The following is a 72,089-nucleotide window of genomic DNA, read 5'->3' as shown; positions in this document are numbered from 1 at the left end:
TCGTTTGTTTCTCCCTCCCCTTCTTCCTCTTCGCTTGGTGAAAGTAGTGATGCTAGTAACCAGGTGGCTGAGAAGAAGAAGAAAGGGAAGGAGAAGAAGAAGAAGCCAATTCAGCAAGGGGGCAACCAAGCAACCATTGCTTTGAATGCATCATCTGGTGAAAATCCGCACATTAGACTTTCCAAAGCCAAATTTCCATGCATAATTTGTGCGGGTGACCATTTTTCTCGAGACTGTCCTTGCTTTCCTCAGATCTTGAAAGAATGGTCTCCCCGTTCACAACATCCTATGTCATCAACTTCTGGAGATCATGTTGATAACACACCCTCAACTAGTGATAGTAAAGTTCATGGACATACGAGAAAGGTTAGGTTTCCATGTAGGTTATGTGAAGGGAACCATGCCCTTCACCTTTTTCCTTTTTTGGATGAAGCTAAAAGAGTGTTGGATAACTGTCCTGCTTCACCGCAGCGACTTCCATCTGGCTACAAGAAACTTTCCCCAAGTCCTTTACTAGTTGAAAAACCGACTGAATTAAATCAACCGTCGGTCGAAACCACTCTCTCCGAAAGTGAATCTTATGAATCTATACCTGAACAAAATCAACAAGTCGAGGTGAAAATTGACCCAATTTCACCTTAAGATAATCGTACCGTTCCCGAAGAGAGTGAGAATGATACCGTTCAAATTCTTTTTGTTACTTCAGATTCTGATGAACTAGAGGGTAATCCACCCATTCCTTCATGACAGGAGGAAAACTCTCTAGTTCTTGTAACACAAGGGGTTAATTCACCCATTTATTTAGTACCCCCTCCAAGTAGTCTAGTCACCTCCTTTGATTGGAATCAACTAGCAAGATCCCACCTTCCTTCTTATGTACCTTTCCGGATCATAGTACAAGTTCGTAAAATGATCGTGTCTGAAACTATTATAGATGAAGGGGTATTAGTGAGTATTCTTTCCTCAACTGATTGGAAAGCACTTGGTTCACCATCGCTTATGCCTGTTACGCAGAATCTCTTAGGCTTTAACAAAGGAACCAGTCAACCGTTAGGGATCCTTCCTAAGTTACTGATCTCTTTGGGAGGAAAATCGTTCATCTGAACTTGATGGTAGTCCTAGGACCGTTAGATTACAATTTACTCCTTGGACATGACTATGTTTATAACATGGAAGCTATTGTTTCAACACTCTTCCGAGTGATGCATTTCCCACATGAAGGCAAAATTGTCACCATTGACCAGCTTTCATTTCCTAGTTCAAACATAGCTCCAAGTCAATCATCATCCCTAAATGGTCCTTTTACATCAGCGGTATCTCTTGAACCTTCATTCCATCCACCTGATTGCCATGAGTAGTCTGGTGAATGTAACGAAGCTTAGGGGGCATGCACCCTTGTCTATTCTGGATGCACCTAGTTGTAAAGATAAGTCTCCTTGTGGGTTATGTGATTGGTCTAACACACCATTCACCTTTGTCTATTCTAGACAAAGCCAAAGAGGCGTTTTGTCTATTCTAGATGAAACTAAGAAGGTGTTTTGTTCTGGACGAAACTGTCCTGCCTCACCACAGTGGTTTCCATATGGCTACAAGAGACTTTCCCTTTCATCATGCTGGGGGCATGCAAACTTTTTCCATTTCCTTTTTCAATTTTCATTTTCAATTTTTAGTTTTGTTGTAATTTTCATTTTCGATTTTTAGTTTTGTCATTTCGAGTTTGCATAAAAGTAAAACCAAAAAGGCAAGCATAGTTCCCCCATGGTTCAAGCTTGTCAGAAAATGAACCCACCAAGCATAGTTCCCCCATGGTTCAAGCTTGTAAAAAAAAATGAACCCACCTTCAGTAATTAACCATTCTGATTTCCATTCTATCAGCCTTTTGAGCCTTGGTTGTGTACCTCTCATCGCCTCCATTCTTTTGGCTGATCATATGCTTCCACTTGGTTGTTTACCATTTTTGAGGAACAGTTGCGATGAGTGGTCTTGTTAGCCAACCTCTTCACATAAATCACCATGTTTTGAGAAGTTCCAAGATTACCCGGAACCAGTTGCTACCCTATACACCACTCGTTCCTCAAAATTGACTCTCCTTTAAACCCTTTTCAGACTCGTTAAATATGAAAATATTGTCGAGAAATTGACCTTTACATCTCATTAATGTGTTTGGAAATGTCATCCCTCATGTATATTTTAATATTTTTTGGACCTAAGGGATTATCTCATGAAAAAGTTCGAGCGCTTGTCTTTTTCAGCTTGTTAAAGTGATCGGAAAAGTCATCCCTTTTGTATTATTTTATCCTTTTTCGGACCTAAGGGATTAATTTATGAAAAATAACTTCTGGAGTTTTCTTTTCATCCCTTTTCAAACTCTCTAAACATGAAAAGCACCGAGTTATCCTTGTCGTTAAACTCGTTAAATCGATAGCGACAAACTTGTCCATTCTAGACGAGACAGAGTTTCCTTTTCGTCCCTTTTCAAACTCTCTAAACATGAAAAGGACCGAGTTATCCTTGTCATTAAACTCGTTCAAATAATAGTAACAAATTTGTCCATTATAGACAAGAATGAGTTTCTCTATCACTAGACTCATTAAAACATAGTGATAGGTTTGCCCGAAGGAAAAATTATAGAACAAGCATATGTTATCCTCCTTAAGCTTGACAAAAATAAAGAGGTACTGGTCAGCAATGACTGGGGAAAAAGGGAAAAAACTTGAAGAAATTATGGTAGTAGGCCTCTCTTGAACATGACACTTTCACTTCATCACCATTATTGAGTCGGTTTGGGTTATTCCGTTCACCGGTCATCTCACCATTGGTCTTTCACACCATCCATCTTTTGGGGTTAACACTACCAATCCATCTCAGTGTCGCCGACATCTTCAAGAGAATTCATTCAGTCGAGAATTCACCATCTAGTTAATGCCTCATCCACTGCAATACATTCAACTTTCATTTTTCATGACCACCATTCCTGTACCTTGTGTCGTTAGATCGTTTTCACCTCCAGGAATCATTTGCTTTGTTTCGTGTCGTAGATGTGGGATACATCAAGGCCCTCCTAAGATGAGTCACTTCTTGTCGACATCAGCTCATTATCCAAGAAGTTGACTTAGAAACACCCCTTTCAGTGCTTTGAAGCTTGCATACCTCAATGGCAAGTTTCTCACTTCCGACAACAGGTTGACATCAATGGCCTTCGACCGAAAGATTCTGAGTGGTGTTCAACATTGGATCATATATTCACAACACGTGAATTGTACTGTAGTACCTTGAGGGTCATTATCATTATTGGTGATTCTTCTCGCCCCTATTAACAACTCACATTATTGGCTGGTAATCAGGCAATGTATTTCCATGTTCGACTTCAGAACATCTCTTCACACGGATTGACTTGTACATCAGGCGAAGATTGAATGAGTTTGAAGGCCCCGGATCTAGTTTCATCAATTCGGGCTACGATATATTTAGGTATATAAAAACATCAAATGTACAAAGGCGCTGCATAGATGGTCATCCGAACCAGGGATGATGACTCTACATCTAAAGAATCATCAGTCTGCATCTACAGACAACTATCTAATCTATGTACATGAAATGAATTTATAAAGCTGAGCATGGGAATGCCTACCTCAGCTAGATCATGAAAATTATATTATGATTATGTATTGTACTGTAACTTATGCAGGTCACCTTCCAGTTCGAAACCTTGAATCCTCATGATAAAGCATTTCACCCGACATCAAGATTTACGACTTCATGCTTTAGGGGGAAACTGTGATAGACATATTTGGGCACTTCAACCCCAAACTTATATGTCGATAAACTAGGGCTCATCAACCCCTAAAAGAGTTGTTTCATACCTTAAAAGGACATGGTCATCTGATTACATCATTCCCAAAAAGTTCCACCTGAGTAACCATCCACAAATGGCCTAAACTGAACCATACTGACTGCTACACTAGTCAGGTGCAATGCATACTGAGTGGTACACTGCTCAAGTGTGATTCATACTGATTAGGCCTTCTATAGGGTGCGGTGGGCGAGGATGGAAAAATGTCCAAGACAATTTTCTAGGTGGTTGCTCATGGAATCTTCTAGAAACTTCTCCTATAACACTTGCCTCTCTGAATTCGCCCAGGGATGAGTAAGAGATCCAAGAAATCTCCAAGTGGAACAAATTGTAACAAGTGGGATGACACTAATCAAAACCCTAGAGATGAGTCAAACCCTTGCACACATCTATAAATGGATCCCTCATCTAAGAGATCTAGGGGCTGGAATATTGTGAATTGTAAGGAAGTGCTGATAGTTTGTATTTGAGGAAAGAGCATTGTATTGTTGGTGTGATCTTGCTATTTCATGAGGTGAAGAGGGATTGATGTTGGATCAGACAATTGGGTTGTAATTCTCCCTTCTATTTAATAAAGTTCTTCAAGTTTTCTTCCATATGATTGTGAAATTGTGAATGTTATAATTTGTGAATGCTATCATTTGTTCATTATATATATGATTCTGTAATGTTTATGTTGTAATAGACCAAGATGCTTTGACGGTTATTTATTAGTGTGTTTCTAGAAGTACTCTCCAAGCAGGTTAAGTACGGGGAGGAGTTGCAAGCTCTGTCAAGGGGGAGAGAGATCAAGCAAGGGATTAAGTGGAAGTTCCAGGTTGGTTCCATTATCTTTCTCTTATCTATTACACATAGAAGAAATCATTGAATTGCTTTAAACTGTTGTTTCTAGGGTAGCTGCCAAACCTAGAGGGCTAGTCGTTCGACAAGACACTAGTTTTCCCAGAAACAACATGCTGCAATATATTCAACCTCAACACTACTCAACAGAACTGTGTCTTGCTTCCTACTCATTCATGAGATCATGAAGGATCCTGAACTGAAACATCCTCCAGTAGTGCTCCTTCCATCTTGATCACTGTCTCCCTAGTCAAAATCTGTATATCATATCAAGTGGACTTTAGTTTTTTTTGTCATAATTCAGGTAGTAATGAATGGTTCCTCGTAGATATCTTAGAATATCCTTTGCTGCTATCTAATGATCATGCCTTGGCTCCACTTGGAATTGACTGAGAATATTTACTACAAAACATATTTTTGGTTGAGTATTCACAAGGAACATTAGTGAGCCAATGAGTTTCCTATACTTGGAAGGATCCACAGGGCTTGACTTAAAATTCCTTTGTATTTTCAAGTTGGTGATCATCAGAGTTGTCATTGGTTTGCAATATAACATGTAAAACCTTTTCAACATATTGATCACATACTTCCCTTGTCCTAGATAAATATCATCGGGTCCTTGCCAGACTTCTAGACCCAAATAATAATGCATCAACCCAAGATCCTTCATGTCAAATTCTGCTGCTAGTTGTTTCTTACATTCTTCAATTCGACCTTCTATACCTGTTAAGAGAAGATCATCTACATACAGAAGAATGATCACTAGTTCTCCCATTACAACCTTGATATAAAGGTTTGGATCAACAAAACTTTTAGAGAAGCCTAGCCTTTGAAGGTATGCATCCATCCTGGCATACCATGCCCTTGGGGCTTGCTTAAGGCCATATAGTTCTTTCTTTAATCTGTAGAAATATGCCTTCCTATCTTTAACTTCAAATCCCGAGAATTTCTCAATATAGACTTCTTCATCGATTGTGCCATTCAAAAATGCAGTCTTGACATCCATTTGATGGATGTTCCATCCCATTGATGCTTCTAGAGATACTAATGAAAAAATCATCGTATATATTGAAGTCAGAGAAAATGTCTCTTCGTAGTTGATGCCTTCTAGTTGGGAGAAACCCCTAGCCACAAATATTGATTTATATTTGTCTATACTTCCATATGATTCATGTTTGATCTTGTAGATCCATTTCAAAGTTACCATAGATTTATTCTCGGGCCAAGGCATAATCTCCCATGCTCCATTCTTCATTATGGATTGATATTCTTAATTCATGGCATCCTTCTGTTCTTGATGGTTGACAACTTATTCAGAAGTGTATGGTTCTTCTTCTATCAATTTAGTCACGTATACCCAAAATATTGTTTGGGTTTCTTGCTTTCTCTAAAAGTGGCTTGAGTGGTTCCATGACCTTCTGCATCTAGTAGTGTGGAATTCAACCAATTAGGTTTTTTCCTTGTTTCTGGGATGACCACAGGTTGAATAGGTTCACTAGGACCTTCTCCTTCATGGTGAGATTCTTCTTCTTCCCTGTCAATTTATTCCTCAAATACCAGAAGTTCTTCATCATCAGAGTCCATGGGAAGTTACTTTGATTTCTTGAATGCTTTACTTTCATCAAATATGACATCTCACCTAATTTCTATGTGATTTCATTCTTTTATGTAGATCTTATAGGCCTTTGATGAGTTTTTGTACCCAACAAACATTCCCCTCATGCCTGATGGATCTAACTTATTTCTTTTATCCTTTGGTATATGGATTATATAGGACAACCAGAGATTCATAGATGATATACAAATGGTTTCTTTCGAATGAGCACTTCCTATGGATTTTTTTTGTCTAGGGAGCTGTGGGGACTTCAATTTTGGATGTAAACAGTTGTTTTTATGGCTTCTCCTCACAGAAACTTTGGTAGATCCTGATTGTGTAACATTTCTTTTACATTTTCTTTAATGGATCTATTCTTCTGTAATGCAACTCCATTTTGTTCTAGATTATACGAGACTATAAGCTCCCTCTTAATCCCCGATTCCTTATAGAATGTTATAATTTCCTTAGATGTATACTCTCCTCTATTACCAAAGCTGAGTATCTTGATTCTTCTTTATGTAAGGTTCTCTACTTTAGTGTTGAATTATTGAAATTTTGTAAATATTCCATCCTTATTTTTCATTAAATAAACCCATGTATTTCTTGAATGATCATATATAAATGTGACATAATATAGATGTCCCCAAGATATTTAGGAGTCATAAGACTGCATACATCAGAATGAATAAGATCCAAGATTTCTTTTGACCATGAAGCACTGCTTCCAAATGTTCTTTTGGTATTCTTTCCTAATGCACATCCCTTGCATACTCCTTCATGACATTCTTTTAATTCAGGGATTCCATCTACTATTGAGATTAGAGATGGAAGAATTTTGAAATGAAGATGACCAAATATTCTATGCCAAAGTTTGCATGGGCTAATTTCATTGTGGACTAAAGCTTGGGCTAAAGGAGATATCAACCTGTAAAGTCTTCCTTCTCAAATTCCAATGACTTTAGCTTTTTATATGCTTGAGTATGGAACAAATAGAATGTTGTTGAGGTGTATGTTTCTTATATTCTACATCTCTATAGAGGTCGATCCAATACCTCTTACGGGGTAGATCTTGTTATCTCCAAGTTCCACTGAATAAGTGGATTTTACTTTTGATAAGGTATTCAATTGTTTGGGATGGCCAATCATGTGTCTTGATGCACTACAATCAATTACCTGAATATTTTCATCTTGGAATGTGCCAGAGAGAGCTGAGAAGAGACCTTCATCCTTTTCCTTGATTGATGACTTATTTGAAGAAAATAAGAGACTCCATACTTTCTTGATACATTTCATGAAATGGCTTGCTATCTTGGAAGACTTCTTGATGAACTTCTTCAATGTAGAGGAGATCTTCATGATGCCCTTAGCTAACCTTAGCTCCGATTCCATGTTGAGATTTCAATAGGGAAATGAATATGTTAATTATCTTTAACTTGATAGCTGTTTGTGTTACCTTTTTATGTATTATCTTTGTTCCTTATTATTATAAAGTGAGAAACATCATACAACTACCAAAACAATAAGAACAATGACACAATATATAGGCTGCAAGCTACGGCCAAAACCCCTCCTCTTGAGGGGAAAACGCCTAAATATCTTCTCTTCATATATATATTTCAATTGAAGAATACCAAGACCTTATTACTCAAACAAATACTCTCCAAGATCAAGATAAACCACTTGAGATAATGTGCAAAAATTATACTAGCCAAACCTAGTTAAATCTCTTCCAATTGCACCAATTTGGCCTCCTGTTGCAAGAACTTCGACCTACTACTGCAGATCTGAAATTTCAACTTCCCTGCAATCGCTGGAACTGATGTTGCCACACGTGGGAACTTTGATCTTCTTCCTAAAGCCTTCTTCTATCCTTCGCTTTCCTTTCCTTTTGACTTAGGGCTTGAGAGATACTCTTAGTAGCCTTCACTTGCCTTCTTTCATTCCTTCCTTCTAAGATTGAACTAGATGAAACCCTTGCACAAAAACCCTAGATTTCTATAGCATGTGAGAGAGAGAGAACTAGCCCAAAACACTTCGTCCTTATTCAACCTCTTCTTCTTCCTTCTTTTCATCCTCTTCTTTTTCCTCTTCTTCAGATGGAATGAGAGATGAGTGAGTTTTATTTTGGAGAACGAGTTCCTCTCCTTATATAGGCTTCTTCAAGGGGGTAGACGTGGCTCTTCAATTAGGATGACTTGATAAATTTTAGGCTGACTTGATCTTGGATGGTATTCTGACTCTTTAAATAAAAAAATAATTTTACTTTACAAGTTACAATATGTACAATGGGGTCTTGTTGTAGTGGCTGCAACACCCTCCAAAGTTTTGGCTTGCACTCAAATTTCGGAGCGTTCCTTGGTCTTGCCCTTGATTGTTGCAAACACTTAAGCTCATTTCATGAGCTTTTCCTAAGTTCTTTGAACCCTTTTTCTTTTTGGATTAATTATTGTCTTTTGGCATGTTTGACTGATATGTCATATTTGTAAACCTTTTCTGGTGGTTTCAAAGGTTTTTCTTTTTGTATATTAGGTGTCCTAGTCATGTAAGCACCTATCACACTTATACACAAAGTTTTGAGCACTGTCACACAAGTGCCTTCATGACCATCCTAAAGTTTGTTTCAAGTGTCGTACTTGTCGCTTCTTGTCATGAGACAATCACATAGAGGGAAATTTTTTATTTTCATTCTGGTAGTCTATGTCATCGTGTCGTCGAAATATGCTAAGTGTGTGATCACAATTCAATTATATCACAAGTCTATCTTCCTCCCGCACTTAGCAATTTTCAGAAAATCTTCCCAACCAAGCAACTCAACTTTACCAGGCCCCGACTGAACTACACATTGGACAGTATCAGCCCCCAGTGATGTGACCTTGCTTCCTAGAATTGCGCATTGCATAGTCACTATCGTCTAGGGCAGGTTTACTGCGTAATTCCAGAGCCCAACAACTTTTCTTGACATCCATAATTTTGCAGTTATTTATCTGAGTCTGACTTGAACTGAACACTTCACACTTTTAGTCCTCAAGCTTTTCTCCTTGCTTGTTGGAACCCTACAATGTGGATAGATCCCAACCTCTCTTGGTCTCCATAACTGCACAAAAGTGTCCTCAGTGTCCGCACTCATCTAGAGCTCACTGATCTCAAGAACTATGCAGATTTGTCCTTTAGGTCTCTCTACTACCCAACCCTCCTTGCCTATGAAAATTGCGCAAACTGATCTCTCAGGGCCTCATCCCGCATCACCCATTGCTAGCTTGAAATGCACAATCCTAACTCCCAGTGGCCATTGCGTAATTTCTTTCCCCAGTGGGGACTGTGCCGAAAGGTTCCTCAGTCAAGCCTAAGATGCGCTCTGTGGATTCTTAGTGATCAACCTCTCTCCTTGTCACCTGCAACTATGCAATGCACAATTACTGGGCACTTTGTACCAGCCTGTCACCTATCCTGGGCTCATTTCATGGATAATAATGCATCATCTTAGGATAGGGATTTTTCATATTAATGTCGTCTTATCATGAGTGAATTGTAGGAACACATACACTATCAGGTCATGGTGAGATGTTGATGAAGGAGAAAAAGGAGGGAAGCATGCCTAAAGACTTACTTGTAGCTGAACGGATGAGTGGACCTACCAAAAGCAAGAAAAAGGTACACAAAGTGTGCAACCACCTTCTAAGACCGAAGATCATTGAAGACCCCTCATCATCAAGCAATCCAGAGGAGAAGAGAAGGCATATCTAAGAACACATTTATCACTCATAAATGATAGCGACTTGACATTGCCATATCATCAAGCCAGTCCATGTCAACAACATCATGTCAAGTCATGTCATGAGTTTTCATATGTCACATCGCTAGTGTGGGCCATGTATATTGTAAATCAAATGTATTGTAAAGTGGAAGTCTAATGGACACACATGAATATGAAGATTCATGTAAGTTGAAAAGTCATAGGAAGTTGAACAATAATGAGGGTAGTCAAAGAATCTTGAGGGGTAAGAATCACCCCTTGATTATATATACCCCCTCATTATATGAGCAAAGGAGTTTTCACCTTGGCTCCTCCCGCAAGGCCTTAGAGAGACCAACTAGTTCTTTGAGGAGAAAGGAGTGGCTCCAATGTCCTACTACTAGGGCTAGCGATGTACAATGTAAATATGTGCCTTGGAATTTTTTAGTAATAACAAAATCCTTTGAAGGCCAACACATTCTCCATTCATGATGTATGAATGTTTGTAATACTATTCTATGAGCGTTTGTATTTCATGTTTGTTTTCACATGTACTAAGATATTTGAACTATTTCGGTTATTTTAGTTCTTATCTTGTTGAGAATGTGCTATAATGGTTGTTAACGCTGTCTCATCCTTATAGAATATTCTGTGGGATAGTAGACAAACCTTTCTTTTCTTATCAATCATAACGATTATCACATCCGTTGTGGGCTATTCTATTGGATGTTATGTGGATTTTCCCTTATTCATTGGTTGTAACGACTGTCACATCCACTATGGACTATTCTGCTAGATGTTGGACATGTCCTTTTGGTTCATGTGTGTCTCTTCCTGGGTGGTACTACTACCTTTCATTTAGAGGCTCATTTTTCTCCCCCATTTTTCAGTAAGATAACCTGGACATAGTTGCGTTGCACACTCACGAGGAACACTCACCTTGCTTTTCGAAGATACCATTGCATCACTCTCTTGTGCTGACAGCTAGAGCCAAGGAAAATATTTATGTATTTGGAAATCGGGCCTTTATACTGGATGGGAATCCTACACCAAATGATGTGAGGTCTGATTGGGACTTAATATTGGGGAGATCCCCTGAATGTTGGCAGGTCAAGCACCATCAACATGTCTTCAATATATGACAATGAATACTTTGACTTCTAGACCTAGGACAAACCATAGACAAACTCAATGGGTGTTTGACCTATAAAATAAAATAACTTGAGCATGAAACCCATGCTCCAATAATAATAATAATAATAATAATAATAATAATAATAATTTATTTTCATTTTATAATTTACAAAAATACATTTCATACTTATGAAGACTAGACCTAGTTACACATTTTTCAACACATATATCCCTGTAATCTCTTCTTATATTAAATCCCACAACATTACGACATTTCATCTGGTTTGACGGCCTCATAGACATAACAGGAACCTAACATGTTATATAAACACTGAACCAATATAATAAGGAAAAAAGTGGGCTCGAACAACTGCACAACAACATTGCAGTATACTCTCCATCTCCCTTCATTCTCGACTTTCCCCTCGGCCTTCTTAAACCCTGCACTCACTTGGAATGGTACTTATCCCTCAGATGATCCATATTTTTCCTCTTTTGGATGCTTCTCTTTCTTGGATGCATTTTCTTCCTTGGATCACAACATTCCTCTAAGCTTGGTTGTGATTGCCTAAGTCTGTGTTTCTTTGTCCTTCCTTTCGCAACTGCCAGTATTTTTCGGGTCCCTTCTTCTTGTCCAGTTGTCTCCTTCGTGACTTCCCATTGGTTACATCTAGTCAAAATGTGGTCAAACTACATAATGTATCGCAAAAAAAAAATAAAGGACCCAACAGGCCGCGACCAGATTCCATTGACTCGTCCCCGAGTCAATCTTTTACTAGTACTTGTGGTTCAACATGTATTGCTGGTGCTTCTTCTTGTGCTGTTCCTTCCAATGAAGGAACAAAATTTGGGACAATTTGAATGGTTCCATTTATGAATTGCATTTATGCATTGGGGGCCGTCTTCCATAAGCCTGTGAGAGTGTGGTCTTGGTTGAGGAATTGCATCGTGAGTTTGGCAGTCAAATTAGAAGGGCGCGTTCTCAAGAGAGTATTCCACTGCATTTCTGTTTCCTCTCTGATTTGTTGCAGTGTCTCCAAGTGATTTTGTGATAGCGGCTTAAGTTCATGAAGGATATGCTTGGCCTTGCTAGACTCATCATTGATTTGCTGGATCTGGGCCTTAAGGGCATCCACCTATGCCAGAAGATCCTTCTATTGTGTCTTCTATTTAGTACCCATAACTTGGTTAAAAAAATGATTAGCATGGTGGCACAAAGGGTAAAAATGTTGATTTTTCTTGGCCAAGTAGCCTGACCAGTTGTGCACTTTCTCCAAGAGTCCCTAAGATTACTCAGTTTCCTAGATGATAGAGGCTTTCAGACCAACCACTTATGCTATTTCTACTCAATTTCACTAGCATACTAGGTGGCAGGATCCGGTAGTGTCATTTAAGTGGTAACAATACTTCTCTTAAGCTCTCGGTTGGTTGAGACAAGGTCAACGCAAGCTTATTTGATGTGGTCACAACATTCAAGAAGAGTGCAGGTCGAGAAATATTCTGAGGCATCTGTGATTATGTCTGCGACTAAGGGCCATATGTGATGGACTTTTTTCTAGTAATTTTGCCAAGTTAGCCTTGAAGCGTTTGTTACTCTTGGAGGAGATAGTATCGTTCCGCTGCAAGGTAAAGAATTTGCTACTGCTGCTGCTCATGTTTAGTATCCATAATTCTATTCAACGCCTCTTCTTGGCATGCAACCAATTGATTGAAAGTAAAAAATTGGGCTGAGGACTGTAGTAATTTATTGGATAATGGAGTCAACCTCGATTTCCATTTATGTATTGGGAAGAGTTCTAGATGGCAGGATGTCTGAAATGGTGGTGGATGTGGAGGCCGTACGAGGTGATGGATTGCGCAACCATGTGATACAGTGGAAGTGGAAGGTATATTTTCCTCTAAGATGGGTGTGGTGGTGTTCGAATGGGGTTCCTCCTCCGTGAGATCAACAACTGGGGTGAAGTTGGCCTAAGTTTTTTTCTTGGGCCCGGATGGTGGCTTGGTGGTAATAGGTTGATGATTCATAATTGTAGGTTTCGACTGAGTGTCTAGGTCCACTTCATGAATCGAAGCAACAAGAGGGCTACAAGTCAAAGAAACAAGCAATCTTGAACTGTGAAATTAGAAAAAAGTGGGAAATGGACTTACTGAGGCACGAAGATTCACCATAGTTTCCTATAAGGACAACATATGTGTCTCAAGCCTATTGATGACTTGGTGTAGTGTCTCCTCAGCCATCCACTTGCTTGATGCCATAGGGGTTTTTCCCAGTAGTGGTTGGGGTACCATTCCTTTAAACAAGTATATATGCATCTCCTCCTAAACTTTTCCCGCAATCCCCATCCAAGAAGGGACTTCAATATGGAAGGCTTCTTCAGTTAACATACAATTTTGGGCCTGCATATGAAATTTTCTAGGATTGACACACTTCGGCTGTATTTAGTGCTTCCATGGCTGTTCCTGAACCAGATATCATGTGAGTAGTCATCAAGGAGAAACTCAGGATTCTTGGTGTGGCCTTGGTGACTTCCATCGCATTTTTATAACATATGGAAAAGGAGGCCTCATTGATTTATTTACTGCTGGGGTCCCCAAAGGTCTACCACAGTACGTACCTAAGAGAAAGTGGCTAGTCTTCAGTAACCGATGCCATCTCTTAACCCTCTGGTGGGAACCATTTCCACATGGCCAATGTGACAACAAGATATCCATAAATAAAGTGAGTATCCCTTTTATACACATCTTTACAAGCATAAAATGTTCCTGTAGAATAAATATGTTGGGAATCACGATTCCCGTTAGACCAAAACCCGTAGGTGTTAGTCAATGATCACATCGCCAGAGGTAAGGATCCACAAGAGGAGGTTAGTGACATGTCACGAAAAACACAAGGAGCGTTGGTTTATCCAATGTCCAACAATCCCCCCCAACACGAGCTGGGTGTGTATCCAACTCGTTACCTACGCTCTGACACCACTTGTTGGGAATCACGATTTCCGTTAGACAAAAACGTGCCGGTGTTAGTCAACAGTCACATCGTTAGAGATAAGGATCCATAATAGGCGCTTAGTCCATGTCACAAAACACACGGAGAGTGTTGGTTTATCAAATGTCCAACAAAAGATACACCAATTAAATTGTGTGCATGGCACACAAGCCTCCAAAAATGAAATGGTGTCCAACGTGCATTTGGCTCTCGAGAAATTTCGCATGAATCTCCTAAGAATTGTGTAACAGGAAAATTTGATGTTGGGTTTATTAATTGGCTCTATCAAAACACCCTTGCCTCCTCACTGGGTACCATACCTATTATAATAGTTGTCATCACGTTTTTTCTTCCCCTGCTTGGAAGCATTTTGAAAATCAGTTGATACGACGACTCTAGCAGTAGATAGGCTTGTTAGTCTCTGAATGTCAACAACATGGATCGTGTATTCCTTGTCTAGCCATAACGACCCTCCATGCATCCTACTGATGAGGAATTTCATGCATTGCATAGCTGCTCCTGTCATGCCGAAAACCGGAAGACTCAAATTCAACAACATCGACCTCTATATTACCCTAAAGTATTCTGTAACTTTTATTTACTGGCTTCTGTTGGATTTGATTATAGGTTCTATGTAGACCTCCTGCTTGAGTGTTGGAAACTGGAATGAATTTGAGAGGTCATTGTCTACAAGCACAACTTTATCATACTTTCCATAGAGATGCTCTTTCTTCGTAATTCTTGAATTTGGCTCAACGTATGGAATAGAAATTACAGTCTTCGTCATTACTGCAGAGAAATGATGATACACCACAAACGAACGGGGGGGGGGGGGGGTGGGGGGGCTTGAACTTGGGCTTTGAATAGGGAAAATTAGATACAAACTCTAGAATTGGAAATTTGACCACCTCGGCTTTTGGTTCTAAGAAAATTATCGTTGCCATGCAAATTAAATAGAAAATCCCAACACGATGTTTTTTATTAGACCACTTAACTAATTAATATGGTAACTTCCCCACTCAGTCTCAACCATGGTAGCGATGAAGACAGGTGAGCCAGAAGTGACTTAGATGGCGCAAAACTATAAAAGGAGGGTGGAATTGATGGCTAATTATGGTGCTATGATGGTAGACACCTAGAAGTTGATGACAAATCATGTCAGGGATATTATGAGAAATATTTAGCCCAAGCTTGAATTGACACAGGGAATTATTGATTAATTATTAAAGATACGACTACTGACATGTGTGATTCCCCAACCACAAGTAGTTGTGACGAGGTGAGAATACTTCTGCAACTAAAAGAACTGACAAAAGTTTATTAATGATTGACTTCGACTGGAACAACTTACCAACTAAATTAATTGGCGCAATTGATATACTACAAACCACTGAATAACTCTACCTAAACCTTCTTATGACCCCCTTGCAGAGATTTCATCAATTTGTTACAGAATTGTTCAAGCCATGGAAAGGTTTTAGGAGTGCACCATTCGCCCATCCAGATAGTAAGACACCATCCAATTGTGCATTCTTGACAAATCTTGATTCTTTCACTTCTACAATAATGAAGGGTCCCAACCAATGCATTTGCAACTTACCAGGAAACTTTACATATTTACTGTCGTATAGAAAAACATGTCCTCCAACTATAAAGGATTTTCACTTGATATGCCTATCGTGCCATACCTTTTGCCTCTGCTTTTTAACAGTTTGGTGGAAATCTTCTAGAAACCTAGCTTCGTTCAGTTCCCAGAGCTCTTCCAACCTCTTTGGAATTGAATCGTCCTCCTTCATGTGAGTGGATTGCGCAATGAAGAGGTTGGAGATGGTAAACTTGATAAGTACTATAACCTCTCATCCATATACTAATTAGAAAGGCGTATACTTGTGTAAGCGCTTGACAGTTATACGATAACACCATATTATTGTTGGCATCCACTAGTCCCAATCGTCTCTATTGGTCAAGCATATATTGGTGAGTCCCCTCTTTAATATTTTGTTAAAGGCTTCTACAATACCATTTGATTGAGGGTGATATGGGTTGATCTTATGGTTTTGTTTCATAAAGTTATGTAGTAGTGAGGCAATGGTGAAATGGGCCCCGCGGTCACTGGTGAGGCTTCTGGGGCACCCAAATCCGGTGATGATATTCTCGAAAATGAATCTGGAAATAATGTTTGTGGTGAAATATTTTACTGGTGCCGCCTCATCCCATCTAGTAAGGTACTCTGTGGTGGTGATAATATTTTTGGTGTGGGAGTGGCATGCTGGTGGGTTAATAGGTCCTACAAAATTGATTTCCCATTTCTCAAAATCCTACAGTGCCCATACTGGTTTCAAAGGATATTCATCTTGGTGCAATGGATTTCCAACCCTTTGGAAAAAATCACACCTCTTAGCATATTCCATTGTATCTTTGAAATTTGTGGGCCACTAGAGTTCCACCTGCAACAATTTCCTCGTGGTAGCCTTCCCCCCAACATGCCCACCCGCGAATCTTAAATGAAACTCCCACAATACATCTTGTCTCTCATGATCAAGAACACATCTTCGTAATATCTAATCAAGGCCCAACTTGTTCAACTCTCCTACAATCAACTTATAATTTGCAGCATGAACCGCCATGTGCCTTCGCCGTGTCATTTTGTACCCCTCTAGGCATTTACCTGTGGCTAGAAATACTACAATATCCTCCAAGTAGTTTGGTACAAATTCAACTCGAAACAGGTTGGCATCTGGTAACTGATCATCTACTGATCCTCCAGTTTCACCTGACTCTAACCGAGAAAGGTGATCAGGCCCCATGTTTAGTCTGCCTGGCTTGAAAATTACTTTAAATGTGAAATCTTAGATAAATAGAAGCCATGCGAAAAATCCTTCCTTCAAGTATGGCCTTATTCACCAACTATTTTAGGGTAGAATGATTAGTGAAGAATTTGAACGGACCCCCAGGAGATAGTGCCAAAACTTTTGTAGTGAATATACCATCGCAAGTGCTTCATGCTCAGTTGTGGTATAATTATTTTTTGTTGTGGATAATTTTTTCCTAGAAAATTAAATGGGTTGATCAATATTTCCGTGTCCGGGCTGAGCTAGGACAACCCCCAAGGCGATACCCAATGCATCGATATGGACGTGGAATTTCTTGCTCCAATCTAGATAAAATAAGATTGGTGCACTTTCCAGTTTTTCCTTCAGCATATTAAAAGAAACTTCACATTCATTTGACCAGACAAAATTTTCGACTTTCTTTAATAGCTTCTCCAATGGTGCAATGATTGAAGAATAGTTGTGGATGAACCTCATGTAATATCCTGTATGCCCAAGGGTGGATCTCATCTATTTAACAGTTGTTGGTGGTTCCATATTCAGAATCATTACGACCTTAGCGGGATTAACACATACTCTGTATTTACAGACTATATGGCCCATAAGTGTCCCGAAAGGGACAACAAATATGCACTTTTTTAGGTTTAGGTAAATCTGCAGTTGTCTGCAATGGTAAAACATCACTCAAAGAAAACTGGAATGCTTCTTTAGAAAATTGTAGACGGACCATTCATCCAGGTGAACTTCTAGAAACTTGTGAATATAATCCATGAAAGCAACAATTACAATTATTGAGAATATTGTTGGTGCATTCTTGAGTCCAAAAGGCATAACATGGTATGCATAGGATCCCCATTCAGTTGTAAATGTGGTTTTCTTCTTATCTTCCTCCGCAATATGGACCTGATGGTAAATAGAGAATCCATCTGTAAACGTGTAAGCTTCATTTCCTGCCACATTATCTAGAACTTCGTCGTTGAACGAGGTAAGGAAGGGGTCATGAACAGAGGCATTGTTTAGACTCCAAAAATATATGAAAACCTGAATCTTTTTAGCATCCTTCTTGTTTTGTAAAACAATTGGACTAACATAATTGAATTCATCAACTAGGGATATAAGCCCCGTCGCTAAAATTTTATCTATCTCCTTCTTCAATTTATCTTTGAATCTCATATTTAGCCTATATGGCCGATGTTTAACTAGCTTTACATCAGTTTTAACATCAATCTTCATCTCCCCTAACTCCCCCCTAATCCCCTTAAGATTCACAACAGATGTAGGGAAAAAATCTTTATACTCCCTTAAGAGATCGAAGATTTCCTTGGTAGTTTGATCATCCAAGTAATCTTTGGTTGACGCTAGCTTTAGATTCTTATTAGTGTTGATGTTATGTTTTCATAAATTCAAGGGTAGTAGCTATGGACCATTAGTTACAGACCCATCTTCAACACTTTGTTCCCCCTTAGTGTCCTTGAACGTTAGATGTCTCAATTCCTCCAATTCATCCTCATCTGACTCCTGTTCGATATTTCCACAAGCTACGACTTCATGGAATCTGGATTCATATAGATGCTCAAGGGTGTCCTGGTCTATACATCCCTTTGTCAACTGTCCTTCCATGAGTAGAACCCGTTTAATGGCTTGCAAAGCAGTCACGATTCATTCATCACTATTAGTAAAGGAAAAATATCTGATAAATTGATCTACCATACAGTCCCAATCACTGGTCTACCTCCTTATTTCCTCCTTTACATACCATGCCTTTGGAAATGTCCCTAGGGTATGTATAAACCTATGAACCCATAAGTCCTATGGAAGCCCTTCCCTGATCTAGATAGCCTTACAATCTTGCACGTGTTGTCGAGGGTCGAAGCTCCCCTTGTACTTCATGAAGTTCTATGGGTAATCCTATGAATTCCGAAATCTAACTCTAATCATTGTCTTAATCTTCTTCCGTTCCTTGATATGGTTGCGGTGAGATCCCCACCACCTTGCTGGTGTCGCTTATAAGGTGACATCCAGTAAGGGCTCTTTGTGTTCTTTAGAGACAGTTGCATAAAATGTATTAAGAAAATCATTAAACGAGTCCATGCCATTGAAAATAGGGAATTATCATACCTCAGTACAAACCCAATTAATGCGATGGATCATGACACAATGCTTGGTGTTGATCTTGTACCCTCCCTATTGCTATTCATCCCAAGCGGCCTCAGAGCCGACCTCTGAGCTTTGAATGCTCCTCTAGCGGATCAATCCTTTTGCCTTCAGATTAATATATTCTTCTCTTCTCCCTGCTGTCAGCCAATACAGTTGATCCAACAAGTCAGTTTCTTCCTTGTAATCTACCAGCTCGGTGAAACTTGGTCCTGTTACAGGGAAAAGTGTCTATTTCGAACTGCTCTATCCCACTAAGGTGTGACAGCTACCTTAGAAACAAACAGAGAAAAACTACTTTTGTATTTCCTTTATGAACTATAGATAGAGAGGAATAGAAAGAACCAACCTGTGTCTTGCGCTAATCCTTTGATCCAATCCCTCTCTTCTTTGACAGTCTCTAGCTACCTGCTCCCTTACTTGCCCAGCTTCACAAAGTACCTTTAAGATCACAGAAGAAGAACACTATACAAAGACATGGATCTATATTCATAAACAACTTAGGATCAGATTTAAGTTAACCATACAAATGTAACAAGCATCAATGATACAAAAGCATGGAGGAAAAACTCAAATAGTTTTTATTGATAAACAAGAAAAGATCCAGGAGGAGTTACAACCAGTGATTCCTGACCCAGCATCAACCTCCCAGCAAAGAAGCCCCTGTTCACCTCAAACAAAGCATAGATCACCCAATACTCTGATGTTTGTCTCAAAAACCAACAACAATTCCTTACAATATGCAAAATTCCAGCCTCCTGATCTCTGAGATGAGGGATCCATATATAGATATGTGTAAGGAGGATGAGTCAGCTTGTGATTTGATTAGTGTCTTCTCTCTGTTAGTTCTTGCTTCCACTTGGAGACTGAAGGCCTCTTACTCATCCTTGGTCGAATTCAGTGAGGCAAGTGTCACAGGAGAAGATGCTGGAAGCTTCCATTGTCTCTCCACCTCGCGGAATGACACTGCCATTTGTCATTTCTCGCCCATCGCACCCCACAGAAGGGACTTTTGAAATGCAACGCACCCTCACAGTGTATTTAGGTGCAATTCAACACACCTAGCCAGTGGAGCAGCTGAAATGATCCTGTTTTGACTTATTCTGAGCAGTTTCTGGTAGAGAACTTCTGGGAGAAGCTGTAATCTGTTGACCTTGTTCCTTTAGGGGTTAGAACAACACTTTTAGGGACTTAGGAGCCCTTGGTTTGTGGACATTTCATGCTTGGAGTTGTAGGGCACAAAAATGTCTATAACAGGTCCTTGGTATGGGTCTAGGGGCTGGATCACTCTAACTCAATCTACTTCAAATGTCATCAACTCCTTCTTTAGATCAATTATCACATAATTCTCAAAGGCCCAATATATTTAAAGAAATGTTGGATAGTGGTCTTTGTCCCAATGATGTCTATTAATTCAAAGTTAGCATAAGTTTACACCCCTGATATGTCAACTTGTACATCCTCCAACCTTCCAATCGGAAGGATACAATAATGATTTTCCATACCTAGTTGAATTGGAGGAAACACCAACTTCAACCTTCCTAGGGCTTCCTAGGTTTTTCTCTGTAGGATATTCACATCTGATCCCAGATCCGACATTGTATCCTTGATCTAGAAGCATGCAATCTAAGCATCAATTCATAACTCCCTTCCATTTCTCTTCTTGTTTCTCGGCACCCTCCTAGATGTCTCTTGGGTAAGTTGATAGAAATGAATCCTTCCTCGGCTGCTCCATCCTTGAAATAAAATTTAAGACTTTCTTGCAACTGTCCGAGCATCTGATCATCATTCAAAATTTACAGAAATAGCCTAAACCATTCTGATATAGGTCAAACATTGGATTGTGGTAGTTCTAGGCTCCTAGATTTTGAAAATCCTAGATGTTCTCCTTGAGGTCCACCGCTTGAATTCAATTTGTCAAAAGTCTTCGTAGCTTCTTTGTAGTACAACTTTTTTTTGTTCGGAATCATATGAGCATTTTGGTGAGGCTGATTTTACGATTCGGTGCTATTTAGTGCTTCCAATGTCAACTCCAGTCTTGTTCCCTCCACAGGTGACTACGTTGATGTTTGAGAGGGGAGATGTCTCCAGTAGCCTTGGCTCAACATTAATTAAATTTTCTCTCTATTGGAGGTTGCGCTCTTCCCTTCTAGTGATCAAATTTGGACAGTCTTCCATTGCATGTGTACAAACATTGCACTGGGAGGAGCAAGTTATTTTGGGTAGCGGGTAGTCCCTTGCGACATGCCCTTCCTGATCATAGTTGTAGCAACAGACTGGACCTCTCTATCATGTTCTACCCTCCTTGTTCCTTCATCTCCTCGTCCTCGAGGAATCTCATTGACTCGATAGGCTGGTTGATCCAATCAATCAACTAGGGAGTCTAACACCCTACACTGATCAATATGGTGGGTTGGCAAAGCACATAATTCACAAAAAGTGTTTTTTAGAATTTTGGAATACTTATGTAGAATTGGATAGAGATGAGGGAGATTCCCATATGTTCTGCATATTTCACAATACTATGATGGTGTTGTACTCTATTGGTTCAGAAATGCATGAAATTGAGTGTGCCCTGTGTATAAACCTTACATCCGAATCTGCGAAAATTCTGCAGCGGGTAAAGATGTGGATGGCCCCACCGTGAAGAGAGAATTCTCAGGCCCCTCAACCTTGGGCACTCCACTGCATGATGCCCCTCGAAAAGGCAGTTGGTACACCATACATGCGGTCACATAGGTCGTGCTGGTTGCAAGTCCCTACACTTCTCACTCAAATTTGCAATTTGATGTCGCATACCTAATATAGAGGGGTCATGTGAGGCTACTCCACCCTAGTATTCATGTGGGTATTTTGCCATAGCCTCAATTTGAGTTTCCTGCTCTAGGGTGTCTTGTAGAGTATCAATTTTCTGCTGAGTCAATGATGTGCGAGTAAGGGGTAATAATGCTTTAATAAATTAATCCCATTTTTTTTTGGTCAATCGGGTAGCTCATCTTGCTAATCACTTCCTTAAACCTCTGCATTAGCTCCTAGGAAGTTTCCATTTCCCGCTGATTGATTTACCATACCTCAGACAACCCCTGCTGGTTGGTCCAAGGAAGCTTAAATTCTTGAATAAACTCCCATTTGACTTCATCTACCATTGGATTTTGTTGTAATGCAGACCATTTGATGAACCATCTCAATGCACTCTCTTGAAGAATGGTTTGTAATTCAATCAAATTTGTAGCATCTAGAGTATGGAGAGCCCTCCACATGGCTTCACATAAGTACCAATGTTGCTCTATGTCCTCATTCCCTCTTTGTGAGAAATTGGGATATCGAGTAAAGGATTTTTCCATGCTTGATTGACTTGTGAGAGGAGTATAAATCCATGAGAACCTGATTGTGATAAACCTTGTAGACCTGTACTACTATTACTATTTTTACTACTACTGTTACCAACCTTGTAGGTAGCGTGTACACTGTGAACCTTTATGACTTTGATTAATTTATACAAAAATTGACCAGGGTTGTGATAAAGTACCAGGGGAAGGTTGGGGAAGATACTACCTAAGCTATGAGGAGGTGAATCATTACTCATGGGGGACACATCATTCTCAACAAAAAATATTCTCATGGTGAAGTGCATGTCATCATCTGGGCCTATGAAGCCCATTCCATTTGATTATCCCATATTTAAGGGTGGGGTGGAGTCCCTATCACTTCTCTAACACACTGTTGCTACAACCATTTCTTCTCCTGCTGACGGTCCAACCTCTACTCTATCTCTATCCCCACCTACTCCACAACTTCAACCGACTTCCTTCTCTTTTTATCTCTCCTATATTTCCTAACACCACTCCTGCTTGGTGTAGCTCTTTCTTCCTTCTATCGATATCCCGTAGAGCTCTCTCCCTCCATTTTTAAGCTATCCACGCGCTCCTCTATTCCATCAAATATCTGGCCCTCCAGAAGTCATCCACATAAATTTCCTCAATATTTTCATAGCTTCCCACTAGGTAACATCCCTCCCTTTAGGTCCTTCCCCAAATACTGAGATTTTAAGTTTCCATGGGTGGGTTCTAGAACACCAACAAGCTTTCTTCCACCATTAGAACCTTAACCCATAATGATATTTACCTTAACATTCTTCCCCACAACCCCAACTTAAACATGACCTCAGCCTTAGACAAGGATTTATGACCCTCCACAACAAACTCAATAATGTATCTCTCTAATGTGGTATGCACCCAAAAATCTATAGCTCGATTTAGATCCGTGTCAAGCCAATGTATCTCAAAAATATCTTCTTGAGTCCAGGTACGATGATATTGGTTTTGTTCGATGTTATTTCCTTTTACTTGCAATTTCCGCAACCAATTGTAGAGCTCCTCTGGGTACTTGCACCATAATATCTCTTATTGATCACTAGTAGGTTCTTTATATAGGATTTCTTCCTTCATATGCCTCACACTTCATCGATGGAGTTGATCTTTTTGAGAGGCAAACTGTTCTGCTTGTTCATGCTACCAATCTTGTAGTTCCTTCTTAAAGATACTTGACACCATATTCTAAACTCCTTTGAAAATTTTAAGGTCCTGACAATGGAACCATTTGTTGGCGGAAAAATAATGGATGGGTTGAGACCCCAGGTTCGGGAATAGGGCCCAACAAAGGCTCTGTCATAGTCTAGCAAAACACTGACATTTTCACCTTATTCAGGGGGATTAAGGCGTCTCACCTGAGGCGTGCGGTGACCTTAGTTAATCAAGGGGCTGGAATATGGTGTAGGAATGAACCACATGAAGGTTATAAATACCCAATAAAATTTGAACTATAACAGTTAGAGACCCAACCATAACAGATCAAGAGCACATATAGAAGTAATATCACGCAGGAACCTTCATATTAAAATTTTGAAAAAGCCACATAAGTCCATAATAAAAGGTACACTTATATCCCTACAATCTCTTCTTCTATTAAATCACACAATATTAAAACATTTCATCTCGCTCGAAGGCCTCATAGACATAACAAGAACTTAACATGATAGAGCAATACAAAACCAAGATAATAAGGAACAAAGTGGGCTCAAATGACTCCACAAAAACATTTCAATATACTCTCTGTCTCCCCTCCTTCTCTACTTTCACCTTGGCCTTCTTAAACTTGTGCTCACTTGGAATGCTACTTCTACCTCATATGCTCTATCTTTTTCCTCTTTTGGTTGCCTCTATTTCTTGGCTACATATGCTCCCTCAGCTGTCAACATTCCTCTCAACTCGGTTGTGACTACCTAAATTCCAGTTTCTTTTGTTGGGTGTGGAGACTGATTATCTTCTTCATTAAGAGGTATTTTTGTGTTGGACCCCATTTCATAACGGGGTGGAAATGCTCCCCTATTTAATCACTGTCAGGGGGATGATCTGATGGTAGAGATTATGTTTAATTTAGGGATTTTTTCCCTAGAAGGAAACCCCTTTCTATATATGAAGGAATTGTATTGCTGTTGTGTATATGTGTATTCTAAGCGAGAAAGAGAGAGGAGACCGTGTGAGAGTGAAGGGGAAATTACAACGGATCTGCTGTAGGTTGTATCTTCATTTGTTGGATAATATAAAGGAAGGACAAGTTGTTTCTCCATGGACGTAGCCCAAATTGGGTGAACCACGTATATATTTGTCTCTCTTGTTTTATGTATTTTTTTGTGTTTGTGTTTCTGAAATATTTTATGTGTTTCACTTCTCTATAATATATAATTTTCTAACAACTGGTATGAGAGCTAGGTTTATTTGGATTTTAAACTCATAAGAGAGAAGGGTTCCTGGTTCGACTAAGCAATGGTGGAAGATGGCACGTTTAGGGTCAAGAAATTTAACGGCCAAAAGTACCCACTATGGAAGATGCAGATGCAAGATTATTTGTTTCAGAAATATCTGTACCTACCATTAAGCGGAAAAACTAAGACGCTGATGAGTATGGAAAACACAAAATGGGAGGTTCTCAAAAGAAAGGCACATGGAAGAATACGACTATTCCTAGTGGCATTGGTTGCCTTTAATATTTCAAAGGAAATGAAAATATAGGGTTTAATGATGACATTGGTCAAACTATATGAAAAATCCTCGACCTCAAACAAGGTATTTATTATGAAGCATTTATTTAATATGAAGATGTCAGAAGGTGGATCTATTTCTGATCATTTAAATGAATTTAATATGGTTACCAATCAGTTAAGTTCTGTAGGGGTAAATTTTGATGATGAAGTTAGGGCTTTGTTATTTCTATGCTCATTGCCAGAAAGTTGGAATGGCTTAGTTATGGCTATTAATAACTCTGTCACTGGATCTAGTACTTTAAAGTTTGATGATGTTGTTGGTGCAATCCTTAGCGAGGAAATGCAATGGAAAAGCTCCAGTGAAACATCAGGTAATTCTTTAAATGCAGAAAATAGGGTACGAAAAATGGAAAGAGGAAGGAGCCTAGGATATCATAGTAAGTCAAAGAAAGGCATATCTAAGTCCAAATCAGGAATATTGTGCTGGAAATGACACCTGAAAGAAGATTGTAAGTCTCAAAAGGGAAAATAAGGAGACACACAACAAGAAAAAAATCATGAAGTGAATGTGACAGGTGATGTGTTGCAAAATGATTTGATTCTTTCATTAGAAGATATAATTGATGCATGGGTGGTAGATTTAGGGGCCTCATTCCATGGCACACATGATAGGAAACATTTTCATGATTATGTTCAAGGAGATTTTGGACATGTTCATTTGGGTGATGATAAAACCTATAAAATCATTAAAATAGGTAAATTTTTCATAAAACAATTGAATGGAAACCAATTTCTATTGAAGGAGGTAATGCATATTCCAGATCTGAATAAAAAATCTAATTTCAATAGGGCAGTTGGGAGGTGAAGGCTATGTAACTACTTTTACATACAAAACTTGCAAGGTCACTAAAGGAGCCCTAGTAATAGAAAAAGGAGAAAAGGTTGGTACATTGTATTTATGCAATGGTATTTCTAATTATTTTAATGCTTTAACCTCCACATGAGAAAATACAACATAGTGGCATCATAGGCACGGGCACATGAGTGAGAAAGGGATGTAGATTCTTCACTCAAGAAATTTTTTGCCAGGTTTGAAGCATGTTGATTTGGATTTCTGTGAGAATTGTGTTTATAAAAAATATAAGAGACTCAGATTCCTCAAAGTTGGGAAAGAAAAGAAGAATGAAAAATTAGAGCTTGTGCATACAGATGTATGGGGACCTACTCAGGTATCATCTTTCGGTGACTCTCGTTATTATGTTACTTTTATTGATGATGCAACAAAAAAAAACTAGATTTATTGTATTCGAAATAAATTTGATGTTTTTGAAACTTTCAAGAAATGAAAAACTTTGGTTGAGAATGAGACAGGAAAGAAGTTGAAGTGTATCAGATCAGACAATGGAGGTGAATATTGTGGCAAAGAGTTTGATACGTACTGTTCAGAGCACAAAATTCACAGAGAAAAGTCAGTTCTAGGAACACCAGAGGAAAATGGTGCGTTAGAAAGGATGAAGAAGACAATCATGGAGCATGAAAGGTGCATGAGATTGCATGTAGGACTTCCTTTACAATTTTGGGAAGATGCTGTAGATAGTGCTATTTATTTACAAACATAGGGCCTTCAAGTTCCTTGGATGGAGGTATTGCAGAGGAGGCATGGACAAGTAAAAAGGTAAACTACTCATTTTTAAAAACTTTCCGTTTTGAAGCCTTTGTCCACATTATTAAAGAAAATAAAACAAAGCTTGAGGCAAAATCAAAGAAATGTACCTGTATTGGATATGATGTTAATGATTTTGGTTATCACTTATATGATTATGAAAATCACAAATTCATTAGGAGTAGAGATTTCATATTCAATGAAAGGTTCTTGTATAAGGATCATATGCAAGAAAAGAAACAGGAAAAATAAAATAGAGAATAGACAGTGCTTGATGAGATCACAGAAAAAGTAAAGGTGTCTGAAAACCATAACGATCAACAACCACTAAAACAACAAAAATCACAAAAGCAATAGGCACCTCAAACACCTGAAAGTGGTGTTAGAATATCTATTAGGATAAGTAGACCCCTTGAACGATACTCTCCTTCATTATATTATGTATTGTTGACTGATTCTGGTGAACCAGAATGTTATGAAGACGCAGTGCATGTAAAAACCAAGAAGAAGAGATGGACTCCTTAGTGCATAGCCAAACTTGGGACTTAGTCACATTGCCTGCATGTAAAACAACATTGCACATTAAATGGGTTTAGAGGTTGAAGGAAGAATATGGAGGTAGAAAAAGGTATAAAGCTATACTTGTGGAGGGGTTTGCACATAATAAAAGTATAGAATTTGATGAAATATTTTCTCCTGTTGTTAAAATGACTTTAATAAGAACTATTTTAAGTCTAGTAGTAGAAGAATATTTGCATCTTGAGAAGTTAGATGTAAAGATGACCTTTTTCCATGGGGATTTGGAGGAAGAGATATATATGAAACAACCACAAGGATATGAGATCAAAGGGAAGGAGAAACTAGTGTGCAGGTTGAAGAAGATCTTGTATGGCTTAAAACAAGCTCCAAGGCAGTGGTATCTAAAATTTGACAAGTTAATATCTGAACAAGGTTATACTTGATGTCACTCTGATGATTATGTTTATCTCAAAAGGAAAAATGATGGAAACTATATTATATTGTTATTGTATGTAGATGACATGCTTGTTGCAGGGTCTAACAAGTAGGAAATAAACGTGCTCAAAGGAAAATTAGAAAATTAATTTGCAATGAAGGATTTGGGTGTTGCAAAACCAATTCTTTGTATGAGAATAACTAGAGACAAGAAAAATCACAAATTAACATTATCTTAGAGTGAGTACATACAAAAGGTGTTGGAAAGATTTAATATGCCGAATGGAAAACCAATTGGTACACCTTTGGATAGCCATTTCAAGCTAAGTAAGGAGATGTGTCCCAAGTATCAGGAAGAGATGGACTATATGTCTAAAGTTCCATATGTATCAACAGTTGGAAGCTTAATGTATGCAATGCTCTACACAAAACCTCATATTGCACATGTAGTGGGAGTTGTAAGCAGGTACATGAACAATCCAGGAAAAGAACATTGGATGGCAGTGAACTGGATTCTTAGGTATTTGAGAGGTACTACAAATAAAGGTGGTTCCAACATTTCTCTATAGGGATATGTTGGTGCAGATATGACAGGTGATAAAGATAGTAGGAGGAGCACCACAGGGTATGTGTTTACTGTAGGTGGCACAACTGTCATTTGGGTTTCAAAAATGCAAAGTGTTGTTGCACTTTCAATGACGGAAGCAGAGTATGTTGCTGCTACAAAGGCTAGTAAAGAAATTATTTGGTTGCAAAGGTTTATGGATGAATTGGGTAAGAAGAAGGAGATGGGCAAGTTATACAATGAAAACCAAAGTGCCATTCATCTTACAAATAACTCAAAATTTCATTCCAGTACTAAACATATGCATCTCAAGTAACATTTCATATGGTCAGTGTTGGAAGATGGACAACTGAAGCTGGAAAAGATACACCCTAGCTAGAATCCTGCAGATATGTTAACAAAAGTTGTAACCAGGGAGAAATTGAGATTCTTCTCGGTTTCAATTGGTCTTCAAGTATGACGATGAAGACGTTAAATATCCAGGTCGAAAGTGGAAGCATTTTCCAGCAAATGAATCAGTGGTGGATTTTCTATAATCACTCTCTAAGTCAGAGATTGTTGGGCATGGAGCCTGATTATCTTATTTATTCAGAGGTATCGCTGTGTTGTACCCCTTTTCGTAATGGGGTGGAAATTCTGCCCATTTAATCACCTTTAGGGGGGTCCAGGGGGGTGACAATGATTTTATTAGCCCTACCCTAGCAGGGGTTTGGGGGCACCGCCCCCGAAGCTAAAAATAGATGTAAAATTTCCTTTTAAAATATTGTAATTTTGTAGTCAATCTGAGTCGTTCATTAGGTGGATGATTTGACGGTAGAAGTTATGTTTAATTTAGGGTTTTTTACCCTAGAAGGAAACCCATTACTAAATATGAGGGAATTGTATATGGATGTGTATATGTGTATTCTGAGCGAGAAAGAGAGAGGAAAATGTGTGAGAGTGAAGGGGAAATTAAAATGGATCTGCTATCGGTTATATTTCTTCATTTACTAGATAATATAAAGGAAGGAATGACTATTTCTCTGTGGACGTAGCTAAAATAGGGTGAACGACGTATATCTCTGTCTCTATTGTTTTATGCATTTTCTGTGTTTGTGTTTCTGCAATATTTTATGTGTTCCATTGCTTAGTAATATATAATTTTCTAACAACTGGTATGAGAGCCAGGTTTATTTGGCTGTTAAACTTGCAAGAGAGAAGGGTTCCTAGTTCAAGTGGGAGAAATGGTGGAAGATGGTAGGTTTAGGGTCGAGAAATTTAACGACCAAAACTACCCACTATGGAAGATGTAGATGGAATATTATTTGAATAAGAAAGATATGTACATACCATTGAGTAGAAAAACAAAGAAGTCGATGAGTATGATAGACACAAAATGGGAGATTCTCACCAGAAAAGCACTTGGAACAATACGGCTATGCCTAGTAGCATCAATAGACTTTAATATTTCAAAGGAAATGAAAAAAAAGGGTTTAATGACGACATTGTCCAAACTATATGAAAAACCCTAATATTCAAACAAGGTATTTCTTATGAAGTATTTATTTAATATGAAGATGTCAGAAGGTGGATCTGTTGCTAATCATTTAAATAAATTTAATATGGTTACAAGTCAGTTAAGTTCTTGTTGTAGCGGCTACAACCACCTTCCAAAATTTTTCCTTAGCCTTGTTTTGGAGTCTCCCTGCCAACCATCATAGTAGCATGTCTTGCATTGTCAAGTACATAGGATTCATTGGTTTTTCTGCAGCTTTCCAACCTGTGCATGTCAGTTTGCTTCGCTTCCCTCATAGGCTGCCACTCCGAACTTGGGCTAGTTGCTGGTTGAGAAACTCCCTCAGAAAATTGTGCAATTCTGGAGGGGAACCAACCTTCCCTCCAAAAATTGTGAAAATCTACTCGCCAGCCTGTTGGGCTTAGAAATTGCGTAATGCAGTCAGACATTCTTCCGTGGGAAAATTGCGCAATCTGGACCAGCACTGCAACGTAACACAGAAATTGCGAAAATCAGTTGGGCAAACAGCTGAGCTCCAAAATTATGCAGAGCTGTTAGAAAGGCTTCCTTGGAAAAATTGCGCAATCTGGCTAGCACTGCAGCTCAGTCCAGAAATTGCGCAATTCTGGGAAGCAACCACCTTCTCCTCCCAAAATTGTGCAATCCCTCTGGGACAACTAGCTCAGCTCCTCCCCGAAATTGCGCAATCTTGAGCAGCAGTCATCCCAAAAATTGTGCAATCCCTTTGGGAAAGACAACCCAACTCATCTCAAAAACTGCGCAAATCCATCTCTCAGTCAAGCAGGTTGTCGCATGTGCCTTCAGGTTGACCGGTTCCCTCCGAGACCAAGAAAAACTGATTTGCATGCATGGGCTGATCTTCCCAAAATAGCGAAAGGCAACATGCAAAAGGCATCCCTAGATTTAGGGATCTATGTTTAGCAGCTGGAGGTTACATGCATAGATCATTTTAGAAACCTCTCGCCAAGTGTCACTTTTTCCTATATTTGTGGCATGCGTGTCATAACCTCGATCTTATCAAAAATTATGAATCGGACGCTATAGAGCTCATTCCTCAATTCGATCTTGCAGCTTTGACATCCCACATTGCATCAAGGAGTCTTCGACACTTTTAGTTGGCTGTTTAAGGGTAAGTATGATTTTCATGTCTTGCGCTGCATTTCTATCGATTTTTGTCTTTCACTTTGTGTGAGTGCTGATTGTTTGATTTCAATGAGCGCTTGCTGTCATTTTGATGTATGTTAGCTTGTAGAAGCACCATTTCAAATTTCGTTCGCATCTCATTACTGTCGCATGCATGACACTAGTTTTCACTAACGGTCGCCGTTGTGGCGACTCACTTCACACACATGCATGCTTTCCCATTTTATGAATCCTGCACTTACTGTTTGCATGCATGATCATTCACTCTTGTTTACACTTAGTATCACCATGCATTCAAACTTCTCATGTTTTGAGTCGCCCATCAGCGGGTCTGGGCTGCCTTGGCCCGAACCTTTCCTTGCCCAGCTAGAATTGCGCATTTTTGGAAGTGAAGGCTCTGTCTTCTCTCTAGAAATTACACAAGTTTGGCCCAACACTGACCTCGAGGTTTGCATTTTGCAATTCTGGGAGGCAGTGCCTTGCTGCCCCTAGAAATTGCACAATATAGTTTGCTGGTTTGCATGTCACAACTGACTGAAATTGTGCATTGCGCAGTTTCAGTCCTCAGCAGGCTAGTCTGGACTATGCATTATGTAGTTCCAACATTCAGTCAGCCTCTTGACAGCCCGAAGTATGCCTTGCACAATTTTGGTAGCTAGCCTCCTGATCTCCTAGTGGAAATTGCACAACCTTCACGATCAATCGCAGAGGTATGTTGCAAGTCAGTCCTCAAGTTTGTTTTGGTTCTCGGCTGAAAAATTTCTTTCCATGAGTGTTGCTATGTCTCCAGGAATCACAGGTGTTCGTCTATCTCCCAGCAGCACAGGTACAATGGCTTCCAAGATAGTAGAGTCAAAGACATCGTTAAGAGCACAACTAGGGATGCAGTCGATCAAGTGTCTATGAAATTTCCTATCCACGAAGACATCAAGTTGTTCATGGACAAGGATATCAAGATGAATGAAAACGACATCACAACGAGAAACACCATCAACAACAACATAAGCCAGCACACCTGCACACGACAAATGTAAGAGGAAAGTTGTTGATAGCATAGAGGCAGAGCAAAGCTGCAAGTTCAAAGCAGATCCACTCATGACGAAAGAAGATTTGGAGATTGAGGCTATGAGGTGACGACGTGACACGAAGATCGCATGAAGGTAGAGAGAGAAACAAAGGAGTTGCGCGTGCTGAAGCAACAACTCAACGAAGAACAGGAGTTGCACAAATGAGAGAATGAGTTGCAGCAGGAACAAGTACAATAGGGGCGCAACATGCACAGACAGATGAAACTATGCCCGTGCAAGCTATAGATTCATCCCAGCAGCTGGCATGAAGTAGAAAAGGTGAGCAATGTTGTTGATCGCATGCAAGGGAATTCAGAAGCATGCATGTAATTGTGCGCACACATGCGATCCCACCTTGTTGGCACACTCACCGAGGTGAAGACAAGAAGCAAGTTTGACTGGAGCTCAACATGCATTCCAACAAGTTGATGTGCACTGCCACCAACACATGCTTGGAGATCAACACAGACACTATGCATCAACATGTTGCCAGTCTGGCCACACCCAGGATGACCATGCACATCCTATTAGATGAGTTGGACAGAGGATCCATATCATTGTACCCGGATGCAACAGAGGCAAAAGTTTGCTTTCAGTAGGATGTAACCATTGCAGTGGGACACCACCACAGACCACCAAGATTGGCATCAGTCCGCTATGATCAACCACCATGAGGATGTCGAAGAGTTGGTCATCCCACATATGTCCGAGTCTTATTGATGTCTTCATGGCTTGCTCAAGACTATTGGGCCACTAATTTTTCATTATTATTATCACTTTTTGACTCCTATTTCATCCATTTCTACCATTCTTTATCACGTCATTTATCATAATTTATCATATAATTCCATTTTATAATTATTTATGCTCTTATGGAAATACTATTTTTCTCCTTTATTTTTAATAAATTGATGATTAGTATGCATTATTTTACCAATGATGGTTTATTAATGTTTGTTGTAACATCACTCATGTTTTAGCGTTCAATATCTTTTCCAGATTGTAAATTTGATCCCTAGCTCATAATTAAATATTCCAACTCAGAAATTCGTTGGAATAAGAAGCAAATTTTTTGCATTGGATGTTTCAAACAAATGAAGGAGAATTTAGAAAATCCGAAACATGGGTTTTGTCCCGAACGGACCTAGTTAGTTTCATATTGAGAAATTTTACAAAATTTAGTCTGTATTAAGAGAAACGAAAGGTTCTCCGAAGATGATTTTCTCAGATTTGCTGTTACGACCATTTTCCAAATTCTTCCAATTGAAATACCAAATTCAACTTGTTCCTGTTGAATGTTGATGGAAAGATATTTCATAGATGATCTTGTTGATCAATTTGTTTTGTACAATCCAGATTTGTAATGGAAATCATTTTGTAATCGAATTTGTTGTAACTTCCCTTTGCTCTCTATGTATTTAAATAAAAACAGAGATCAAAGAGGAAGGGGGATAATGAGGGAGATAATGAGAGATAATTAGGAGATAGGAGATGGACAATTATTAAATAGGATGTAAGAGAAGATATAAGAGATGAGAGATGGGAGATGAATAATTGTGGAATTTCAAGCAAAGCTAAGAACTTCATTATGTTGTAATAGTTTATCAAAGACATTTTAATGAAGGAATTTATCCATTGAGTTCTACATCTATCATTTGTAATTTGATCTGAGTTACTTCTCAAGGCGGAACTAAGTCTTGGGAAGTTGGGCCCACTACCTTGGATGAGGTGCTGCCTTGAACATGTAAATTATTATAGTTATGTATTTGTTTATTTTAATTTCAATTGTCATTCCTTGAAGTAGATTTCCTTTCTTTTAACTAATTTGTTGTTTGCTGCATTTTCCAGATTTTTTATTTCATCCAATTTATAGATTTCATTTAATTCACTGCTCTAGATTAGCATTTGAATTATGTTGGGTGCAATAGATTAAATTTCTAATTCATCAATGTGTGGTTTAATTTAGCAATGATTCAAGTTGTGTGATTAGAATAATTGCTTTTCCTATCATTCACTTTCTTCTTTTTAATTTTAGTTTTATTATTCAAGTCTTGCATTTTATTTCTTGTTGAATGAGCTTGATAGTATAGGGAACAATCATATAGAACCAGTGTTAGCTCTTGGTATTGTTATGCATATATTTTTCTGATTGCCTTGCAAAAAGACGCTCCTCGGGTTGATAATTAATGTCTAGGTGCTTAGTTTTTTTTATTTATTTATCAAGCAATTAATTTTACCCAACAAAGCCGATGCCATCTCACATGGGTACATTTTCATTGTAATGTAACATCATGTACAGTGAAAATCCAAGTGTCGATAGTTGGACGTAACAGTCATGTAGTAGGTGAAGAGTCATGAGGGTAGATGAAGGGTCACAAAAGGGAATGTCAAGGGTCACCCCACTCTTTTCTATAAATAGAACCTCATAACTCATTGTAAGGGCTTTTGGTAAGCCAAGCTTCCGATAGCAGTATCCTAGAGAAATCTTGGAGAGTATTGTAACGATCCTTGGCTTCTCCATTGTGTAGAGCTAGTATATATCTTTAGAGGAGTAGGCAGCAGTGACTGTAATGCTCCGCTGTCGGAACTAGAGGTTGGTCATGGTTGTATTGTATGATTGGAACTTTCACTTCTTAATTTAACAAAGCAAACATGTTTCATGCATATGTCATTTTGTATTTCAACTATCTTGTTTACTCTAAATGATATATGTATCTATTTGCTTACCCATACATGTATGGATTTCCTATGTATGTATGTATGAATCTTACTAAAATGTGTTGGTTTAACCATCATTTTGGATTTCTAGCTTACTTGCCTTCTAGTTTGTGATGCATATTTGCTTGTTTGTTCCCTTCTTAACCCCGTGCTTTCACAGGTTTCCAAGGGCGCACTCACCTCACCTTCCATGTGTTAGTACCATTCATGCACCTTCCTTGACTTGCTGCATATGTCATACCCTTTCTACCAACAAGGACATCTTACTTGCCTCTATGCGCAACCGCGGTTAGGGTGATACTGTACGACCCATTGTTGGGACTCCTACACCAAACGGTCTGAGGTCTAGTTGGGACTTCTTACCAGGGAGATCCCCTGACATGTTGGTGGGTCCAACACCGTCAACATTTTGGCACTAGAAGGAGGGCCAGATGACAAGCTAAGTCCTCAAAATCTGTTTTGAATCTTTGCATATCTATCATGACTAACTACAAGGTTTCTCTTCCGGAGTGTATGTCTTATGGAAACAACTTCGGAGTCTCGGACAAGCTCTGGGATAACTTGTCACATAAAACATACGATGGTGGAGGCTACATAGCCTTGGTTAGGCACATAGTCAGCGTTGCAGGCTCATGTGAAAGAAATGAAATATTTGAAGGATACATGACCTGCACGTTGTTCATCTACATGCTTCGAGGGAACCCAATGCATTAGTGTGCCACGCTGCCTGAAAAATTGTTCATTCTCTTTCTCATATGGTCGCAAAGATATACCATGCTTTCAATCACTTTAACTGTAAAGAACTCAACAAAGAAATTATGGAATTACGAAAAGCACCCAATGAATCCATTGAACAGTTTCACACACGCCTTTGTAATCTTGGACACCGATTTCCCAAATATGAAATTGATTGGGAATTTCTTGATGGAAGATTTGAGTATCTTCCTCACATATTCACAAATCCACAATTCTTGAAATCATCTGAACCCCGCTCAGCACACTTCGGTGATGGAGCTACATAATCATAGGAAGACACAGTTGCTGTCACAAGTGATTGTCTACCTTCACCTCATCAAACAAATCCACCACCACAGAGTGATGTGGGAGATTATGAACACACATATGTTGAAGTGTCACATCCTCCCACCCCACCTGTGTTGGCATTATGATACAAGTGTTGTCCTTGATGGCAACTCACTCAGAGGTTGATACAGGTGATGGCAACTTAATCAGAGGGCAGATCTTAGTACAGCAGGTCAAGAAAGAGATATACGCAGGTTCATTGTGACAAATCAGCGTATACACGTGGGTTGGACGTGCCGAATACGCGTATGTGTATACACACACTTTCACGCAAGGAAAAGCGCGTACAGGTGGGAAAACTTATGTCTTGGTCCGTGGTAGTTAGTCCTCGGTATTTGAACCTATGGTTTTGGACCATGGTATCTCGACAAGTGTGTTGAACCCAAGTATTGGGCTCTTGGTATTGATTTATTATGGTTTTGGACCGTGGTATTGAGCAAGGCCTAAGACTATAAAAGGAGGAGAAGATCATTAGGCAAGTGTTTGGAGCAAGGAATGGATGTCTGACAAAGTGGGAAGATCTAGTATTGCTGGTTATCTGTTTGTGACGCTTGGCTAAGGTTGGATCTGACAACGAAGGTATAAGTAATTATCTTTAGATCTGTACGTGGGTTGTCTCTGTCAAAAGCGCGTACACATGCGGTTTTGATATAGTCAAGTAGCGTATGCATTATGAGATTTGGTGTTTCAGGTTGCTGTTGATTCTAGTGGTTGTTGCAGAGTTCTGGGCTCTGGTTTGGGTTCTGTGTCTTTGATGACAGGGTTTTCAGTGATTCAGAATTGGGTGATTTAGAGATTTATGATGCAAGTATAAGTTGATGATTGTATTGCAGCAGTGATTGTTTTGTACTCATGGATCCAGTCTGAAAATTAATGAAACGTGGTCCCTGAAGAAAAGAAGGTTGTAGCCTTCTGTAGGTCAGCACCTACGTACTAGTATATTAGCTAGTACAAGAGCTAAGAGGGTTGTAGCCCTCTGCAGGTTGAAGCCTGCGTGCTGGTAAAGGACTGCACCAGTACATTGTAAAAGAAGTTTCTTATTAAAGGAAGAAAGAGACGAATTGCAGCAGGTGGTTTTCACCCACATTGGGTTTCCACCTTATATCTTGTGTTCATGTGTGCTTCTTATGTGTGATGATCTGTTCTGTTTTACTGCACCTGATTACTGTTATTATGGTTAATAATGTTCTGATAAATTTACTGAAGATAAGCTAACTGATTCATAAGATTACTGCATATACGCTAGTTTCATTTAACACAGTCGCGTATATACGCTGATATACTGAACTGAAGCTGCGTATATGAATCTGAGTATGAAATTGAAAAGTATCTGAGTTGATAATACTGATTCACCCCCCCTCTCAGTATTATTTCCAACAACCTGCTCTTGATATATATGTAGATTTGTCTTGCAAGCATGTTGGTTGTCAAGTGGATTCATTCCCTCAACCTTCGTCCCCATGTTTTGTTGATCCTCCGGATTGTACTGTCTTGTATTCTTCCATTCCGGACTCCTCACCTATTGTGAACAAGGATCAAGCTGTTGATGGAGTTAGTGTTGTGCAACCAACCTGCACCATCATTCATGTTGAGTATGTGTAGGAATCTAAGGAAGAACTCATGGTGAAGGATGACTCCGTTCCAGTCGTGCCTCATCTGCTTTATCTTGACATCCCTTGTGATTTTATCACTGTTGATTTCCCCCGTGAAACCTCATTTCTGGATGTTTCTACTTTCGATCGTTCAAAAGACACGTTGGATGTCAATCTGTCATTACATTGCGGAGAGGACACATCTTCCTTCGCAAATCCATCCAATCTACCATCTTTCATTTTTGAAAACACAAAGGGTGAACATCCTTGCTTCTCATCTACCCCTCTACACAGTTCATCAAATCATGAGGATGCCGATGAACATCCTAGATTTTCTGATCTTGGTTGTCATGATCTCTTTACTTCTTCATCTGATCACAATGTTCATTCACTGGTTGTTAATCCATCTAAGCCACTGGTCTATGATGATCTATCTGTTGACGAAGTCGAAACCCCGCAGGTTGTCGAGGCACTTCAGCTTGAGCTGATGGTTATGTCAGGCCCTCGCCATCCTAAGGTTGGTATCACTTCTAGTTAGGAAGTTTATCAAACATGCAAGGCTCCTCATCACTCATCTGTGTGAATTGAAGATCATTCTAACACTCATATTTCACTTCGTCCACTCGAGCTACATGATCCCATCGCTCATGCATTGGAGGAATCTTACAAATCAAGCAAACTTGCACAACATAAGTGGTCTACCTTTCTCACATTGGCTTGCATGTCACAATTAAGAGAATGCATACACTTAGCATATGCACACATGGTATCATAACACCATGGTAAGTCCACATAGTGCATGTCATGCGCTTTCTCTCATTTATTTTCTGTGGACGCGCTTAAACCTAGAGTGTGTTTTCCTTCATCGTTATATCTTTCATGCTTGATGGTTTATATAAATGCGATGCTCGCGAACCATGCCTCCACCAACATGGGTCGACCAATGCACCGGTGGATGCATTGGAAGTATCACTTCATGTGAGATGACCCATGCACTGTTAGCTTAGGAGTAGGAGTAGTATTTGATTTGAGTTGTTTGCTTCTTTCTTTGTGTGTTCTCTTGCTTATTTTTTTGTTTTCTTACTCGCATTGCATACGCAATTGCTTCTGCTTCTTACTTTGATTTTTGGTTCATTTTCTTGTTTATGTCCATAGGTTAGTTTTGCATGGACTGTGTGTGACTCTTGAAACAAGTTGGGTGAAGTACATGAGGACTTGTACAACTATCAATACTCGGTTATCTGTTGTCTTGCCTCTTATGTAAGAACTTGTTGTCTTTAGTCCATGATACATCAATGGCAAATACGCACTCTTCGAAGTGAAGCTTGGTGAAAACACAACGCTTAGTATCACCTACTCTAGTCAGTTGGTTTTGGGTTAATCCTTGTCAGCTCAGTCAATTAGAGCAAGGTGAGGGGGGGAACCTTAACAAGCAAGTAAGAGATATATACAAACTAGTTCTCTGAAGGAACAACCTCTTTTGCTCTTAATAAGTCAGGATCCCTCTTCCACCTCTGAAATGAATAAGTGCTATGCACAATAATGAAAAAATGAAAAAATGAAAATGTGTTTTTTTTGAAAAGTATGAAAAATGAATAAGGTGAAAGAAGAGAACGACTTCCTGCACAGAGAGGTGATACAAGCAACACTTTCAGGGTGCTAACTAGGCTTGCTGGTAGCGGAGCAATGCTTGTGTTCCTTCATGACTTTGCCAGGGTACTGTCCAAGCCTGCTGGTAGCGGAGCGATGCTTGTGTTCCTTCGTGACATCGTTGGGGTACTGCCCAAGCCTGATGGCAGTGGAGCAACACCAGAGATGAAACTTAAACTCTGACGACCAATATGCTTGTCCACCAATGTAACCCTCATCCCCAATTGAAACAACTTTGTTGGATTGGCTTGGAATGTGTTCCGACCGAACAAGAGCTTGGAAGATGCTACATCTTACACTAAAGTAAGTGTAGAAACCAAGATGAACATATAACTGAACAATAATTCTGGAGGTGTTAGACTTGTTTTTCATGAACAAGGTCCATTTAGAGAGCTGAAGTTCTACTAGTGTGTCACCAAGTGTTGTAGCGGCTACAACCACCCTCCAAAATTTTGCCTTAGCTTCGTTTTGGAGCTTCCCTACCAACCATCCTAGCGGCATGTCTTGCACTGTCAAGTACATAGACTTCACTGGTTTTTCAACAACTTTCCAGCTTGTGCATGTTAGTTTGCTTCGCTCCCCTCACAGGTTGCACTCCTGACTTGGGCTAGTTGCTCGCTGAGAAGCTCCCTTAGAAAATTGTGCAATTTTGGAGGGGAACCAACCTTCCCTTTGAAAATTGCGCAAATCTACTGGCCAGCCTGCTCGGCTCAGAAATTGCGCAATGCATTTAGATAGTCTTCCTTGGGAAAATTGCGCAATGTGGCCCAACACTGTAGCTCAACCCAGAAATTGTGAAAATAAGTTGGGCAGATTGCTGAGCTCAAAAATTGCACAGATCAGTTAGACAAGCTTCCTTGGAAAAAATGCGCAATTTGGCCAGCACTGCAGCCTAGCCCAGAAATTGCGCAATTATGGGAAGCAGTCACCTAGTCATCCTAGAAATTATGCAATCCCTCTAGGAAACTAGCCCAAATCCTCGCAGAAATTGCGCAATTTTGGGCAGCAGTCACCTGCTCCAAAAAATTTCACAATACCTTTGGGACAACCAACCCAACTCAGCATAGAAACTGCACAAATCCCTCTCTCAATTAAGCAGGATGTCGCTTGTGACTTCAGGTTGATCGGTTCCCTCCGGGACCGAGCAAAACTAATTTGCATGCATGGGCTGCTCTTCCTGAAATAGCGAAAGGCAACATGTAAAAGGCATCCATAGATTTAGGGATCTAGTTTTAGCAGTTGGAGGTTACATGCATAGATAATTTCAGAAACCTCTCGCCAAGTGTCACTTTTTCCTAGATTTGTAGCATGCGCCTCATAACCTCGATCTTATCAAAACTTATGAACCAAAGGTTACAAAGCTCATTCCTCACATTGATCTTGCAACTCTAACATCGCACATTGCATCAAGGAGTCTTCGGCACTTTCAGTTTAGCTGTTTCAGGGTAAGTCTTCTTTTCATGTCTTGCGCTGCATTTTTTTCGCTTTTTATGTTTCGCTTTGTGTGAGTGCTATCTTCTTGATTTCAGTGAGCACTTTCTATCTTTTTGATGTATGTTAGCTTGTAGAAGCACCATTTTTGTTTTCACTCGCATCTCACTGCTATCGCATGCATGAAACTGTTTTTGCACCGATGGTTGCTGTTGCAGCAACTCACTTCACACATATGCATGCTTTCCCATTTTCTGAATCCTGCACTTACTATTTGCATGCATGATCATTCACTCTTGTTTACACTTAGTATCACCATGCATTTATAATTCTCATGTTTTTAGTCGCCCGTTGTCAGGTCTGGGCTGCCTTGGCCTAGACCTTTCCCTGCCCGACTAGAATTTCACTTTTCTGGAAGTGAAGGCTCTGCCTCCCCTCTAGAAATTATGCAAGTCTGGCTCAACATTAACCTCTAGGCTTGCATTGTGAAATTCTAGGAGGCAGTGCCTTGTTGGCCCCAGAAACCGCATAATGTAGTTTGCTAGTTTGCATGTCACTACTGACTAAAATTATGCATTGCGTAGTTTCAGTCCTCAGCAGGCCTATCTGGAATATGCATTACGCAGTTCCAGTAGTCAGTCAGCCTCCTGATAGCTCGAACTGTGCCTTTCACAGTTTTGGCAGTTAGTCTCCTGAACTCTTGGCGGAAATTGCGCAACCTTCAGATCAATCACACAAGTATGTTGCAAGTCAGTCCTCAAGTTTGTTTTGGTCTTTGACTGACAGATTTCTTGCCATGAGTGTTGCTGTGTCTCCAGGAATCACAGGTGTTCATCTGTCTCCCAGTAGTCCAGGAGAGCAGAGTCAAAGACACCGTTAAGAGCGCAACTGGGGATGTTGTTGATCAAGTGTCTATGAAATTTCCTATCCATGAAGACACGAAGTTGTTCATGGACAAGGATATAAAGATGAATGAAAATGACCTCACAACGAGCAACACCATGAACAACAACATAAGGCAACAGACCTGCACATGATGAATGCAAGAGGAAAGTTGTTGACAACATAGAGGCAGAGCAAAGATGCAAGTTCAAAGCAGATCCACTCATGAGAAAAGAAACTTTTGAGATCGAGGTTATGAGGTGACGGTGCGACACGAAGATCACGCAAAGGAAGAGAGAGAAACAAAGAAGGAGTTGCATGTGCTGAAGCAACAACTCAAGGAAGAATAGCAGCTGCATAAATGAGAAAATGATTTGTAGCAAGAACAAGTACAACAAGGGGCGCAACATGCATAGACAGATGACACTGCGCCCGTACAAGTTATAGATTCATCCCAACAACTGGCATGAAGCAGACAAGGTGAGCAATGTTGTTGATCACATGCAAGGGAATTTAGAAGCATGCATGTCATTGTGTGCACGCATGCGATCCCACCCTATTGGCACACTCACCGAGGCGAAGACAAGAAGCAAGTTTGACTAGAGCTCAACATGTATTCCGACAAGTTGATGCGCACGACCACCAACACATGCTTGGAGATCAACACAGACACTATGCATCAGCATGTTTCCAGTCTGGTTGCACCCAGGATGACCATGCACATGCTATTAGATGAGTTGGTCAGAGGAGCCATATAACTGTACCTAGATGCAACAGAGGCAAGAGTTCGCTTTCAGCAGGATGTCACCATTAAGCATTGGGACACCACCAAGGACCACCAAGATTGGCATCAGTCCGCCACGGTCGACCACCATGAGGATGTAGAAGAGTTGGTCATCCCACATATGTATGAGTCTTAGTGATGTTTTGCATGTTTTGATCAAGCCTGTCGGGCCACTAATTTGTCATTATTATTATCACTTTTTAACGCCTATTTCATCCATTTCTACCATTATTTATCACATCATTTATCATAATTTATCATATAATTCCATTTTATATTTATTTATGCTCTTATGGATAAATACTATTTTTCTCCTTTATTTTTAATAAATTAATGATTATTATGCATGAGTTTATCAATGATGGTTTATTAATGAATTTGTTGTAAAATAACTCACGATTTTAGCCTCCAAGATCTTTTCTAGATTGCAAATTTGATCCCTAGCTCATAATTGAATATTCCAACTCAGAAACAAAGGAGTTTCATGTGCTGAAGCAACAACTCATGGAAGAACAAGAGCTGCATAGACAAGAGAATGAGTTGCAACAGGAATAGGTACAACAGGGGGCACAACTTGCACAGATGGATGAAACTGCGCCCATACAAGTTATAGATCCATCCCAGTAGCTGGCATGGGGCAAACAAGATGAGCAGTGATGTTGATCACATGCAAGGGAATTCAACAACATGCATGTCATTGTGTGCATGCATGAGATCCCACCTTTTTGGCACACTCACCAAGGTGAAGACAAGAAGTAAGTCCGATTAGAGTTGAACATGTATTCCGACAAGTTGATGCACACAACCACCATTACATTCTTGGATATCAACACAGACACTATGCATCATCATGTTGATGGTTCGGTCACACCTAGGACAACCATGCACATGCTATCAGACATGTTGGACATAGGATCCATATCTGTGTACCGGGATGCAACCGAGGTAAGAGTTCACTTTCAACAAGATGTCACCATTGGGTGCTCAGACACCACTTTGGACCACCAAGCTTGGTATCATTCCATCACGGTCGACCACCATGAGGATGTCAAAGAGTTGGTCATCCCACATATGTCTGAGTCTTAGTGATGTCTTGCATGGCTTTCTCAAGCCTACGTTGTCCCACATTTGTACATGTTCATTGTAATGTAACGTCATGTACAGTGAAAGTCAAAGTGTCGATAGTTGGACATAAGAATCATGTAGGTGAAGAGTCATGAGGGTAGATGAAGAGTCACAAAAGGGAATGTCAAGTGTTACCCCACTCTTTTCTATAAATAGAACCTCATAACTCATTGTAAGGGATTTTGGTCAGCCAAGCTTCTGATAGGAGTATCTTAGAGAAAGATTGGAGAGTATTGTAACGAGCCTTGGCTTCTCCACTATGCATAGCTAGTATATCTCTTTGGAGGAGTAGGTGACAGTGACTGTAATGTTCCACTGTTGGAACTAGTGGTTGGTCATGGTTGTATTGTATGACTGGAACTTTCACTTCTTAATATAACAGAGCCAACATATTTCATGCATATGTCATATTTTATTTCTTCTATCTTGTTTACTCTAAATGATATATGTATCTATTTTCTTACGCATGCATGTATGGCTTTCCTATGTATGTATGTATGAATCTTACTGAAATGTGTTGTTGGTTCAACCATCACTTTGGATTGCTAGCTTACTTTCCTTCCAGTTTGTGATGCATATTTTCTCGCGTGTTCCCTTATTAACCCTGTGCTTTCACAAGTTTCCAAGGGGCGCACTCACCTCACCCTTCGTGTGTTAGAACCGTTCATGCACCTTCCTTGACTTGCTGCATATATCACACCCTTGCTACCAACATGGACATCTTACTTACCTCTTTGTGAAACCACAGTCAAGGTGATATTTTATGACCCATTGCTAGGACTCTTGCACCAAATGGTCGAGATCTAGTTGGGACTTCTTACCAGGGAGATCCCTTGACATGTTGGCGGGTCCAACACTGTCAACAGTTTTGTAGGGTTAAATTTTGTTGATGAAGTTAGGGATTTGTTATTTCTATGCTCATTGCCAGAAAGTTAAAATGTTTTAGTTATGGAAATTAGTAAGTCTGTCTTTGGATCTAGTACTTTAAGTTTGATGATGTTTTTGGTGCAATCCTTAGCGAGGAAATGCGATGGAAAAGCTCCAGTGAGACTTGAAGAAAGACTGTAAGTCCCAGAAGGGAAAAGAAGGAGACACACAACAAGAAAACAATCATGAAGCGAATGTGACATGTGATGTGTTGAAAGATGCTTTGATTCTTTCAGTAGAAAATATTATTGATGCCTAGGTGGTAGATTTAGGGGCCTCATTCCATGCCACACATGATAGGAAACATTTCCATGATTATGCTCAAGGAGATTTTGGATAGGTTCGTTTGGGTGATGATAAACCCAGTAAAATCATTAGAATAGGTAATTTTTTCATAAAACAACATAATGGAAACTAATGGATATTGAAGGAGGTAAGACATGTTCCAGATCTGAAGAAAAATCTAATTTCAATAGGGCATTTTGGAGGTGAAGGTTGTGTAACTAATTTTACAGATAAAACTTGGAAGGTCTCTAAAGGAGCCTTGGTAATAGAAAAAGGAGAAACAATTGGTACATTGTATTTATGCAATGATATTTAGATTTATGTTAATTATTTAACCTCCACAGGAGAAGATACATCATTGTGGCATCATAGGCTTGAGCACATGAGTGAGAGGGGAATGCAGATTCTTCACTTAGGAAATTTGTTGCCACATTTGAAACATGTTGATTTGGATTTCTGTGAGAATTGTGTTCATGGAAAATAAAAGAGAGTCAAATTCCTCGAAGTTAGGAAAGAAAAGAAGTGTGAAAAATTTGGTCTTGTGCATACAGATGTATGGGGGACCTGCTCATGTATCACCTATCGGTGGATCTCATTATTATGTTACTTTTATTGATGATGCAACCAGAAAAACCTAGATTTATTGTATTCGATACAAATATGATGTATTTGATACTTTCAAGAAATGGAAATCTTGGTTGAGAATGAGATAGGAAAGAAGTTGAAGTGTCTCAGATCAGACAATGGAGGTGAATATTGCAGCAAATATTTTAATAAGTACTGTATAAAGCACGAAATTCACAGAGAAAAGACAATTCCAAGAACACCACAGGAAAATGGTGTGTCAAAAATGATGAACAAGACAATCATGGAGTGTGAAAGGTGCATGAGATTGCATGCATTATTGCCTTTACAATTTTGCGCAAATGCGGTAGATACTGCTGTTTATTTAATAAACATGGGGCCTTCAAGTTCCTTGGATGGAGGTATTCCAGAGGAGGCATGGACAAGTAAAAAGGTAAACTAATAATTTTTAAAGACTTTTAGTTGTGAATACTTTGTCCACATTAATAAAGAAAACAGAACACAACTTGAGGAAAAATCAAAGAAATGTCTTTATTGGATATGGTGTTAATGATTTTGGTTATCGCTTATATGATTATGAAAATGAAAAAATAATTAGGAGTAGAGATTTCATATTCAATGAACGGTTCTTGTATAAGGATCATATGTAGGAAAATAAACATGAAAAAGAAAATAGAGAATACACAATGCTTGATGAGATCATATAAAAAGTAAAGGTGTCTGAAAATCATAATGAACAACAACCACAATAACAAAAACAACCACAACAACAAAAGGCACCTCAAACACCCAAAAATGGTGTTAGAAGATCTACTAGGATATGTAGACCCCTTGAATGATACTATCCTTCATTATATTATGTATTATTGATTGATTCTGGTGAACCAAAATGTTATGAAGAAGTAGTGCAGGTAGAAACCAAGAAGAAGTGGGAGCTAACCATGAAAGAAGAGATCGGCTCCTTGATACATAACTAGGATTGGGACTTATTTAGGTTGCCTATAGGTAAAACAATATTGCACAATAAATGGGTTTAGAGGTTGAAGGAAGAATATGGAGGTAGAAAAAGGTATGAAGCTAGACTTGTGGTGGAGGGTTTTACACATAATAAAGGTATATAATTTGATGAAATATTTTCTCCTATTGTTAAAATGACTTCAACCAAAACTATTTTAAGTCTAGTAGAAACAAAATATTTGCATCTTGAATAGTTAGATGCAAGGACAACCTTTCTCCATGGGGATTTTGAGGAAGAGATCTATATGCAACAACCCCAAGGATATTAGGTCAAAGGGAAGGAGAAACTAGTGTGCAGGTTGAAGAAAATCTTGTATGGCTTAAAACAGGCTCCAAGGTAGTGGTATCTAAAATTTGACAGGTTTATGTCTGAAAAATATTAGATGTCACTTTGATCATTCTGTTTATCTCAAAAGGAAAAATGATGAAAACTATATTATATTTTTATTGTATGTAGATGACGTGCTTGTTGCAGGGTCTAACATGTAGGAAATAAATGTACTTAAAGGAAAATTGAAAAATTCATTTGCAATGAAGGATTTGGGTGTTGCAAAACAAATCCTTGGTATGAGAATAACTAGAGATAGGAAAAGTCACAAATTAACATTGTCTCAGAGTGAGTACATACAAAAGGTGTTGGAAAGATTTAATATGCATAATGAAAAACCAATTAGTACACCTTTGGATAGCCATTTCAAACTAAGTAAGGAGATGTGTTCCAAGTTTCAAGAAGAGATGGATTATATGTCTAAGGTTCCATATGCATTAGCAATTGGAAGCTTAATGTATGTAATGGTCTACACAAGTTCTGATATTGCACATGCAGTGGGAGTTGTAAGTAGGTACATGAACAATCCAGGAAAAGAAAATTGGATGGCAGTGAAGTGGATTCTCAGTTATTTGAGAGGTACTACAAACCAAGCATTATGCTTTGGTGGTTAAAAAATTGCTCTATAGGGATATGTTGTTGCTTATATGGCAGGTGATAAAGTTAACATGAGGAGCACCACAATGTATGTGTTTGTTGTAGGTGGAACAAATATCATTTGGGTTTGAAAAATACAAAGTTTTGTTGCGCATTCAATGATGGAAGTAGAGTATGTTTCTCCTACAGAGGCTAGTAAAGAAATGATTTGGTTGCAAAGGTTTATGGATGAATTGGGTAAGAAGAAGGAGATGGGAAGGTTATATAGTGACATCCAGAGTGCCATTCATCTTACAAATAACTCAACATTTCATTCCAATACTAAACATATACATCTCAAGTACCGATTCATATGGTTAGTGTTGGAATATCAACAATTGAAGCTGGAAAAGATACACACTAGCAAGAATCCTGCAAATATGTTAACAAAAGTTGTAACAGGGGAGAAATTGAGATTCTTCTCGGTTTAAATTGTTCTTCAAGTATGCTGATGAAGATGAGAAATAACCAGGTCCAAAGTAGAAGCATTTTGCAGCAAATGAATCAATAGTGGATTTTCTATAATCACTCTCTTAGTCAGGGATTGTTGGGCATGGAGCCTAATTGCCTTATTTATTCAGATATATCGCCATTTTGGACCCCATTTCATAACAGGGTGAAAATGCCGCCCATTTAATCACCTTTAGGGGGGTTCAGGGGTAGCGTCCCTGAAGCTAAAGTAGATGTAAAATTTCCTTGTAAAATATTGTAATCTCACAGTCAATCTGAGCCATTCATTAGGTGGATGATTTGACAGTAGAAGTTATGTTTAATTTAGGTTTTTTAACCCTAGAGGAAACCCCTTACTAAGTACGAGGGAATTTTATTGTGGATGTGTATATGTGTATTCTGATTGAGAAAGAGAAAGTGAAGTGTAAATTACAACAGATCTACTATAGGTTCTATCTCTTCATTTAATCAATAATATAAAGGAAGGATTGGCTGTTTGTCCATGGACGTAGCCTAAATAGGGTGAACCATGTATATCTGTGTCTCTCTTTTTTTATACATTTTCTGTGTTTGTGTTTATGCAATATTTTATGTGTTCCATTGCTCAGTAATATATAATTTTCTAACATATTTGGACTTCCTTCCACAACGTCCGGTCTTTGGCGGGTCCCTTCTTCTTCTCCAGCTATCTCCTTTGCAACTTCTAAATGGTTACCCTTGGTCAAAATGTGGTCAACTTTCATAATGTATCACAACCCAAAAATGAAGGACCCAACACCGGTACAGGTTATTTATTTCTTCTTCGGAAAATGTATGAGATTCTACGCTCCAGGAATTAATCCGATAGCCTTTGCATATCGACGAGTTATAAGTCAAAGTTCCCATATTCATTTGTAGATAACCTTGCAGGTCAACTTTAAGCCAGGCCGAGAATATCCTCCTACTTCAAGAACAAGAGCCAAAGTGGTGCTCTAAATATTTCTACCTTTTCATGAAGATGAATGATTAGGGTGTGCATAATTATCAACCATAAAAAACTAGTTGTCTTCCTTCTAGCACTGAATTTCGAAGGTGCTGGACACTGCCAACATACAAGGGATTTCCCTAATATAAGGTCCCAAATAAACCTCACAAATTTTGGTGTAGGCATCCCATCCAGAATACGACCCAACTTATTTTTACTTAAAGATATGTCTTGGATTTAGCTGTCAGCACGAGATAAAAGAGTAGATTTCATTTTGAATGAGAAAGTGAGTGCGCCTTGTGAATGTTTAATTGTAGATGTACCAAGCTTCTCTTACTATTAAGGAGAAAATGAAGTGAGCCTCTAAGATAGAAGAAATAGTTGTACCCTAATGGATACACACATGAAAGAAAAAGGTTCGTCTATCATCAAGCGAAATAGTTCACAGAGATGCGACAATCATTATAAACATAACAACACATTTCTAATAAGTAAGAACCAAAGTCACTGAAATAGTTCAATTACTCCAGTACATATGAAAGAAAAAATGAACCCTAAAAATTCAAAGAATACTTTTCGAAAATTTCATAATCCATGTGTGAAAATGTGTCGGCTTGGAAGGCTTCGATATTAAGCAAAATTCCCAAGATACATAAATACAATGAAAACCACTAGCTCCAATAGTGGAGCGTTACAACCACTACTTGCTCCCCAAAAGTACTAACTCTATCTCTCTAATGCCTTTTGGGAGAAGCCAAGGTTAAAAGTCCTTTACATGAGAAATGAGGATCCTTTTATAACTTGAGGCATGACCTTTCACATCCTCATGACTCTTGACTTTCCAACTTCTAATGACCTTTGGAATTCCAAATGAATTTTGGAATTACATATGACTTTTGGTATTACATGACTCTTGGAGTTCCATGTCTCTTTAGTTCATACATGACTCTTGGACTTCCACTTATTTGTCTTTACAACGGTTAGAACAATACATCATGACTTGCACATCATCATGTGATGAGACTTGACATGCCATTATCTTTGATGAATGATACTTATAGTGAACGATGACATAGACTTATTTAGTGGTGACATGGATGCCAGTTGTGTCTTCATTCCTTGAGCAACTTTGATTGTTGATGTCTCCACCCTCCAAAGGGTCTTTGATCTAATGGAGTCTCAGGGTGCTTTGATCACCAAGATTCAAGAGTGTTCTTTGATCTTTCAATGCTCCCCCTTTGTTTGTTCTATTTGCTGAATCTTCCTCATGTGCGCTTGCCATGATGTTCTTGAAATACCTATTGCTACAATAATTCACGAAAAGGAACTATCATCTTGAAAATCTACTATTCTACCATATTTTATGCCAATTTTTTATTCATGCATTTTCAGTGCACTTAAAAGGGACAAAAGGATCTTATGGGTGCATGGGAGCACTTTGAAAGGCTAAAGTGATGAGAGAAGGAGGCTTTAGGGATTTGTCATGCGCTCATACACTCAAGAGAGAGAGGCAGTCAAGGTAGGGTGCATGGCGCAAGTCTGAAGGACAAAGAGGAAGGCTTCGAGCTTCCCAAGTGTACTGTGCACTCAAGGGAGAGATGGAGGGTAGTGGGCATAGTCCTGGAGGCTAAAGGATGAAGGCTTCAAGCCTTAAAGGTGTGCTCATGCACACAAAAGGCCCAGGAGGGTGCATGGCACAAGTCTGAAGGCTGAAGGGAAACAAATTCATGCGTTCAGAGTGTGCTAATGCACTAAAATGGTCTAGAGGGAACATGGCACATTGGGGAAGGATTAAGGGTGAAGATTGAGGCCTTTGCGGTGTGCTCATGTGCTCCAGGAGGGAACACTTCTTTGAGTTGAAGGAGTGTGCTCAAAGGAAGACTTAGTATGTTTAAGGGTGTCGTTCGGAACAAGAAAGGTGAAAGAGACTTAAGGAGTGTGCCTAGCACCTTGGAGGTCACATGGCACACTACCGAACAAAAAAGGATTCTCGATCGAGGTTTTAGAGTGCGATATTGCGCTCTTGGCCTCAATGGGTTTGCTTTGAAACCAATTATTTGTATAAGTCTGGAATATAGGGTGAGGGGCGAAAAAGATGAGTTTCAACATAAAACCGTGTGTGACCCATACCAACTCATTAAGAAAACTCAAACAAGTTTGAACAATGATAAATATACATAAAAATTCTACTTTGTACACATTAATCAAGTACAACGAGTGAAGTGTGTGCGACTGCGACCCACAAGTGTCATTTTAAACAAAAAATATATTACGACCATGAAATGTACCTAAATATGTTTTAATCAATGCGACGACACTTGAGACCATTCAAGAACACTTGAAACACATAGAATAACATGAGGCGACCCTTGATGATCAAGGAAACACTAGATACAATGATTATAGTAGGCTCCAAAATTTGAATGTAGTGAAATTTTGGAGGGTGTTGTAGTAGCGAAAATAGGTTCCAAACCTTCTGAATATGTCTCTTCCTTAGTCAAAAATTCAGATGAAAATCAGGTAGTCAAAATCCCCATGTTGAATGGAACAAATTTGGAAGTACAAAAGGGTAGAATGAAATTATTTTTGATGGCTTAAGGTTTTGAAGTTTGGGAATCCGTGATTGTTAGAAGCACAATGGAATAAGAATCCAAGGGACATTATTCAATAATGATAAAGGAAATCTTGAGTGGCGTACCTAATCCTACGAAAGTCAAAATTGAGAAATGTTTATCAATGGAAGAGCTTTGGGAGAATCTTCAAGATATTCATTCAAAATTACTTTTGCTCATAACCTCAGATGATGATAGCCAAGTTCATAAGGATGATCTAAAACCAAAAAAGATAGTCAAAAGCAAAGTTGAAGACACCAAGAGAAATGAAGACCTAGAATATGAATAAAACTTCAAAGAAGACCTCAAGACGAGCTTGTAGCTACCCTAGAAGAAATAAAAAGGCTAAAGATAGAAAATGAGGAGCTCAAGAAGCATATAAAATATGTTTATCATGATCTCAATAAGTCAGAGGAAGAAATTGCTCACTTAAAACTTGAAGAGGAGGAAATCTCTAAAGATCTCAAGGAATTGCATCGAAAGGAGAAGATACAAAATGAAGAAGTAACCTACCTAAAAAACCAACTAAAGGAAGCAAAGGAAAGTAAAGGTGTTTTGGCAAGCCTTATTGATCTAACATATAAGGAATTAAAAAATGTTGAAGAAAAAAAATGTCAATATAAAGAAGATATTTCCTCTCTCAAAACTCAGCTGGAAGAAGCAAAGAGATAAGCACAAGGGTTTGAAATAGTGATGGAAGTTCTGGCCCGCCTCAAAGGGAAAGTTGGTGAAGAAAAAAAGGAAAGCAATTCCATGGAATACCAACTTTAATAAAAGTATGAAGAGATATACAAATTAAAATCATATGTAACCTCTCTCAAGGCCCAATCATGTGAAAAGAAGGATGAAGAATGCAAGAAGATGAAAGAATAATTTTATATCCTAAGGAAAGATGTTGATGAACTAAAAAAGAGTCTAAAGAGCTCTCAAACCCTAGATGCCATCCTATTATCATCAAAGATCCCCCCTTGATAAATTAGTTCTTGGTTATGCAGGTAAACCCTCAAGCAAAAATGATGCAAATCCTAATGCATCAAACAATAAGGACATGGACAAGCTTGGAAGAAATGTTGTCACCCCCAGTTCGAGGAAAATAAAGGAGATTAATCAATAGAACCTTAAAATAAACCCTACTCGAAGAAGGTGTGAAAATGGTGTCAATAATTCAAGAGACAATAAATATGATCAAAGGATCTTAAGGAAAAATGACTTTAGAAGTAGATCAAGGCAATATCCATCTTCCAGGTACCAAAGTATATTTTTTGGTTACTGTTACTCTTGTAAAAATTTTGGGCACATGGAAAAGGATTGTAGGGCATACAATAAGGAAAAATATAATGGACACCATCTATCTCCTAGAATAAACTTTAAAAAAAAATCATGCCTCCTCATTTACGAAATGCTACAAATGTCATAATATTGGTCATATGGCTCGTAATTGTAATATGAAATGGGTCCCTAAACAAGCTAAAACCATGACAACCAAGCATGAAAAGATAGTTAGACAAGTTTGGAGAAGGAAGCATGTTGAACCAAAAGGAGATCATATGGAATGTGTCCTAAATTCTCAAAACATCAATCCATGTTGTTAATTAGATGTAGGCACCATAGGAAGATATGATATTCCAAGTTTTGATGATGAGATTCTACCTACTAAGAAGAAGATCATGCATATTGTTAGGGGGAGCTTGTGACATTTGATTATTCTTGATGCAAACCTTGATGAGTCACATATGGACAATCATTCCATGAGACACATAGATATCTCTCTCTTGATGATTATGATGAATAATCTCTAAGAAATTTTGCATAAAATCTTTATAAGTTGGTCTCTTATACTATCATCTATATTAAGGAGCATGCAAAGATTAGGGGGAGAAAAGATTAGCGGAAGAAAAGCATGATATTATGTCTCCACCACACATCCATTATTGAATATTCCTTCCACTCAAAACAATAATCTTTCTTGTCTTGGGTTCCATAAGAAAAAATGAGAGAAATAGGAGTTTATGTAGGTAGGGGGAGTCAGTTGATCACATGAAGAAATGAAAATTAAGACATCTCTCATGTACCATATTTCCAGATGAAGCAAAACGTGATGATAGAGGGAGAAACATGAGAATAAGAAGCATGATAGGGGGAGAACTTGATGGAAAAAGGCGTTGTTAGGACACCCCATTTTCCTTTGATGTCAAAGGGGGAGATAATGTTGAAAGGGAGAGAATATTTACATCAGTGAAAAAGGGGGAGATTTTGGTCGATGATGTCATTGATATCAATATGAGCATTGTTGAAGATGGAAAAACTATAACCATAAATGTAAAATGCAATTTGCTTGAAACCCTAAGAGCAAGCCCTAAGTTGAGAATTGATTGAAAACCATATGCATGATGATCTAAATCTAGCTTGCAAGAAGCTTGGAAACCCTAAGTTTGGAAAACCCTAATCCTATAAATCCATATTTTAAATGTATACCCTATTCAAACCCCTAGCTCCATTAAACCCTAATGCCTAGATTCCTAAATGTATACCCTAGTTAATACCATAACTCTATCAATCCCATATTTCTCGATTTCTATTCATGTTATCTTATTTTGATTACGCTATTCCTATCCCCTTTTCAATTAAAATATGAATAAAAAATATTACTAATTTTTTTCCCATCTCCTATACATTATTTACCTAACTTTCATTGAAAAGACAAAACATAAAAATATATATAAATGACTCCATTATGTATGTCAGCCTCATCAACTACAGGGTGACTCCTCCAAATGATGACGTCTTTCCTCATTTAATCTATTTATATGCTTGAATATCCAACTCATTTATAACACGAAACCTAGTCGATCACCAACAAAAGGAGAAGTAAATATAAAGTTAACATCTTGTGAACTTGAGAGATAGAGATCAGAAGAAGTGAAGGAACTTAAGAGAAATTCATATCTATTGGAAAAATTGTTGCGAGTTGTCAGTCTATTTTTTTGGCTCTATTGGTGACTAGGGAGTGCAGTGAATTGGAAAGATTTGTTCTAAGAAAATTTCGAAATTTTGGACAAACATTGAAATACCTCATACAAAGAACTCAAATTTGTTGCATAATAAAAAATTATAGTGTGATATTGACCTATCCTATTTGTGGATAGTCATATTTGTGTAAGCCTTAGTATAGCACAGACCTATGGGAAGCCTTCAATACTCAGACCTATAGCAAGCAAGAATGCTTCAAACATGTAGGTGACTAAAATTGGACCAATAAATAATAACTTGAACTATGGAGAATTGTTTTGGATACAAACCTGATTAGTTCTCTTGAAAATAACAAACTTATTTGGACATAATACTTGATGAACATTATTTGAAACATTATTGGGCTTTGTTAAATACCTTGAGACTATGATTAAAGCAATCTTGGTGAAGAAAGTGTTATGTACAAAGGAGACATTTGAAGTAGGTTCGAAAGGCATTCTTGAGCAAATTTGGAGTAGTAGATAGTTACATCTTGTAGACAGAACTAATAAAGAGATTTATAAGCAAGCCTTTTATAAGGTGACTATGTAAATACTTATGTAAGAGTCAACTTGAAGCATACTTAGAACAAACTCTTTGAGTAGACTTATGGAAAAATCTGAGTCAGAGGCACAATTTGGCACCCTTGTTTGGTTAACACCTTGTGAAGTTTTTCCTTGAGATTAAAACTTGGATTGTTGACTTATTGGAGAATAATTTGTTGAGTGATTTATTGAAGACCTGCAAACAATCCCATTGAAGAACCTATCTAGAAGTAGTATTAAAGCTTACTTTGATAATTGTGTTGACAACATCTTGTGGAAGACCCTTTTAGAAGTTGACTTGAAGACATTAGTGGAGACCTCATAATGTATTAATGGAAGTCCTCATGATGTGACATTGAAGAATATTGTTTGGGTGATAGGAAGAGTTGTGGAGACACCTTATGAGAATCATAAAGTTGTCATTAATGAGCTAAGTGAGGGAATTCGTTGAAGGCTAATTTGAATATATTGTCAAGGCTTGTTGTAGAAGCTTTTGGGAGGCCTTGAAGAAACATTCAACCTACATTGAATAGATGAAGAAAATTGATAGGGTTGGTGCCCTAGAGGATAGGTATCCTAAAAAATATTAGGTTGGAGGTTGTGCCAGAAAACAGGGTTGGTTCCCTAGAGGAAAGGATTCCTCAAGAATAACAAATTGATGCTTGGAAAAATACAGGTTGGAGCCTGGTAGATTGAAGATTGGAGTCTTCATCTAGGGTTAGAGCCCTGCAACATTATTATACTTGATTCATTGTAAAGAGGATTGGAGTCCTCATCAATCTTATTAATAACATTATTTATTTTGTTATTTTTCATTTTGTGTTCTGTTTATAAGTGATATTAATTGGCATAAAAATAATAATTGTAAAAAAAATACCGATTCACCCCCTCCTCAGTATTTCCAATAGTTTTTCCTTGGATGAGTGCTTATATATTGTGTTCCTTGTTCTCGTGATCTTCACACATTTAATTCAGTAATTTCTTAATGAGATATAACACAATAAAGAAGTAAAAGAAGACAACATAAATCACAATTAATTATCAAGAAAAGAGGGAAAAAAACCTAATATTTACATGTAGTGATTTCTCAACATGGTATCAGAGCTAAGGTGAAAGAAGGACTATTTGAAGATCACTTTGTTGGATATCATTTGAAGGAAGGAAAAAAAACATTGGAAGAAAATATCACTCTCTCAATGGAAAGTTATTTGAATATGGGACTCAATCTCATCAAAATTGTAGGAAGATTGGTTGGAAGGTTCATCTACAATCTATATGGGAGAGTCAAGAATGGAGGATTATTGGCTGCACTTATAGGTACACTTGATGATAAAAATGCATGGATTATTGATAGTGGATCCTCAAGATGCATGATAGGAGAAAGTGGTCAACTTCATACTCTATCAATAGGATCATTATCACATGCAGTGGAGCTTGAAGGCAAAAACAACTATGTAGTCAAGGGCCTTCGATCTACATAATTGAAGCTAGAAAATGGAGAAAAGCTACACCTCAACAACATCCTCTATGTCCCAGGTTTGAAAAATAATTTATTTTACATTTCTTGTTTAGAAGATAAAGAAGATAGAGTTGATTTTGTAGATGGTAAAGTTTTGTTTTGGGGAAAGGATTATAGTTTTGAAAAGGTAAGGGTTATTGGGGTTCGTGAAGGAATATTATATAGAGTTATAACTCCATATCCTCAAGCCCTTGTTCATATGGAAATTAGTCCCATCGAAATTTGGCATAGAAGATATGGACACATTCACTTCAAGGCAATACCCTCTCTAATTCAAATGGTGAAGGGCATCCCCAACATGAAGGAGGACTATGAAGGAGTATGTTGGACTTTGGAAAAAATAATGCTCTATGTGTGTTTTGTGACATGAGCTTAACCACCTCTCATGGATCTATTAACTATGGCGATGCATCCGTTTACCAAAACCTACGAATTTTGGTGTAATGGAAATCATGATTCCAACAAGTGGTGTAAGAGTGAAAGGTCTTGAGTTCAAATCACACCCGGCTCGTGTTGGGGGGATATTGTTGGAAACTGGATAAACTAGCACTCCCCATGTGTTTCGTGTCATATTCTTAATCACATCTCATGGATCCGTTAACTCTGACGACTCGCCCATTTAATAGCACTTGAGGGTTTTGGTGTAATGGAAATCATGATTCCAATAGAGTATGCAAGGGATGTTCCTTGGGAAAGAATACTAAGAAACCCTTTAGTGATACAAGGTCTAAGGAGATATTAAACCTCATTCATTTTGATTCTTGTGGGCCCATGTATAGTAAATCTCTTGGAGGCCACCAATATTATGTGACCTTCATTGATTATCACTCTAGAAAGCCATGGCTTTATCTTCTCAAGACAAAGGATGAAGTATTTGAGAAGTTAAAGGAGTTTAGATACAAAGTTGAGACCCTAACCGAAAGAAAGATAAAAAATTTGATATCCTACAATGGAGGTGAATAAACATCGAAAAAACTTATAACATATTGCAAAGAAGCAAACATTAAGAGGGATCTCATTGTTCCCTACAATATCGAACAAAATGAAGCAAAGGAAAGGAAGAATAGAACCATTTAAGAATGCATAAGGACTATGATATTTTATCAAGAACTACCAAAATTTATATGGGGAGAAGAAACCATGATAGTAATGTACATACAAAATAGAAGTCTTCATAGGATCCTTGATAATATGACACCAGAATAAGTGTTCTCAGGGAATAATCCATGTGTAGACCATCTCCGAATCTTTAGATGTCCTGCATATATTCATGTTCCAAAAGACATGCAAAAGAAGTTAGTCTCTACAAGTATAAAATGTATCTTCGTTGGTTATATCCTTTCATCAAAGGCTTATAGAATCTACATCAAAGAAGAAAGAATAATTGAAGTTAGCATAGATGTTATATTTGATGAAAATCATGCCTACAAAAGATCCAAGGATATACCTATCGAGTCCGATGAAGAAGATGTACCACTATTTGAAGAAGAAGAGAAACATGACAAGTCACCTAAAAACCTAGAGGTAGAAGGACTAAGTGAACCTATCCAACCTACAATCATTTCTGAAACAAAGAAGAGGCCAAATTGGTTAAATTATATACTTGAATATGTCGAAGGACATGGAGCAACAAAAGTAACTTTCAGAGAAAGGAAAAAATTGAAAAGATACTCAGGGTATGAAATATACATGATGAATTTAATCGAAGCAGGACCAACTACCTTTCAAGAAGATGCTCATCAAGAAGTACGGAATAAAGCAATGCAAAAATAATATCAATCTATCATGAAGAATGGGGTTTGGGAAATTTTTCCTAGACCTAGTAACAAATTTGTTGTCACTTCAAAATGTATTTATAAGATCAAACACATAGTTGATGGAAGCATATAAAAATACAAAGTGTTAGCGTCTGTCAGTCCTGTCATTCACCACCAGTGATTGAATATGCACTTACACAGTTTTTGATAGGGTCCTACTACAAATTTTTGTGGTTTCAAATATGTTTTCAATAAATATTTGATCACTGGTTAGGTTAGATAGTCCATCACTACTCCTTTCAACTTTATGATCAATGGACATCAACATGGTCAGGTCATCCCTTGTTGAAATTGTGTCATAGTTATCAATGTCATCATTAAGCTCATTCATTCATGTAGTGTCATCATTAGGTCATAGGGTCAAAAGCAAGAAAATAAGTCATTTGACCACCAAAATCATCATTTGAAGGATTAGTGATCGGGAAAAATGTTCAATAAAAGTTCTAAAGTGATTTTTTATCTCCATTATGATGTAATATATCCTAAAAGGTTCTAAATTTGCAGTTTCAAAATAAATGTGAAAGGACATGGTGGGGCCACTACACCATCAAAGGAGAAAATCGATTTCCAAAGATACAAAAGACCAAATGAGCTTCTCATTTGCTCATTTCATTTGCAAAAAACATCTCTTCACCTTCAAAGAGCTATTTCATCCTCAGAACAACAATTTCATGCTCCTAAAGTGCCTCATCATTTGCTGCACTATGCTTTTTCCAGAGGTGGTGCGTTTTCTTCAAAGGGGGAAAAAATTCATTCCAGTGGTTTCCTCATCAACAGAAGGTTCAAAAATAGAAAGGACAAGGGATGGGCCTACCTAGCCTCTGTTTCGCCTCTTTAATATTTCATTTCATGCTCTAAAAGCTTGCAAAAACACCCTCTCCTAGGGTTTGTTGTGATTTTAGTTTCATTGTCGATTTGGTATATTTTTTTGATAAAAACCCTTAATTTTGAGCTCACACACCCTCCTACACTCTTCATACGACATATCCCACACTTTCCCTCATTAAATTCCTCGAGTCATCACTTTTCCTCACAAACCCTAGTCCCTACTATGCATTTCTAGGCTAGGACTGTGTTTCCTAGCTTTGCATCCCTTCCCATCACTCAAATCCCAAAATTACACTTCCACTCACTCCATAACATATATCCCTACCCCCCATAAGTTTTCCAAGAATTTAGAGACCCTAAAACCACTTCATATCCACCAATTTCAAAAACTTCCCAAATCCCCTGTTTTTCCCTACAACAAACCCTAATTTCCCTTGCCGTTGAGCTAGGGTTTGCTATGGATTCTGAGGCTAATGAGCAACAGAGGCATGAGGGAGGTTTGATCAATAGGTATGAGCCAAATTTAGTACATGACATCATATATTCTCCTTTCCTTAAGAAATCCTTCAAGGATGCTGGTTGCCTTGCCTTTTGCTAAATGATTGAAGGACTTGGTTTTAATGACAAACTCACTAGTAGTTTTGCCACTAGTTTGAGGAGAGATAATGTGACCATTGATGGAGTGGTGTTCACTCTTTCAACAGAGACCATTTCTACATCTACAAAGGTCCCAAACACTGGAGAAATTTGGTTCAAGAAGAGAGACCTCGACCTTGAGAATTACAAGATATATCTGAAACCTCCATATAAAACTGCTCCAAAGCACATCTTCCCTTTCAAACATCTGCTGGACAAGTATGCCCCTCTCATGAAAATGATCATGAAGTATTTTACATGTGAGGGTATATTCTCAAGATTGTATCAGTACCATGTGAGGCTTTTGATGCATTTCACCAGTGTAAAAGTTCTCAACCTACCTCATTACCTTTACAGAAGCATGGTTAAGATGGAAGAGAAGGTGCATAGGTTGGGAGAATATCATCATGCCAGTTTGTTTCATCATGGATTGGTGAAGATCCTGGTTTGCCATCAACTGGCACAAATCAATTTATCTTGGGATGGTTTCATCTATTCATCATCTTTATTGCCTTCTCTAGCTCAGTCAAGTAGTCACTCTAATCCTTTGTCTTCTCTAGCACAACAAGAGGTTACTTCCACAAGCAGACCTATCACAAGAACTCCTAGGGAAGAAGTGACCAAGACCTACAAAAGAGGGAAAAGGCTTGTGTTTTCTCTAGACATTTTTGAAAGGGCCAAGCCTACATCATCACAACAACATGAGACACCATTGGGTGAAGAAGCACAAATTCATCTTGACACTAATATGGTAGATTTAGAAGTGCATGAGAAGGTCAAATATTCAGAGCATATCATCTAGGAGAAACAGGTTGAGATTAGAGAGTTGAAGAGTAGGTTTTCTAAGGCATATTTTTTGATTTATTTATTTTAGAAAGAAAACAAATAGTTCAAATTCAATCAACTTTTGCTTGATAAATCTAAAGTAGATTTGGAGAAGGATGGTGCCAAAGGTAAAACAATGATAACATTCGAAGAGATTGAAGCCACTAGTTTTCATCTCAAGCCTATAAGGACTAAGACAAGAGGTTTTAAGAGGAAAGAAGATAAAATCATTGAAACATCCTCTCCATTGAGGCAACAAAACATTGACAAGTCCATTGAAGAAGATTTTGAGGAAAATAGGGAAAATTGGCTTGATAGAGTCAATTTCCACTTGGAAAATATCCTTAAGAGGGACAATAGGGCCACTAAACTTTAGAGGCATATGGCCATGCACTACTATACTAGAAGCAAGGTCTCCTAGGTCAGAATCAAGCAACAAAAAAAGATGTTAAGGCAAACCCTAAGGAGGAAAAAAGGGAAAGATAAAATTGACTTGCTAGCTGAGGCCTCCCTCCTTGCTTGAAATTTCATTTTAGAGATTCATGGACCAAAATTGAAGCAATTTTGAAGAAATTTGAAACAATTTTGAGTTTTTGTGACTTTTGGCATAAACAGGAAGAACAGTTCAGCCAAAAGGGCAGTGCCTTGGCATTGCACTTTTTCCTCAGACCTACAAATGCCAAAAAGTTTATATGGATGGATAGATAATGACCTATACATGCCATCTATCCACTTTTGGTGCCTTGTCAGCAAGAAGGTTTGAATAAAATGCCCAAAAACAGGTCAAAAAACCACTTTCTTCCACCTTATTGGACTAGGCATTGCGCTTTTGGAGTAGTTGTGAGAGAATGAGTTTTTCTTGGTCTTGGAGTGTCCATTTTGTTTGCTTGAGGTGTCTAATGACAACTAGAAATCCCAATATTTCCATTGGTATATTCATAGTTGAATTTGGAGCAGTGGAAGGCCTTCAAAAACCCCCTCAAATTTGGCATTGCGCTTATGCTTGATGGCACTGCGCTTTTGCAAGTGGTGTTGCGCTTTTGCCTGTTTGTCCAAATTTCGAGTTTTATTCAGTCAAAATTGGATTTTATGATGTAATTCCTCATGTTGTGAGCTGAATTTATGTAATAGAAGGTAAATAATATTTTTAGAGTGATTTTGATGTAATTTTAGGTCTCATTTATGAGAAACAGTCTAGTCAAAGTCTAAATGGAGAGTTTGTTCCAACCTCCCTAGTCATTAGTTGTTGGTTGAGAAATTCATGTGAGCTATTCCTATACTGGGGGATTCAACCCCTGAGAGTGGGGAAGTTTCTTTTTGGTCTATATGTATCTAGTTTTCAGTCAGATTCAAGGTTGGACATGAGAGAGTGGAAATGTTGTAGCTTGTACTTCATCATATTTTTACAGGAAATCAGAGGCCAAGTTGCAGCTATTATTCAGGAATTCTTGTGGCGTGAGTTTGTGCTATTATTTTTCTCCTGTTAAACATTTATATGAATGATAAATTAGTTTCCTTTCCATATCTATTCTTTTCAGTGATTTTCCTAAGAGTTATTAAACATAATTCTTGTAACTAAGTTTTTTCTATTCGGAATCTCATTTTATGTGCTCAGTCTTTTGATAATATGAATTCATGGTTCACATGCTCATCTTGATTTTCTTACCTATTCAACCATACACTACATCAACCAACTCCTAATCTATCACAAAAGCATGCCTACCTTTCTCCTTTACAAATCATGCAATTGAACCTTTGAAGACTTGACCTAGTTCCCTGATTTGTACCTCTGATCCAACAAACCCTAAATTTTCAAAACCCTAGTGCTGTAATAACTAGTCTAACATCTTTTCCCACTCCAGTCATCATTGGCTGTGAGCTCATAGAGAGAGCACTCTCTGGTTTAGCAGGGCTAGCTGCTGAGCGCTAAGTGGTTTGAGGTTACCTTAGTCGATCTCTTTTCTCAGCCTTGGGACATTGTGGAGGATAACACAAAGCAATATTTGTTGCAAGGGGTTTCTTTCAAAAGGAAGGAATAGATTATGAAGAAACATTTGCTCCCACTGCCAGATATAATACTATTAGATCTTTGGTTTCGATAGCTGCAACTATGGTATGGAATATACATCAAATGGATGTTAAAAGTAACTTTCTAAATGGAACCATTGATGAGGAAGTATATATTTAACAACCTGAAGGATTTGAGATAAATAGCAATGAAAATCATGTTTGTAGACTAAAGAAAGCTCTATATGGCTTGAAGCAAACTCCTAGGGCTTGGTACGCAAGAATGGATGCCTATCTTTTAAGAATTGTCTTTGTCAAAAGTTCTGCTAATGCAAATCTCTACATCAAGATAGTGGAGAACGGAATAGTCATTATACTTCTATATGTGGATGATTTATTTATTACATGTGTGGAGTGATGAAGTCTAGAATTTAAGAAATTGTTGGTAGTTTAATTTGAAATAAAAGATCTAGGAATAATGCACTACTATTTGGGGTTGGATGTTTAGAAAAAAATAGATGAGATATATCTTGGTTAAGGAAATTACATAATGAAGATGTTACAAAATTTCGGTATGATGGATTCCAATCCTATGACTACTCCCATGATCATAAATCTAAAGAAGTTGAGAAGCTCTGACTCTAGTCACATTGATCATAGAAGCTATCGTAAGTTGGTGGGATATTTGATGTACTTGGTGAATACTAGACCTAGCATATGATTTTCTATAAATGTTCTTAGTCAATTTCAGTTGGATCCTCGCCATGAAGATTAGATAGCTAGTAAGCATATTTTGAGATATCTACATGGAACAATTCATCACTACTTGAAGTATGAAGGGAAGGATATTAAATTAATAGGTTTTACTGATTTTGATTGGGGTGGCAGTGAGACTGATAAAAGAAGCACTACTGATGGTTGTTTCAGTTTGGGATCTACAATGATTTCATGGATGAGTAGAAAACAATATCCTGTTGCTTTAAGTAGTGTTGAAGATGAATATGTTGTTGCATGTGAAGTAGGAAAAGAAGAATTTTGGTTAAGAAAAATCTTGTCAGATTTGTTTGAAAGGCCACTAGATCCTACAGTGATAAATTGTGATAATCAAAGTAACATCAAAATGTCTAAAGACCCACTGTTTCATTCCAGGACAAAGCATATCAATAACAAGTACCACTACATTATAATCTTGGTGCAGGATGGGGTTTTGAAGCTACAATATATTCCGACAGATGAACAGGTAGATGACATGTTGATAAAATATCTTTCAAATAAGAAGTTTGAATATTTCAGAATCATGCTTGGATTGGTTACAAATTTAGTAGATAGGGAGAGATGAAGCATTTTGGGGCGACAAGATGCTTGGGAGGACATCTGGATGACCTGTGATGATGTTTAGATCTCGAAGTAGTGATGGTGGCATTGGTATTGGAGCTCTGACCTTGGATACACACATAGATCCTTGGGTTGGTGTTAGAGCTAAAGCCTGATGGTACCTAGAGTGGCTAAAGCTTGGAACACACCTTAGTCCCACCTGGTTAGATACCCTGGTCAGGTATCTAATATGTAGTAGTGTGTGTGCTATGACTCTTCATAGAGAATATAATTTTGATATGTTCCATGTACCTCTGTATACATGTAATTATGAATACCTCCCTAGTTAAGAGGGAGTGTTGAAGAATGTAACTAGTATTAGTATTCATAATTGTATTTGTCAAAAGAAATTTTGTTTTTTTTTTTTTTTTGAAGCATGGGTTTCCTACTCTTTTATTTATTTTTTAGGTCATAACATCCATTGAAGGCTTCTAGGTTTTTTCATGAGTCAAAAGAGTCTTTGTCGCGTTTACTAGACCCTTCTTGGGAATTTGTATCATGTAATTTTCTTTTTTTGAGTCAAAAGTGTCATTTGTCACCTCCTCACCAAGTCGACCTTGTCTTGAAGAAGTCGACCCAGAAATAGGGAATTTGACCCAACAAAATCAATATAAATAGAGGGAGATCGAATCATTTGGAAGCACACACTCATAAGTTAGATCTATAAGAGAAAGAGGACGAAAAAGAGAGTGAATTGTAGAAGAATACCTAATTGAAAGAAGAAACAAAATCAATTTTTTGGGAATCTATCTCTCACACGTGCAAAGTTTTCTAGGGTTTCTGGATGAGTAGACGGGGTGCCAAAATTTCGAAGTAGCTACAGGTTTGAAATTTTGTAGCTAGGCAACTAAAATTCTAGATTGAAGCTGCATCTAGGGAGTTGCCATTTGGATAATTTGGCATAATACATCTACTTGAAGAAAAGAATGAATTGGTGCTTGGAGGAGGTATTTTTATAGGTCAAAAGGGTCTTGGACTGTCTCATCTTGATTTGAATATACTAATGGAAGGTTTGGACTATATTTTCCCCTAGATATGGGTTTTGCCCCGGATGAGTGCCTATATCTTGTGTTCCTTGTTCTCATGATCTTCATACATTTAATTTGGTAATTGCGTGATGCAAGATAACATAATAAAGAAGTAAAAGAAGCCAACATAAATCACAAGTAATTATCAAGAAAAGAATAATGAAACCCTAATATCTAAATGCAATGATTTCTCAACACTAACGACCAAGGAGGAATAAGTCACAAATGTAAACGACCTCCTCAAAAGTTAATTGGACTTCAGAAACTTGATTTTGAAAATCCTCCAAATAACTCGCTCAAACCCTAGTCACTTGGATAAGTAGAAATCCTTTGCGGAAAGACAGAGAGTTGGCCCTCAAATGATCACGACTAGACGAAAGGGAGGATGAAAACATTTTTGATAAAATTATTACAAGCCTTACTGATCAGATCTCCCTAAAACAAGCTCAGAACCCATTCAAGAAAAATTGATTTTATCTGCAAGACGTCAAGGGTTAATAATTTTTTGCATCAAAAGAATGACCAGGGCTCCTAAGGCTTGCTGCTTTACCCAAAAGAATTGCTTTAGCTTTGTAGAAAAAAATTAAAAACCCAAGTGAGATTGATCTTGAGAAAAATATCTTATTTTTTTATTATAAAATTTATTGAATGAAAACCATTTGAAAATTTTCGATTTAGATGCAAGGGAGAGCATTTTTTGATGCAAACTAAAAAGAGAGGCTCTACAATTGGTATATGGTCTCCAAAAATTTGATGCACTTAAAAGCCCTAGCCATCTAGGAAAGGAGTGGATTTGGCTTCAAAACAATTTCAATTTTCCTTTAATATTGAAGCAAATCCACCTGCAAAAATATTTATGAAGAGATCCAAAACCAAACCCTTACTTTCATCTTTAGATCTACAAGAAAAAAACAAAGAAAAACCTCCCAAAATAAATAGAAGATGAAGAAAATTATATGTACTTAGATCTATATACACAATTTATTTACAAATCTACAATAGTTAAATGAAAGGAATATGAGTGCAATTCTGTTCCTTGACTAGAAATCAAATGACACTTAAAATTGTAGATATATTGAGTTAAAGCACAATACAAAGCGAACAGATGAGATACATAATTTTTTTATGAGCAATAGCCAAGAAAAACCCCTGCAAAATTTCTTTAGATAAGTCTTTGATAGCAACCAAAGTAGGCTCTTCCACTTCTATATCTTGAGAGTTGGTTGGTTCAACCAAAAATGCCCCCTAACGCCCAAGATTTGAATCACAAGGCAATTTCTATACTTTAAAAAAAAATATTGTTAGATACAAAAGGGATAGGATTATACAATGAAAGGAATCTTTAGGGGTTCAACCGAAAACCCACTAGAACATCCAAGTCTAGAGTATTTCTCCATGTCCAAATACTAGTACGAGGTAACTATACACCAATAAATATAAAATAGCAAGTGGAAATAACAATTAATAACACGAGTAGAACATCTACACACTTAAGATAAAATAGTTAGATCACGAGGGGTTAGATAACACAATGAAACAAAATATCTAGGGATACTCACTAGATCAATTAATTCAAAATAATTCTCTAAAATAAAGTACTAATGCAAGCTACCCGTGCAAATAGTAAATCCACGATTGGCTAGTGAAATAACAATAATTTAAATTTAAAACTAGTAGAGCATTAAGAGAAAAATTCAGAATGATGCTACCATAGAAGGTAGAAGAGGAACACCACCATGAATTAACCCCAAATACTTTTTTTTATTATTCAAAGAAAGTGTGGAGCTTCCTTAGCCAAGAGCTCGATTACAATGTATCACAATGAGGAGATTTGAGCTTAATTGATACAAAAAATGAGAGATGTAGATCCCTCTGGAAGTGAAAAGGGCTAAGTCCAATGAATTACACAAAGTTGACTTGAAACTAGAAGAAAACGACTAGTTGAGATTTGATCCTTTCCAGAATAATATTGACCCTTGATTGAGTTCAATTTATCTTGATGATGGAGCTAGATTGACCAAAAAATTTGATCCTAAACTAAAAAATATTTTCTCCATTTTTTCTTCTTGAAATCTTCTCATTCAACTTAACCAACTTGGACCATCTCATTAACAACTCCTTGGAGAATAATTCCTCTTTTGGACCAACGAATTTCTCGTGGGACTTTTCCTTGCTTGATTTATGGATATTCCTTTCTTGGGAAAGTACACATCCATTTTTGATTATTTTTCACTTGGAGAGAATTTTATTTTTCTCTCATTTTAATTTTTTGACCAATTTCTCGCTAATTATTTTGCCATTTTTCTCCAAAAATTTAGAAATATGACTTTATAGGGGTATACAATTATTTTTCCATCCTCGAAGTGTGTCTAGATAGAAAGTTGAGGAGTAATTTTAAGTACTTATACCACACACAACTTCTATAGATAACACTTTTTTACATCTTTACATCAAATATTACATAAAAATCCTGTTCAACGCGAGAATTTTGACAATAAAAAAAATTACCTCTAGAAATAACCAAATTCTACGAAAATTTAGACATGATTTAGTATGGTAATCTACATCGAATTTATACACTAGGAATCACATAATACTTCACCATCAAACCGAACCCTAGCTTTGGGGTATATTGTGGAGAAAAACTTAATTGATTATAAGTGTTAAAAAAAATAATGAGCAACGAAAAAAAAAACTCCCTAGAGTGAAAACTCTCTTGAAAAATCTTAAGCTACCTAGACGTGTTACATTGATTTATTTTCAACACTCTACAAGCATTTTTACATCATGACCCGCAAGGTTACAGAAGTTGGAATACAACATGATGGACAAAAGATGTATAATGATGATGATGTCTGAAAATTCCAATTGATCTTAATATGATGGAAAATTTTGAAATGTACTCTGCTCATACGATAGTTGATAGTTGATTGGTCAACATATGGCTCTACATGGGACACATATCTTCATGAAGGAATGTGAGAATCCTGACTCTGCATCCAAGCCACAAAAATTACATCAGGCAATATCCATTCAAATATAAATAAAAAATCATCATTAATATCAAGTACTGGGATACAACCTCTATTCTAACAATCTCTATGAAAGAGAAGTGTAATATAAGAGCATGAAGCTAAAATGCTAAAATTAAATCTAATCTAGAAGAGTAGGGTTAGAATTACAATACAAAGGATGCTCTATGGCATTAGCTATCTTCGATAAAGTTTATGCTGAGACCCTGTCGACTCATAGGAAAACCCATGGGTTGTTTGTCTAATGTACCTTGTCCAATTATAAATATATTAGGACTTTGACTTGTCCCAATGTTGTGTTGTATATGGCCATCAAACTTACCAAATCCTTTCTTCTTTCTTTTCCGACTTTCACCTTGATGAGGCTCGACGCTGTTTATTACTGATGATTTATCTTTTATATCTTTTTTTTTTGTTTTTTTTCTTTTCCTCATGGTAGGCCATGATGCTGACAATGATGTGACCAATGCAGATGTCTTTTCCTGATTTGAAAATGCTTTGATGGAAGATTTGAAGTACCCAAGATTTCTATGGCATGTATAACCTCTTTATTCAAAACTTGTTTTGTCAAGTGCGATGGAAATATTGTCAATGCTGCATCACTTTCACAAGTATTATGATTGATATCTTGATTTCTCCCACCAGTCATGACTTAACTCTCCTCAGTTTCCTTTTTATCCATGTCACTTTCAATTAATTATTTTTCAATGGGACAAGTGACCTTCACATGGAATTCACAATAAGGCAGAACTTGCTTCGGTAGATTGGGAAGCTTATGATCTACTGAAAGTTCTTTGTTATTCTTACATTCATCATCTAGCCTAGGTTGGAACTTCTGTACCTGTGATCTTTCCATTTCCTCCAACCTAGTTTGCAGGGAAATTACTCCTTTGGCATGATTACTTCCATAATATTAATTAATGTGTTTGTTTTGCTTCCATGGCCACAAATCTGTTTTCCATGACACCATTTCCTTGACATGATTTTCTATTAATTTGGCTTGGTTGAGTTTCATGTTCTTAACAACTTGTGCTTGATTGAGCTCCATAACTTTTATTACTTGTGCATTTTTTGCTTCCATTGCAATCAAATAAGTTTGAATAAAAATTATCTGATTAGAATGATTAACATCCATGGTATTTATGATTTGATATTGGTTGACCTCCATATTCTTAAACATTTGAGTCAACTCCTTGATGAGATCCTTATCATTTTCCTTCTTTGCAACTCTTTCTTTGACTTTTCTTTTATTTCCATATTTCTCTTCAAAGGCATCAATGATTGCTTCTAGAGAATTAAAAGAGTTATCAGGTAACTCTATGAACCAATCCAGAGCATCATCATTTAATGAGAAGATGGATAGTCTCTTTTTAAAGTCCTCATGGTTAATATTATGGCACCAATTTCTCACACAAAGGTTGAAACTTCTAAGGCGAGTTTCAACACTAACTGAATTGTTACCTAGAAAAATAGGTACTTCTTCAATGACTTTTTTCTGGAATAAAATTTAGATAACCATTAATGTTAGTGAAATCACAAGGAGCGAACAAGTCTTCCATGACGTCTTTCCCACTTGAGCTTGAATGAGCAAATGGATATCAAATAGAGCCCCCATGTCCAAGATTAGCAAGAATTCTATGAGAAGAGGGCTTTAAGCATAAATCTTGGTAGAAAATGAACCAAGTGGAGTCACCGCTTGAATAGGAATCTAACTCTAAAAATAAAAATTGAAAGAATCGAAAGTTAGTCGTAAATTCGAGTCAAAGAAAACTTATCCCCGACAATGGTGCTACAAAATGTTGTTGCCTAATTTGTACACCTAGATGTGGGAAAAATTTTCAACCCCACAAGATATAATCTTTAAGGCACAACACTTAGAGAAGGGGTTGTCACCTATTCCCAACTCTCTTCGTTTAAGCTCTCTCCTAGGTAAACTAAGGGGGGTAGTCCCTAAAAATGATTCTAAAAGGAAGACTTGTTGAAGACAACAAGTTCCAAGAGACAGAGGGCAAGGAACTTACCATTAAATATAACTTATATTAGGGATTAATTCACAAGTATTATTATTAATGAGAAATATTAATGTTATATATTCAATTAGATCAATATGACATCTCATGGGAGATGAATGCCTTATAAACAATGCTCAAATGAAATTACAATGCTTGAAAGATAATAATGATTCAAGTTAGAAGATAGGCAATGCTACAAAATAGACATTAGTGCAATATTGAAATATGAGAAATAAGATAAAACTTGCAAGATAAATGAAACTTGTACTTTAAAAAGATTCTAAAAAAGATAGAACAATATCAAAGGACAATGGACAAGTAATTCAAAAGACAAGTACAAGAGAACTACAATGCAATATTGCAAGTAAGATGAAATGCTCACAAATTAACAAATGCAAGATGAAGAAATGCTAGATGAATGAATGCAAGATTAGACTATGTGTGATGCAAGAAATTTAGTTGATTTTAAATTATATGGTGAATCTTCCCCTCAATTTTTGAAAACTTGGTAAGGGCTGGCGGGTAGTTGAAAAGAAGGCTAGGAAGAGGAGACACTTAGTCCATCATTAATGATACCCCCTAGGCTCCTTAACAACCCACATGCCTTCATTCCTAAAAGGGCTCAGCCACAAGAGAACTGTGAGGTCACGTTTTTTAAACTTTTGATCCAAACTTAATTTTATCAAATTGAATTAAAGTTAGGGAAGGTTGCTGTAAATTTTCTATCAACCAAGCTTACGCTTGGAGGTAAATTTTAGAGATGCAGGCCTATATCTAATACGAAAATGAAAGTGCAAATGAAATGTTGCAATGAGATACAATTAGAACATGATGCTTCAAAGAGAGAAATACTAACCCACTTATGATTATGATAAATAGTTTGAGCACAAAATTATAATGCGATTTAGCTTATGACAAATGATTAATGAACCACAAATGATTAATGAACCATGTAAATAGGGAAATAACAGAAGTGCTTAAATAGAAAATTCTCTTAATGTGAAGTTGACTTATTGATTAGATTTAGGAATGTCACTTCTCTTATAATGTGTTTTAAAAGTTTTAAAAGCAATAGAGAAAACGTGAATGATAGAGAAGTAGTTATTTAAATGATGACAGATGAGATTGCTAATTAGTGAATTGATGTTATACTATTTTAATCTAAAACGTAAGTGAGATGAAGACAAGAATTACTCAAATTTAAATTAGATCAAGTGACAATTAGATCAAATAATTAGCAATGAAGTCTACATCTAATAATAGCTAAATAAAACAATTGAAGAGATTAAAACTAAAATGAAATGAACATGCAAAGGAAACTAATCTAATGAGAGCAAGAAAACATATTAGTCATTAAATGTAAAGATTAAGATAAAAACTAATCAAAGGAGTTAATCACCACCGCAAGAAATCCTCCCTTTTAAATAAGAAGGCGGGGTACCGTGGGAAAGAGACCCCAAGGCTTCCCCTAGGAAAAATATGATTTAATTAAAATTACAAAGAGAACCCTTTAGACAAGATAAAAGGTTTTAAATTTTAAGGAGATTTTACAAACGAATTTTAATTACCCTTTCTCAGTTTCCTCAAGTTAACTGATGAGAGAAATTTTCTTTATAATGATTTTACAAAAGTTAAAATGAGAATATTTCTGCGAAGAAAGGAAACAACTTCTCTAAATAAAGTTCGCTCAGAAAAAAGACGTCGAAACTCCTAAGGATGAAATACATAAGGTATTAAGGGGATAATCTTGTGCCAAAAAAAAATTACATGATAAATTCCAAGAACAGCCTTCATATTTCTCAAAATTTTTCTACCCAAATGTTATGGAGATTCTCGCTCATGAAATTACCTACGACCGAGGAGATTGTGCTCAGATTTGAATACGACTTCCAGAAAAGAAATCAACCCCGCTCTAAAAAATTGAAGGCGGTTTCCAATAAAAAAAAATTCAAATATGAAATTTTCAGAGCCCAAGTGATGATTTTCCCAAATCGAACTTGAAAATTTTCCTTCCTTTTTTTGCTTTTTAATTTCTGACCAAACCTTTCAGGAATCTCGTTTAAGATGTAAGGAGGAGATTCGGAATAATTCACAAACGTAAATGACCTCCCAAAAATTTAATTTGACTTCAGAAAATCGATTTTGAAAATCCCCTAAATAACTCGCTCAAACCCTCGTTGCTTGGATAGATAGAAATCCTTTGTGCAAAGAGAGAGGGTTGGCCCTCAGATGATCACGACTAGATGGAAGGGAGGCTCACAAAATAATACAAATGAAGAAAGGCTCTGTGCATAAATAAAGTGCAGGGA

This window comes from Pinus tabuliformis, chromosome 8, assembly GCF_031772625.1.
Source record: "Pinus tabuliformis cultivar Carrire ecotype Pingquan chromosome 8, CPIR1, whole genome shotgun sequence".
Taxonomy (NCBI): domain Eukaryota; kingdom Viridiplantae; phylum Streptophyta; class Pinopsida; order Pinales; family Pinaceae; genus Pinus; species Pinus tabuliformis.
This window is presented reverse-complemented; position numbering follows the sequence as displayed.